Source organism: Chenopodium album, chromosome 16 (genome assembly GCF_948465745.1).
Source record: "Chenopodium album chromosome 16, dcCheAlbu1.1, whole genome shotgun sequence".
NCBI classification, from domain to species: Eukaryota; Viridiplantae; Streptophyta; class Magnoliopsida; order Caryophyllales; family Amaranthaceae; genus Chenopodium; species Chenopodium album.
In genome coordinates, this window is record NC_137849.1 from 44,853,127 (window position 1) to 44,924,469 (window position 71,343).

Consider the following 71,343-nt stretch of genomic DNA (forward strand, 5'->3'; position numbering starts at 1 on the left):
GATTGTCATCCCTAATTAGGATAAGTGTCCTTTCCTGATGAGGTCTTCAATATTCTCTTTCAACTGAATGCACTCTTCAGTATAGTGACCGACATCCCTGTGAAACATGCAATACTTCTTTACATCTCGACCTTTAGTTTTCATTGGCGTTGGTCGATTCCAATCTTCTTTGTTCTGATTAATTGAGTATATTGTAGCTCTAGACATATTTAGTTGCGTGTAGTTGCTGTATCGGCCTAGACCTTTGCCGGGCCTATTCACCCTCTGCTGACTCTGCTGTTGTGGCCTACTTACCCTTCCAGTACGAATGTCAGGCACCATGCCATCATTTATCCGCCGAGATGGTTCTGCCGACGCTACCTGGCCACTAGTCTTCAAGAGTTCTTCGCTTTTTATATACTCGTGCGCTTTGCCGAATGTCGTACCCAGGTTCGGGAAGGATTTTCGCGCCATATAACTTTTGAAGTCACTGTCGCCCAAACCGTTCATGAGGGCCATTTCCTCTATTTCTTGCTACAATTTTGGTATGGTATTAGCCTTGTTGTTGAAGTGTCTTATGAAGTCCCTAAGCAACTCATCTTTTGTTTGCCTGACTGCCATAAGCTCTCCTGACGTTCTCTGCCTTGCACTATTGCTTACATATTGGCCAGTAAATAACTCCACTAAGGTTTCGAAGCAATCAACAGAGCCGGGCTCCAGATTGGAAAACCAATTTGAGGCAGCCCCCCTTAGCGTCGTAGGGAAGACTTTGCACCACACAGCATATGTGTCGGTGTACAGGAGCATGTGGCTTCAAAGGCTTCCACCTACCTCTTAGGATCTCCCTTGCCGTCATACGTGCATGACGACATTTTAATTTTTTTCCATCTGTTGGTCAAGGATTTCCTGGGTGAACGGGGATATTCTTGGCCTGACTATAGCTCTTGCTATACGTCTTGACGGCCCACTGCTGGCTTCTTGCCGATAAGACCCCGAGTCCCCTACCTGCACGCCCTGAGAGGCCCGGCGTCCTGTCAGTATCACCACTTCCTAGGGTTGTGGCCGAGGTTGAGGTTGAGGTTGAGGTTGGGGTTGGGGTGCTGCCTGGTTGAACTGGCTTTCAAGATTGATGAATACAGGCTTAGACGGTGCACCATTTCCTCCTATCCTGCCGGTCATTGCCTCGGCTATTTCCTTTCTTTTACAAGACATTGCTCGCATTACCTTGGCCGTTATCTCTAATTCCTCTAGTCCTCCAGAGGATCTAGGGTTGGTGCTCGGTTTTTCTCAGGTGTTATCGGCATATCTACTGGATCCTTCTGGATGAGAGGAGTTTCATCCTCAACCGTGATCTCAGGTACATTGTTTACGATTTTGCTCGTGTTGGCACTAAGGATGCCGCTATCATAATTGCGAATTTCGGTTTCTGACACTAGTGTTATGATTTCATTGTTTCCTTCCATGACCGTCGGAGGTCTTTTAAACGATAGAAGTTATTACTATCTGTAGGGAATATTTCAAGCATTAACCCTAAGCTTGAACCCCACTGTGATCATACACTTAAGTATGGTGGCGTCCAAAGGGAAAGAAAAGAGAGCAAAAGAGTCACCAACAAGTTTTAGGAACTTGTAAACCGTTCACAGGGTGAAGGTTACACCCCTTAACGATCCATGAGATCGTCAACTCCAAAAGGTCTTGAACCAAATAGGATTCGGGGATGAGGGTACGAATCCAATCTACAAAAGAAAGAACTCGCCCTATAAAATAGGCCTCTACTTTATTCTACTCATATTCATGTGCGCTTTTTGACTAACATGCAAACATTAGATTAATCCAAAACCTGTTTATCTATGTTGGTTGAATATTAATGCACAAATAAAACTATTATTGGCGATCACTTGAATTAAAATCATATTAACCCTAAACAAGATTATTAATTATCTTATTAAGCGTGATTACAAGTACAAATTCCCTTTAAACATGCATAAAAGGTGTGATCAAGCAATAAAGATAATCATCAAGCAACATAATAAACACAATCATCATAATTATAATCATGTTAATAATAAAGCTTAAATATAATAGCAAGATCCTAGGCATGATACTAACAAGATTAATAACAAATCCTAGCATGTCACTAAGCATTAATTAAAGATCAAAGCTTTAGCCCTAACATGATACTAACATGATATTAGGAAAGGAAATAGAAAGCATCGTAGAAATCATAATTGATATAAGAAACTTATTCATTATCCTAAACATGATACTAGGGAACAATAGAACATCCTAACATGATACTAGGAATTAAACAAATTTAAACATGCTTTCTACAAGAATAGAGCAATAAGATTACATACTTTGATGCCTCGTACCTCTTTCTAATAACAAAATACACGAGTTAGTAACTTCAAGGAAAAGTATAAAATCAAAGAATTAAATTAAATAATTGAAATAGATATTTGGGACCAAACCCTCATAAAAGTATAAACCTTTCACGTCTAGGGCGAAGGCAACTTCGAACTTGGTTAGGTATGCCTAGATCTTGTGAATGCGGAATTGTGTTTGTGAAAAGTTGGTTTAGAAAGAGAGAGAAAGAGAGAGATGATGATTGTTGATTGTAGATGATAGATTGTAGATGCATAAAAACGGAGGTTCAGGACCCTATTTATAAGAAAAACAGTCCGGAAATAGGTAGAATCTGATAAGGAATAAAACTCCACGTTGTCGCCGCAAAACCAACTTGTCGCGTAGCGACAGGCCTGTCGTTTGGCGACAGACTGGATTCCTACACGCTTTCAAACACGGAGTCCACTTATCAATCAAAATTGACTTGTAAAGTCCGTATGAAAACTGAAATCGTATTTTTCATAAAATAATATTTTATTCCAAGTAAAACTTATCAAAATATAATTATTAATTCTAATTCTAATAGGACTTAAGAGAACCTTCTAGAGAATTCTAGAAGACTATAATTAATTCTAATAACTTTAGGAATAATAATTAACATTGGGCCCTCCCCTAGATCATCGGGCCGCATGTAAAGATCAACCGGGCCCAGTTTGGTATTTTAGCCATAACTTCCTCATTATTCATCGGAATTGGGTTTATAATATATCGTTGGAAAACTCTTTGCAAGCCCCATCCAACTACACTATTATTGGACCCTTGTCGTGGACCAAACTAAACTGAATTGGCTATTTTCATAAAATAGAGTTGTTTTTCGAAAACAGAAAGAAAGAATTTTTAATAAAAACTAACCGCAACACCTGACCTTTCACACTTTCACTTTATTCGATTATCATTCGACGCAAAAGGTATTCATCACTAGGTTTGATTTTGGGGAGACACAAATGGGTGTCTACACTATCCCCTCCTTCTAGCGCCAATTGTTTCGGGTGAGCTCCGGTGCCGTAAGTTCTTGAGGTTTGGTAAAGGTTTACCGTCTAATTAAGCACCTACACAGTCATCACAAATTAGCTAACCTGGGGATTATCCGGGGATAACCGCTCCGATGCTAAAGTTAGTAATCTGATGAGAAGGATAAATGAGAGGGTAAGAAAATATTTCTAGAGAGAGAGAGAGACAGAGAGAGATTGTACCTTATAATGAAAATATGCTTGGGTATTTATAGGAAGATAACCAAGTTGGTCCCATTATCAGCATAGGTGGCAAACCGACCTTGTGGGCAGCAGGTGCCTCTGTGGTCTGGATCAGCTTTTCACGTGGCCGAGAAAAAGGTCGTTATGGGTGTTAAGCCGATATGCTAATCAATAAATGGTTAGCTGCATACTGTAATCTAGGAACTAAACCTTAACGGTGTCGGCACTATCCAATACACATGGAGATATTTTGATGTTTACTAACAATTACAAGATGTACAGTAAAAACTAATTAATATACGAAGGAAGTATTCGCGCACACGCGCGCGCACACACACACACACATATATATGCTGTCATGATGAGTTAATTTATTATGATGACCTTAAATTGTAACATAATCTATTGCATGATAATATTTCTAGTAAGTAGTAAATTAAATATGACAACGAATTGAAGAACTCTATTACTTAGCTTCCATTACCAAATAATCTTATTGTGTACATTTCTTATTAGGCATTTTTTTGTTGAATGGATAGCATTTTACTACGACTATTGTAGGGGTCAAAACAAATCCTTTTTCTCTTTAGCAGTACCACTATATAGCTTAGCTAGTATAGGAAATTACGGTGAAGATCATGAAATTGTAAAGTAGAAATATAGAGAGAGAAAGAAGTGAGAGAAAGTAAGGAAGGATTTTATTATTGAATTAATTGATTGAAATGATCTCAAGACATATTACAACTATATATAGAAAAGTTTGTTACAAAGCAAAATAACAAACTTATTACAACTAGCATAATTCTGTTATAACAGAATTCTTCAAGAACCTTCTGCTGACTCATCATCTGATGTGTCCAGTACATGATGATCATAATCATCATCATCCCCCCTCAAGCTAGGAATCGTATCAGAATACATGCCTAGCTTGGACTTGAGCTTATTATGCTAGAATGACCCTAAAGCTTTAGTCATTATGTCTGCAAGTTGTTCTGCTAAAGGAGTATATGTCAATTGTATCGAACCCTCCAGAACTTTGTCACGAGTAAAGTGACAGTCAAGTTCCATGTGCTTAGTACACTCATGGAATACAGGGTTCTTACCAATGTGAATAGCACTTTGGTTATCACAGTGTAAGGTGACTGGCTGTAAATTTGTGACACCCAACTCTGTAAGCAACCTGACCAGCCAAGTGGTCTCTGAAGTTGTAGCTGCCATGGCATGATATTCAGCTTCACTTGAACTCTTAGAAATAGTTGATTACTTCTTAGACTTCCATGAAACAGGTGACTTCCCTAATAAATGCACATATCCTGTTACTGATCTCCTGGTGTTAGGACATGCTGCCCAGTCTGAGTCTGAATATGCTGTCAGAGTCAATTGATCTGTAGCATATAATATAATTCATTGCCCCATAGTATGTGAAATATACCTAAGTACTTGATGTAAAGCCTTCACATGATGCACCCTAGGCTATCGCATGAACTGACTCAAAGTCTGAACAGAGAAAGAGAGGTCAGGTCTTATGTGAGACAAAAAATTCAATTTCCCTACTATCTTCCTGTGATGTTCTGGATCAGAATATAAATCACCTTCATCAGCCATAAGCTTGACATTTGCTGGCAAAGGAGTCTTTGCAGACTTAGAAACATCCATGTTGCAATCAAGTAGCAACTCCTTTGTAAACTTCTTTTGAGTCAACACAATACCATTCTGCAATTGACAAATTTTTATCCCCAAGAAATAATTCAGTTTTCCCAAGTCTTTGATGCTGAAAATTAAGTGTAAATGCTCCTTGAAACAGTTGATCTCTGCCTCATTTGAGCCTGTTACTATTATATCATCAACATAAACCACAGCAATAGTAACTTCATCATTTGCTCTCTTTATAAACAAAGAATAATCATTCTTTGACTGCTTGTAACCCTTTTTCTGCAATTCCGTGTTCAACTTTGCATACCATTGCCTTGATACTTGTTTAAGACCATATAGTGACTTCTTAAATCTGTAAACAAGGTTACCAGAATTATCTATTCCCTGAGTTTCCCTCATATACACTTCTTCTATGAGATCTCCATGCAATAATGCATTGTGTCCAACTAATATAGATTCCATTTCTTACTTGCTGCCAAAGCCAACAAATACTTCACAGTTGCCATTTTAACAACTGGAGAAAAAGTTTCTAGATAATCTATTCCATACTTCTGTGTAAACCCTTGAGCCACCAACTTTGCCTTTAGCCTTTTAACAGTCCCATCAGCTTTTAATTTCACCTTATAGACCCACTTGCATCCTATTGGTTTCTTACCCTTAGGTAAAGGAACCAATTCCCATGTTTCATTTGCAATCAAAGCATCTAACTCCTTCTGCATTGCTTCAATCCACCCTACATCCTGAGAAGCTTCCAAGTAACTGGATGGTTATGAGATTGTTGTATTTTTATTTATCAACACCTTCATTGGAGTTGGAAGAACATCAAACTGTACAATGTTGCACCAATGATTGCTAACAGAATCAGCCACACACGGATAGCTATCCAAATAAGCAGGTCTTTTCTTTGGTATGTCTGATTGTCTTGGTATTAAGGATTGGTTAACTGGTTGAGTTACGAAAACAGGAACAGGAATAGGACTAGCTTCATATGTAGAATTAATCTGATCAATTTCTGTAGAAACATTTTGATGATCATTTTCTACAGTCATTGCATCAGAATAATCCTGAAAAGGTTCTGGGATTGTGTATTCTGTGTTTAAGTCAAAAGGTGTGTTTATGGGTAGAAAAATGGGATGTTTTGTGTTTGTGGTGTTATTTTGTGTTTCATAGTGGAAAGGAAGATGTCTTTCATAAAAGGTTATGTCTCTAGATATGACCACTCTTTTTGCTTCTAGATCAAAAACCTTATAGACCTTCTGATCTGGTGTATAGCCTAACAGAACACAAGGTGATGACCTTGAATCAAACTTTGCTCTTCCTGATTTCAAAGTTGAAACATAGCACAGACAACCAAAAACCTTCAAGTGACTCAAATCAGGTTTCTTCCCATTCAATAACTCATATGGTAATGCAAAATTAACAGAACTTAAAGGCATTCTGTTAATTACATGAGCTGTAGTCAGTAGACACTCACCCCAAAATCTAATGGGAACTCTTGATTGAAAATACAATGCCCTTGCAGTTTCTAACAAATGTCTGTGTTTTCTTTCTACTACTTCATTTTGTTGTGGAGTATCAGCACATGACTTCTGATGTTTTATCCCAAACTTTCTATAAACAAGTAAAATATCACCCTCACACAACTCCTTAGCATTGTCAGTCCTTACACATAACACTGCACTATTGTGCTGATTCTTAATGAAAGCAAGTAAATAAGTGAAAATACTCACATCATCACTTTTATTCTCATAAAAAAGGTCCATGTATTCCTTGAAAAATCATCTACAATTGTAAGAAAGTAACTGAAACCATCATGAGTCTTATTCTTATAAGGTCCCCATGTGTCCATATGAAGCAACTCAAAACACTTCTCAGCTCTAGACAAACTTACAGGAAATGGTTTTCTAGTCTGCGTAGCCTTATGACATACTTGACAAACTACTGCACTACAAACTTTATTATCAAAACTAGAATCTACTAGATGCAGCTTATTAAAAGGCATATGTCCCAATCTAAGATGCCAAAGCTTAGCATCATCAACCACCTTCCCAACTTTTTCTGCATCTGCTACTGCCACTTCTTGAGACTGCAATTGCTCTGACTTTGTTACTGTTCTATCATCCACTGCATATAATCCAAACACCAATTTACCAAGAACCACTAACTGACTCAAAGTTGGCCCCTGAATCAAACACTTATCATGAGTAAAGACTATCTTACAATCCAAATCTCTACACAATCTATGAGTAGAGATTAAATTAAACTTCAATCCTAGTACATGTAATACATTCTGCAACACTATACCATTATCAAACAGAACAGTAGCCATATGTTCAACTATCACATGTTTACCAGCAGCAATAGTAATTGTATTTGGACACTTATCAAAAACCTTATAAGTCTCAAACAAGTCTAAACTTGAGCAAATATGATCTGTAGCACCACTATCAACTATCCAATTTTGATTTGAACAAGTTAACAGACATGTACCTGCCACATGTGCTTGAGACTGAGATTCATCTGACTCTTGAGCTTATAGAGCCTTAAGAATATTACTGAACTGATCAGAAGAAATGTGAGTAACATGTTCTGCTATGTCATTATCCTCCCTCTGAGCTACTACTGTTAGTTTCTTGACTTTTCCCTAAGCAAAATTTGGTAGATAACCATTTAACTTGTAGCACTTCTCAATAGTATGTCTAGGAAACCTACAATGCTCACGGTAAGGTCTCTTCCCTGCTACCACCAATTTATTGCCATTTGATGACTGAAAAGTCATTCTAGAACCTTGGAAATGATTCTTGTAATTCTTCTTGTAATCTGCAACAAAGACCATAGCTCTACTACCTGCCTCTTCATCAATCAAACTTGCCTGCCTCTGCTTCTCCTCTTGTATAAGCAACTTATATGCCATAAAAATGGTTGGCAAAGACTGCATCATCAAGATGTTAGTTCTGACTGCAGCAAACTTATTATCCAGCTTCATCAACAGTTGAACTAATCTTTCTTCTTGTTGTTGCTTCATGAAAACCTGAGTACAAGTACAATTAGAACTAGAACATGATGGCAGGGGATTCATCTGATTGATCTGATCCCAAGTTGCCTTAATCTGAGTAAAAAATTCAGTAACAGAAGTTTCTGAACCTTGCTTCAAATCTGTCAAGGACTGCTGTAAAATGTATAATTGTGGTCTTGAAGTTTGAGAAAACCTCTCATCAAGATCCTTCCATATCTGCTGAGAAGTTGTTAGGAACAAAACACTTCTAGCAATAGAACTCTCCAATGACCTCAAGATATAAGAAATGATTATTGCATTACAACATTTCCAAGCTGCACAATTTGGATCACTTTCAGCTGGTTTTGGCAAACTTCCATCGATAAAACACAGTTTGTTCTTTGTAGCTAATACAATCATCATGCTCCTCTTCCATTCTCCATATGATTCACCAGAAAATTTCTCAGATACTATAGGCAATGCTGTATTCTAAGAAGGATTTATGTAATATGGTGAAGTAAGATCAGAAGTTACTGGAACAGACGAACTAGCTACCATCTTCAATTATCAAATTGAATATTATGAAGAAAAAAAAATCTCAAGATTGATTGATTCAATCAATGAATTTATCAAAGAACTTGTTCAAACTCTCAAGATTCCAGTAGAAATCAGCAGAAAATTGAGACAATTTACAGAAATGATTTGAGAAATTATCAACTGATTGTTGATTATTTGAGCTAAATCAAGATGAAAAATACATGAATCTGATTAATACGGAAGAAATTTAAATCAAAAACTTACTAATTTCACTGTAAAAGATCGCAGAATCGAAGTATTCGAGTTTCCCGCTCTGATACCATATAGAAAATTACAGTGAAGATCATGAAATTGTAAAGTAGAAATATAGAGAGAGAAAGAAGTGAGAGAAAGTAGGGGAGGATTTTATTATTGAATTTATTGATCGAAATGATCTCAGGACATATTACAACTATATATAGAAGAGTTTGTTACAAAGCAAAATAACAACCTTATTACAGCTAGCATAATTCTGTTATAACATAATTCTTCAAGAACCTTCTGCTGACTCATCATCTGATGTGTCTAGTACATGATGATCATATGATCATCATCAGCTAGCCAAGAACTTAGGTCAAAACTCGTAAGTATCGTACATGAACACGATAAAATCAAACTCGATAAGTAATTGAGTCGAAATTGAACACCTTCGTATCTTGCTTGCTTCAATTAGTAATTGTTTACATTTGTTCATGTTCATTTACATGTAAACTCCTTTTCATTCAATTCATTCATAAATCATTCCAGTTGAAAATCAAACTAAAAAAGAAGCTCAATCTAGCTTTTTTTTTTTTTTTAATTTATAAATATTGTTCTAGCTAGCATCACTAATTACTTAAAGAATACGGTATAAATTAAAATTCACATCATTCTAAAACATTAAAAAAAAAATGTACAAAACAAAAGCAATTAAAAAACAAAAACAAAACAAAAAAATCGCAGCTAGGCCACCCCTTTTAATTTATCAAACTTGATTGAAGCTCAGCTAGAGTTTGATGAGCTCAAACAAATAATGAGTAAATGGTATATGCCAGGCCACAAGTTGAATCAAATGAACGAAAAATCAGCTAAGCCAAGATTAACAACATTTTAAGGTTGTGCAACTTACAACAAGCATTTATTTCTGATCCCTTAAATTTAGACATAACAACAAGGGGAGCCTATAAATGAATATAATGTAAATTCAACTTAAGCTTACAAATGATTGTATTCAATCGATCTTGTCCTTAAAAATTCTTAAGGAATTTGATTTAGCTATCGCATTTTCAAAAAAGATATCCCCTCTGTCCCAAAGGCCAAAACATATGATACAGTCTGCACACATATTAATGTACTAGTTTTACTTTATTTTTATATATAAATATAACTACTTTAAGTACGAGTATTATATTATTAAAAATTTTATTAATACCTATTTAATAACATATTTTATAATTTCTTTAAAAAAAAAACCTAGTTAATTTTTTATAACGCAGTATACTGTGTACTATCTCTAGTTGGTAATCTAATTCGTTACTCAGCTACTTGCATATATAGTTGCGCATTATCTGTCTTGAATTCTTGATTTAGAGTCGACTGAAACAGCATAGAGTTGTTCCTGACTTATTAATTGGTATCGCAATTGAATTGTGAACTTATCATCCAATTGAATTAAGAGGCTAATTAAGCTGCTATCTGCTAGGCTGCTGGTTGTTTGTAGTTGCTTATCATTAAATACGCCGGTATTTTTTATCGGTCAATACCTTTTTTTATAGGTAATAACTAATAAGGTAAAAATGTGAGATACTCATAATATATATAGTCATACACTCATACATATACCAAGTACAATTGTGATCTAGTGGTCCACAATACAAGTTCTAGCTATAATAAACGCTATTCGTACTGTATTATTTTTTCGATTTTTGATATCTCACCTTGGCCGTTAATTAGTTCACCAATATAAAATAAAGTACACTTTTTGTGTCTTTTTATCATCCGTATAAAAGTAATGAATAAAGTTAAAATGATCAAAAATAATAACACGTAGATGTAAGAATAATAATATACGTACTATAGATAAAGTAAATGATAATGAGTGGAAAAAATAAATATTGTCAGATTTTCAAATGAGAGACAAATGAGACCAAACAATATAAAGTAATAATAAAAAAGGATTACTAATAGAATTAAGTATTTAATTAAGAGCAGATAAAAAGGAAAAACATCACTAGACAGAAAATAAGTTGAGCAAAAAAATAAGGTAAATTAATCATAATATAATCTAAGAGTATGATGAGTAACATGCATGTATTACAAAATCAATTTTACATATAAATTCGACTGCAGTATAATAATTTGAAAACTCTCGTGTATAGATTAAGATACAAACAATTTATATTTCAAAAAAAAAAAAAGTTACAAACAATTTACATCAATTATTTAAAAATGAAGTTCATTCATTTCTAGTCCTTTTTCAAAACAGAAATATCAAATAATAATAATAATAATCTATAAATATTACTAAAGTAACAACCACTGACGTCATCACTGCTTATGTGTCATTCTCTTATTTAATTTTTTCCCGCCAAAATGCAATGATGATGTCATATTATTTTTTATCCCCTTTTTGAGCTACCCTATTTAACATTGTTTTGAAAATTAAATTCAAATTGAATATTAAATTTTAGATTTTCTACGCATATTACGCTATTTGATTATTTACAAGTAGTTGTTAAAAATAGTTGATAATATAGTTTAATTGATTTTTGTAAATTATATTTTCATATTTAATTAGAAAGTACTACAGAGAAAGTAGTTGTTTTCTCTCAACATGCGCTAAAGAGTCTATAATTCATTTCTTATTTTAAAACTGTGTATCACATGGGACTAACCTAGTAACTAATACTAAAGTAGCAACCGCTGACATCATCATCTTTCCAAACTGTACACATGTCACTTTATCATACAAAATTTTCCCGCCTAAATCAATAATCGATGTCATTAATTTTTTATTTTTATTATTTTTATGGGAACTTTCGTCTTTGAATTTGGCCAATTAAATGGACATATGGCTAATTTTAAATCTACATAATTAATTGTACTACGTATTAAGCAATATTGGAGAAGTCTCCAAGCCACCTTCTCCCAAACTGTGTTCTTTCCTGTTTCCAACACCTTGCCCCTCTCTCACTCCATTATCAAGTTAAAAAAAATTATCTACTACGTATATATGGCATTAACTTCAATCCATTTATTTTTAATATGAATTATCATTTTATATAATTAAGAAAAGTAACAACTAAATTTATATTTTATTTTGCACTCTATTCTAATTAGTTTTTAATACGAATTATGTATGATTGATTTTAATTTTTTTTTAAATATTTTACAGGCTAGGGGTTCATATACTTACAGTTCTCCAATTTCTAAAGTTGTTGAGGTATGCTTTCAATTACAATTCTTAATTTATTTTTCCATTTTTGATAATTGTCTTTGCTAACTTTAAGAACGTTCATCAATCTTCCATATTGTCGATTTTCATATTCACATATCATCTTAGTCTTTTTTTTCTAAAAAATACATAGGTTTGATTATTTGGTGCTAAATATGGGTCTGCAATTCTGTTGTTTTTTTCGGTACTCGCGAGGAAATCTTCTATCCTTAATAGATTGATGTTGCAGGCCTGCCATAACTTTTAAGAAGATTGCTTCCATTTTTGTTCAATTAACAAGTTGATTTATTATTCAAATTCTATTATTTATTTTTCTTATGAATCAATAGTCAATAACTATATATATATATATATATATATATATATATATATATATATATATATATATATATATATATATATATATATATATATATACTAAAAGACACACCAGCAACGACACGTGTCAATTTCTGGTGTGTCTTTAGTTTTTTTTTTTTTAAATAACATTATTTATGTAAGTTATTTTGAAAAAATTTTGTTTTTGTCAACAATATATACGAGCAATAATATTTATCTTTCTTATGTTGATATACAATTAATAACTACGGAGTAATAAGAAAATAAATAATCATTTGTAAAACAATGTAATTATGATGGAATATTTTTAAGAATATAATTTCGATTAAATATACATTAACCCATTTGCAAAAAAATTTATTTATATTTTTCTATATAGAACTCACTATACTATAAAAATTGAGAAATATCAAAATTATAAATTAATTTAATACATAAATGGACTGCATTCTTCTTATTTATTTCTTTTATTAAATAGTCCAAAAATTTTTGACGCATTAAATAGTCCAACATAATAAGCTCTTTTTCATTTTATTAAACCGTAGGAAAAAATAATTGTGACTCTCTTAATTAAAAATAACATTGAATACAGAGTAGTTAATTTATTTAAAAAAATATATAGAGTAATTAAAATAGCCGTGTGTGACACGGGACCTAATCTAGTAATAATAATAAGCCAAAACCCAGCTATGTGTCAGTTTGTCACACGTACTGCAGTGACGTTAGTCATTCGACTGATTTAGGTTGTTGTAAGTTACTAAGTTGTAACCCTTGTATAGGTCTCGGGCATTAAAGTGGAAGCTAAGTGACGACGTCCTTTTACCTTTAAACGAGTTGGCCCGGATAATAAATAAACTTTCATGAGTACATAATTTGAAAATAATGTTTCCTCTTTCACACTAGTCAGTAGGTAAAAATTATATTACCTTCATTACATATTATTTGCAATGATTAGACATTTTTCCTCTCTACTTTATATCAAATTGTTACAAATAATATGTAACGGAGGTAGTAGTAATCATACATCGCATGTATAATTTGAAATATTATGAAAATATGGTCCGGTTTACTTTACCTTAAAAAAATAATATTCAATAAAAATAATTTCAATTCAGTAAAAATAATTTTATTTCAGCAAAATAAGTTTAGTTCATTAAAAATAAGTTCAATTCAGTAAAAATAATTTCAGTTTAGTAAAAATCAGTAACTTTAAAGAAGAAATATAACATAAAATCAGTAAAAATAATTTCACTTTAATAAAATTAATTTAATCAGTAAAAATAATTTAAGTTCAGCAAAAATAAGGTGAAGTGAACGGGCCCTAAATATACAATGAGACAATTTTAACAAAATATGGAAAAAACTTGTATAAACCTGATTCACAATAATATTATTACGGACCTATACGTGTGCAATTTATGCAATATTGAACATAATAACTCTAATTTTAACATAGTAACCTTTATTATCTGTAAACTTGAAGTATGTATTTATGTGTCAGTCAGCGTTATGTTGAACATATTGACTCTAATTTTAATACTTCCTCCGTTTTTGTTTTATTGCACCATAAGGACTTTTACACTATTCACATAATCTTCTTTGACCATCTTTTGTGATTTATCTATTAGGAAAAACATAGTCATGTGAGATCTAGTTAGATTCGTCTTGAAATCTACTTTTTAAATATCAATTTTTTATAATTTTTACAAAAGTATAATTAAAGATATTAATAGCCAAAGTAATGCATTGGCAAGCGTGAAACTCATTATGGTGCAATAAAAAAAGAACGGAGGAAATAATAATCTTTATTATTCATATTGATCATTACATTCAAGGGTGGAGCCAGAATTTATTTATTAGGGGGCCAAACATAATATATGCATTATTATCTTTTGCACAAATATAATATTGAAAAAAAATGTGAGGAACAAAATAAAATAAGAGCTTAAAAAATATGTTAGGAGTACGCTTCGAACCTAAGACCTCTAAAATAGATCTAGTTACTCTACCAACACAACTATGACACAAATTTGCAATGTTTAATACATAACCAAAACAAAGGGGGAGGCCATGGCTCACGCCGCCCCCCTTGGCTCCGCCTAAATTATTGTGGACCAAATCTATTTAAAAGCTTGTAACAAAATCTCATAAAAATATATTTTGTTGTACTAGTATGTATTATTCGCCAGAGATGCCCAAATAGAGAAGTACATAAATAGTCAATTTTCAAACGTTGTCACGAAAAGTAACCGGAAGACCCATACATATTAGGCAAATCCATGGCTTATATATAGTGCTCTTGCGTTACCAAGTTTTATAGTGTCTTAAATATTTTTTCTTATTATATAAGAGAGTGAAAGATATATAGATAGAGAAAATTATGGCGTATACTCCTGGTGTTCTTACACACTGGCCATGGGAGCCTCTTGGTAGCTTCAAGGTTCCCTCTCTCTCTCGTTTTTTTCTTCTTTTGTTTATATATATTTGCATGAGCTAATTACAACACACTGAATTTTTCATTCTTATTATAAATTGTACGTATAGGATGTAATATGTGATACTCCCTTTGTTTTTAAATACTTGCTTCATTTTTCTTTTCAGACCGGTTTTAAATACTTGCTCCATACTTTATTATTCATATTGATCATGAGCTGATTTTTTTTTTATTCTTCCCACTACCTGCATACTTTATTACTTTCTCCAATTTCTCCTAAAATTTTGCGTATGGAGAAATACAATAAGTATTTAAAAACGGAGGGAGTAGTAGATATGATGTATTGGTGGTGTTGTGCAAGTTTCAATTATGATACAAAGTAATTTTTACATGTTTTTCCTTCTTATTTTAGGGAAAAAAAACTTGCGTTATTGATTGACTTTTTTTGGAGGTTGTGATGAAGATCAAGTAACATTGTCATTTACTATTAAAAATAAAAAATAAAAAATAAAAAATAAAAAAAATAAAAAAAAGTAACATTGTCATTTAGTATGTGCTACTGTATTTAACAAGCAATATTATCACTATATAATAGTATAATACCTTCGTTTTGTGAATATCATTATTTATATTTGAAGGTGAAACTATATCGGATTTAATTTTTCTTGATTTAATTTTCATGGAGTCTCTTTTATCTATTTTTATTTTTTTAAATAATGCTTAACTAATACGAAGTATAATTATTGAATCTTTTGTATAAATAGTGAAAAAATGGATCCACTAACAGTGAATTGTGTTCAGTCAAATAAATGTAGTAGCTAGTACTTCTGATATATAATTAATTAAGTGTACCTCTGTCATTTATCATGTCTATTATTTTTTGGGAAAAAAGGTAAGTAGAATCTTTTCAATCGAGTCTCCATTCAAAGTAATTAATTCCTGTTTGTCTTCGAATTAAGGGTAGTTTTGGAAGGAAAATATGTGAGATCTTAGAGTCGGGGGCCTAATAATGCTATATGTATCCCTAAGTGCTATATATAAGGATCAAATACACTTTTGAAAATTGTATAAAATAAGGAATTCATGACAAAAACACGTGTAAATCAGTGTAATTAGTGTTTAGATTTTTATGATTTCATAACTTTTTACGATTTTCTAGTGTAAATTTAATGCTTATATGTAGCCCTAAGTGTTATGTATAGCATTTGAGTCATGAATAAGTAAACTTTTGTATCTAATTTTGGTGCTCACAAAATGGTGCATGCAATTTTCTTTGTATGGCAAAAGTATATTGTAGTGGCACCTTTTGTGGTACACAGCATATACTTATATGTAGTAGGAGCAGAAGAAAGAGATCTAGCGTACCTTGCTATACTTCCATTCATGCTATGGAGGATGCTTCACAACCAAATTTGGATCACTATGTCGAGGCATCGAACAGCCAAAGGCAACAACCTCATTCTTGATAAAAGCCTCGAGTTCGAACAAGTTGACAGGGAAAGGAATTGGTACGTACATACATACATATATTTCTAATCATGTTGAATTATATCCTTTTAAGTGTGTAAAAGTTCGTTACTAGTAGTTGTTATGGGAGTTAAATCAAATTTAATCTATTATAACGGGTGCATACATTAGTGATTCTTTATCTCATTTGTCTTTTTGCATTCAATTTTATCAAAAATATAGTGTACATATGTCACACCAATAACTTAAATGTATGTGCTCTTAAGTGTAATTATTAATTATTAATACGGCAAAATTATACAAGTATGTTTGTTCTTAAAAGGAAGACGAAATGGTCCACAAATTCTGATGGGCTAATGGGCAAAGGGTGTGTATACCTCGTGATGATGAACATGATCTTGCCACTCTTTGACAGCCTTGAAGATAATCTTCTTGAATATGACGTGCACCGTTAATAATTTGACAAATTAAATGAACTATTTTAATTTAGTTAACATGCACAAAATTGTAATTTCTAAATAAAAGACGTTTTTAAATAATCAACTTTTTTTCTAAGCTCGTACTGAGTAGAAAATTAGATCAACTAATGACCAAAATTGTACATTAAATAGGTAGGTATTAAAGCAAATACAAACCATTTAAGGTAAATACGGAGATTTCTTAAAGGACTTTAATCGTTAGACTTAACAAAAAGTGGGGAAAAAAGATCCTAGCTTAGTTTTCTTAAATTAAAGAAGGGCTTCAAAAATAGCCGACCAGTTAGATAAAAGTATCCATTATGAGATTTATGACTAGTTGAATACCGATCATTAAATTTATATTTGATAGAGATAGCGAATAATATTAGTTAGTTGCATCGGGATTCACCTTATAACTTTAAGGTTACTAGGTCGAATCCTCTTAAGTCTAAATTACGAAACTTGGAGGTGAGAACGCATAATTTTTCTCCTCATTTTTAAGTGTCTATCTCGCAAATACTATGTACTAGGCTTAAAAATACCGTGAGGCTTGAAGTCTAGTTAGGGCCTGACATCAACCGAATACTACACTAGTTGACAGCTTGACATTCAACTCTAGATTTTGTGTACAAATGCTTTAATGTGGAACTTTAGAGGCCTGAGCTGGACTCTGAATTAGACAATACGAGCAAGCGTACCCATTTATATTTTTTGGGTGATGAATTGATGATATCAGATAATATTGAAGAAAGGGATAAAGAGTGACCATTGTCCAATATATAGGAAAATGGTCAGTAGAAAATTAAAGAGAGTCCATCTAAGGGTAAAGATGAGCAATTCCATAATATATTCAACAACAGCAGAAAAAAAAGAAAAAAAAATCAAATTATTAGTTGGTGACTCATAAGACCTAGGAACAAATCTCGTGTACATTTTTATGTCCTTTGTCCCAACCCGAAAAAAAAAAAAAAAAAAATAACATGTTAGCTGATAAAAATTCTTCTAATTGCATATAATAGTCAGAATTTTAATTTGTAGATTTCTTGATAAAATCATAACATCAATTACCATACTGAAAAATAAAATTAATTGAATAATTGTTGTATGTTGAATAATATAGGGATGATCAGATACTGTTGAATGGGATCTTGTTTTATGTTGGCTATTTGGCGCTAAAAACTGCAAAAAACTTACCCCTTTGGAGAACTGATGGTCTAATTCATATGTTCCTAATTCATGCTGGTCCTGTGGAGTTTCTCTATTACTGGTTCCATCGCGCTCTCCACCATCACTACCTCTACTCGCGCTACCACTCCCATCACCATACTTCCATTGTGACCGAGCCCATTACTTGTAAGTCTTTTCATAACATTATTAATTACTACATTAATGTGAGTAGAAAATATCTAATCGTTGCAAATAATATGAAACAGAGACAATATAATTAATGTTGTACATTATTACTTGTAACGAACTCATTTTATTTTTCATTGTTGATTGTTGTATGCAGCGGTGATTCATCCATTTGCTGAACATATAGTATACTTCATTCTCTTTGCCATTCCAATTCTAACGACAATATTAACTCGAGCATCCTCCATAGTTTCCATAACCATCTATGCTACTTACATTGACTTGATGAACAATATGGGTCATTGCAACTTCGAGGTCGTTCCTAAATGGTTGTTTACCATATTTCCTCCACTTAAGTACCTCATGTACACTCCCTCGTAAGTATCTCTTATATCTTTCGTCGTAAAATCAGTAGAAACTTCGAGGTTGTACCTAGATGGATGCTTATTATATGTCTGTTTTTGGTGTGGTAACAGGTTTCACTCTCTGCATCATACTCAGTTTAGGACAAACTACTCACTTTTCATGCCATTTTATGACTATATCTATGGAACTATGGACAAGTCTACGGATACTTTATACGAAACTTCTCTTAAGAAGCCTGATGATGTTCCTGATGTTGTTTATCTTACTCATCTGACAACACCACAGTCTGTTTACCAAATTAGATTAGGATTTGCTGGTCTTGCCTCGAATCCTCTGACCTCGACATGGTATCTCTGGCTTATGTGGCCTCTCACACTATGGTCTATGATCTTGACATGGATATATGGCCAAACATTCATCGTCGAAAGAAATACCTTTAAGAAGCTTAAGGCACAGTCATGGGCTGTACCACGGTACAGGATACATGTAAGTTAGTTTATCACCATTATACAGGATACATGTCAGTTTTGATGTATTCACAGGAAATAGAAGTTTATAACTCCCTACAAAATTATGTTTATTTTTTTATGTTGAAAACAAAAAGAAATTGATTTTGCCTATCTTTGTTGGCTTGTAGTATCTTTTACAATGGCAACGAGCTGCTATTAACAAGTTGATCGAAGAAGCCATACTAGAAGCAGAGGAGAAGGGGATCAAAGTAGTGAGCCTCGGACTTTTAAATCAGGCAAGCGAACAAGATTCAATCGTTCATTTATCCTCTAGTCCTGTAAGTGTTACATAAATAAATAAGCTAGCTAACCTCAATCCTGTGATTCGTGTTCCTTCAGGGGGACAATTTTAATAAAAATGGTGAAATTTACTTGGAAAGGCATCCTAAGCTCAAAGTGAAAGTGGTTGATGGTAGCAGCTTAGCTGTTGCGATAGTCCTTAACAACATTCCAGCAGAAACTACTCGTGTTCTGTTTAGGGGCAGGCTCACTAAGGTTGCTTACTCCATTGTCTCCGTGCTGTGCCACAAGGGCATCCAGGTAACAATCTCATAACATTGGGACCCTAATGAACGTAGCAAGAAGCAATTTCGGACCAATACATAAATGATTTCACCTTGATAAGGTTACTTGGTGACATTAACCTAATGCCTTTAATGTATTATGTAGGTTGTTACCGTAAGACAGGCTGAATATGAGAAGCTAAAAAAGACAATGACAAAAGAAGATGGCGCGAATCTGTCTCTTTCAGCAAAAGGCTGCAATGAGAAGGTAATAGAAGAGAGTTAAAAAAAAAAAAAAAACACCATCGAAGTAATTTTAACTTCATGATGTTAAGGACTATTAGTACAAAATATGTATGATGGTCTTGGAGATGAAGTGTTCTTATTTGATGCAGGTATGGTTAGTAGGAGACGATTTGTCAGAAATCGAGCAGTCTATAGCATCGAAGGGAACTATAATGATTCCCTACTCTCAATTCCCTCCCAAGAAAACAAGGAAAGACTGCTTCTACTTAAACACTCCATCGATGGTGGCACCTACGTCTTTTGGAAATTTGCATTGTTGCGAGGTTTGTTCTGTTTTCCAATTCATTGTGACATATCCTAAACTAAGTCCTTATTACTAAAAATTGATCCTGTGTTTTACTTGTGTGAGCAGAACTGGCTGCCAAGAAGGGTGATTAGCGCGTGGCGTGTGGCCGGAATTGTACATGCCTTAGAAGGATGGAATGTAAACGAATGTGGTGATGAGCTCTTCGACGTAGACAAAATTTGGAAAGCTTCCCTAGAACATGGATTTCGCCCTTCCCCTGAACCCTGCTTGGTTAAGTAGTGAAAGTATTCTATAATGTTATAAGAATATGATTATAAGATGAATAAGTTAGCTGAAGCTCTATTTTACTCGTATATTTGTCCTTCAACTTGCCAATATGTGCTACTTCATTGTTGTTGTGACTTGAAATTCTGATCCAGTTCAATTGGATTCTCTGGATTTGGTTTATATATACAGATACATTTTTATTTTATGTTGATTGTACAATTTGGTCTTTGATGGTTGTGAATCAGCTTAGCTTATGAATATACTAGCTCTATTTGCTAGTAACTTTTTTTTTTTTTTTTAATAAAGATTGATTCATAAATAAAACGCATTCCACATCTATAAAGAGATTTATATCTAATAAATACAAATTGAATCAAATAAAAATATTCTTCTAACAAAACTATAATCGTTATTGACTTATTGCATATACTTATGGCAAGAAAAGACACGGTTCCCTCTAGTTAGAGAGATTATTTGTATTTCTAGTTATTTTGAAAATGTTACCATTTGTCATATTTATAAATGGTGTAACTCACCTTAATCCTGTCAAGTTCTCGACAATAGTTTGAGTTGGTATTGTCCAAGTGTGGTGGAAGATTTGGTTGCTTTCAAACTTTGTATTGACATATCGGCTAGTAAAACTGTTAAGAATAGAGAATATATTATCTAATTTGCGATTGTAGACAAATTGTTAGATACTGTAAACTCCTCGGGTTGGAGTGTATTCCATTGAATAATATATATAGGGTTACAATAGGAGCCCTAAACACGTTAGGTAAACTCACAAGATAATTCCAAAATATTTACAAAAATATATCCTTCTATACAAAATAATATCTAGAATATTTATCATATTCTATCACACCCCCGCAGTCATAGCGGGAGGAGGACGTACGCTGAGACTGGATCTGAATTCCAAAAATAGTTGTCGAGGTAGGCCTTTCGTGAAAATGTCTGCAAACTGATAACGTGAAGGAACGTGTAAGACCCGTACATGCCCCAACGCCACCTTTTCTCGAACGAAATGAATGTCCATTTCGATGTGCTTGGTGTGTTGGTGCTGTACGGGATTATGAGAGAGATAGATTGCACTGACATTATCACAATAAACAACAGTGGCCTGCCAGAGAGGGCACTGCAACTCCAAAAGAAGATTTCGAAGCCAACATGCCTCGGCAACAACATTTGCGACGCCTCTATATTCTGCCTCTGCACTTGATTTTGAAAGAGTAGGCTGACGCTTCGAAGACCAGGAAATGAGATTGTCCCCTAGAAAGCAACAATAACCCGAGGTCGACCGACGAGTGTCTGGACACCCGCCCCAATCTGCATCAGTATAAGTGATCAAGTGCATGGATGATGAAGGATATAAATGTAACCCATGATCAATGGAGCCCTGTATGTAACGCAGAATGCGTTTCAATGCATCATAATGAGGCTGTCTAGGGTCATGCATGAATAAACAGACCTGCTGAACTGCATAAGTAATATCAGGGCGAGTAAAAGTGAGGTATTGTAAAGCACCTGCAAGACTACGATAGAGTGTTGGATTATCAAATTTAGGGCCTGTCTCAGCACTGAGCTTGGATTGAGTATCCATTGGAGTCGCCGCAGGTTTACAACTAGCCATCCCTGCGCGCTCTAAAAATTCCTGTGCATATTTTTGCTGAGACAAAAACAAGTATGAAGGAGTACGAGTGACAGCAATGCCCATAAAATAATTCAGAGGACCTAAATCAGTCATCGAAAATCCTGCACGAAGGTGCGAGATGATGCGCTCACGTAACAAATCTGATGATGTAACCAACACAATATCATCAACATATAACAATAAATATGCCATATATTTCCCATGCCGAAAAATAAATAATGAATTGTCACTCTTAGCAATGACAAAGCCCATCTGCAAAAGATAGTTAGCAAAACGCTGATACCAAGCTCGTGGAGCTTGCTTTAACCCATATAGAGCCTTACGTAGCCTGCACACATGGCCTGGAAAACTCTTGTCAACAAACTCGGGGGGTTGATGCATATATACACACTCATTCAAATCACCGTGTAAAAAGGCATTTTTCACATCAAGTTGGTGAATAGACCACTTTCGAGACATAGCCAAACTCAAAACTGTGCGTATAGTGGCCGGCTTAACAACCGGACTGAAAGTTTCATCACAGTCTACACCTTCAACCTGAGACCTGCCATCACAAACTAAGCGAGCTTTGTGTCTTTCAAGATCACCATTAGCATTTAATTTATGACGGAACAACCACATACAATTCACAATGTTCACCCCCGTAGGCCTAGGAACCAATTCCCATGTCCCTGTTTCAATTAAAGCACTATATTCATCACGCATCGCAGCATTCCAATTTGGGTCGGAAAGGGCTTGTTTGTGATTTTTCGGGAGTGGGGATCGAATAGACATGGTTAAGCCATACTTGGGGTTTGGTTTAACTATACCGTGTTTTGAACGTGTTTGCATCTGGGGTGAGAGAGGTGGAGGTCGAGTAGGTGAAATAGGTGTATGACCTCGAAGAGGTGGAGGTGTGTAAGTATTGGAGGGTGAAGGGTGGCTTGTGGCAGGGCTGGAGTGAGGCGGGCTGGGTGCGGCAGCATGCATGGGGGAGCCAGCACGCACAGAGCTGTGCTGGGCATCACTGCTCGCACCAGCTGCTGCCTGCCTGGGCAGTGGACTCCGCAGGCTGGTTGCGGCTTGCTGCTGGGTGCCGCAGCTTGCCTGCGGTGTGGGCTGTGGTGGGTTGTGTGGCGCCATGTGAGGGGAGCAAGGGGTGTGTAGCAGATTTTGATATTGGATCAAAGGCGATGGATCATCATTCCCCAAAAAATTATAGTCCGAAAGTTTATAGAGGGAAATATTTCGATGAGGAAGGGTGTGTTCATCGAAAGTAACATGACGGGAAATTATAATTTTATTTGTGGAGATATCAAGACATTTGTAACCCCTATGCTCGGAAGGATATCCTAAGAAAATACATGGTGAGGATCGCGGAGCTAGCTTATGAGGAGCAGTCGCGGAAAGGTTTGGAAAACACAAACACCCAAAGACTCGGAGATGAGTATAGGACGGGACGACCCCAAACAAGGCTTGAGCTGGAGTAATTTGATTTAGAGCTTTTGTAGGTAAAATGTTAATAAGGTAGGTTGCCGTTTCAAGGGCATGATGCCAGAACGGAGGGGGAAGAGAAGCATGAAATAATAGAGTACGCTTAACATTGTTAATTGTACGAATCATGCGTTCGGCTTTGCCATTTTGAGATGACGTGTGTGGGCAAGAAAAGCGAAAAACTAATCCATTTTTGACACAAATTAATTTGAACGGGTCATTGTCGAATTCACGACCATGATCACTTTGAAAGGACTTGATAGGGCGTTCAAATTGAGTGAGAACATATTGTCGAAAATTAAGAAAAGTTTGAAACGCTTGAGACTTGTAAACAAGAGGAATAGTCCACACATAATGAGTAAAATCATCCAATAAAACTAGATAGTATTTATGACCCTTTTCACTACGAATAGGAGAAGTGAACAAATCAGCATGAATTATATCAAACGCAGAAAAGGTTTTACTATTAGAATTATGAAAAGGCAAACGAACATGTTTTCCCAATTGACAACCTATGCAAAAGCTAGTGGAGTCATGCTCCTTATTACAATCAATCAAATTTTTACTCCTAAGAAAATTAAAGGTGGGTGCCCCGGGATGTCCTAAGCGGTTGTGCCATGTGGATGGAGACAAGGCCGTAAGTGAGGTGGCTAGACAGGTTGATGGTGATTTGGTCACTGGATAAAGATCCCCCGTACTATTGCATCTGGTTATTAGCTTCCCCGTTCGAAGATCCTTCACAGAAAAACCACTAGGATCAAACTCTATAGAAACAGAATTATCAGATGTAAATTTTCTAACAGAGATTAGGTTTTTAATAATTTGGGGAGCTAAATAAACATCACGTAAAGAAAGGGATTTGTTAGCAATAGTAGAATGACCATAACCCGTAATTGGAATGCGATGACCGTTTCCCACTTGAATATAATTATTTGTGCTCAAATTAAAAAGGGGTAAGAGATTACCGACATTATTCGTCATGTGGGAAGTGGCTCCGGAGTCCATGTACCAAGACGGATCATAGTTTTGAAACCCCATAGTTGCAAAGGCATTTCCGAGCTCGGTTGGAGTCATTGCCGAGTTGTAATCCGGTCCTTGAGCGGTGTAGGCCTGTGGTTGGTACGGTGGAGGAATACCTTGCGGAGCTACAGGTGCATAGTAGGCTTGCTGCGGCATTTGGGATGGTCGAGGCTGCTGTACCCATTGCTGCGGGTGTGGGTAAGGAGCCGCAGCCCACTGTCCACCCTGCTGGGTTTGCTGCTGCTGTGGTGGACGTGCGGCCCATGGAGGCTGCCCCCACTGAGGGGCTTGTTGCGGTGCCTGCTGCTGCTGACCAGGGCCTCTGCCGCGGCCTCTGCCACGACTTGCTGCTGGTGCACCCCCTCTGCCAGACGGTTGCTGCTGCTGCTGGGAAGCTGGCGGAGCAGGGGTACTAGACTGGTTTGAAGCACCAGTTTGTGCGACGAAGGAAGAAGCTGGAGTGCTTGTGTCATTCGCCTTACGAGACTCCTCGAGGAGAAGACGTGATCGAGCAGTTTCAAAGGAAGGCAGGGGCTCTGTTTGTTGTATCATCGCAGCCACTGTGTCAAAATCGGTGTTTGTAAGTCCCGAGACCAAGCGAATTACCAATTTTTGCTCCGACACCGGTTGATCAACATTAGCAAGTTGATCCTTTAAGGTCTTCAATTGCCGACAATAGGAAGAAATATATGGAAAATTAGACAAATGCAAGGAATTGAATTGGTTTTCAAGGTAAACCGCCCTAGTAGATTTATTATCCTGAAAGATTTCCTTGACTTTATTCCAGATCTGTTGAGCCGTAGCCCCTTTTTCTATAACCGTTTCAAGCAAATCCTTAGAGATTGTGCCATAAATCCAGTTCTTGACAATGGAGTCAAGTCGTTTCCACATCTCATCCGATATATCCGTCGGTTTGGGTGTTTTGGAGTCAATGTGATCAAGAACATTGTACGCGTGTGCATGACACTCAAACAATTCAACCCAACTAGAATATTGAACATCGGCTCGATCAAGAATAAGAGGAATAACATTCTTGATATTATTAACACCTAAAGCAGGGTGATAATTGGAAGAGGATGAAGATGTGTCGTCATCTTTGCCCATAGTTGCAGCAACAAAAGTAGGCGCACCAAATTAAAACAAAAGGAAGTGGGAAAAGGAATTAATTGATAATCAAATCAATTAATTATAGTAGAAAAGCAATTTCAGGTGCACTAAGGAAAGAAATTCCGTAGAAAGAAGACAAAGATGGCGGCTAAAAAAGTAAATTGCGGAAGCTAGATCATAACCTAAAGCTGTGATGCCATGTTAGAGGACCAACTCAACCAAAAGCTTAAGCTAATGGTTGAGGCCCAGGAATATGTTTTATACTCTATCACTCCCCCTCACATGAATGGCCCTTTGGGCTTGAAATGTGGATGCAACACAGGCCCACCCATACCTGGTGCGAATTAATTAATTCCACTATGAAGGAGGGGTGGATGAGATTCGAACCCGTGACCTTTGTGTCACGCTGGCTCTTGATACCATGTTAGATACTGTAAACTCCTCGGGTTGGAGTGTATTCCATTGAATAATATATATAGGGTTACAATAGGAGCCCTAAACACGTTAGGTTAACTCACAAGATAATTCCAAAATATTTACAAAAATATATCCTTCTATACAAAATAATATCTAGAATATTTATCATATTCTATCACAAATAATAATAATAATAAACTATTTTCTTGTTTTAGAATATTTTTTTTTTCTTATTTCCCCTAATTTGATATAGTCCTGCACCAAAAAAAAATAAAATAATAATAATAATAATAATAAATTTGATACGATCTGTCCTTATAATGTGCTTTACAATATTATAAATCATACTCCTTTATTTGGCTACCAAGAGTATGTTGTCTTAAGCTCATGTCCATAAAAGACGAATATTATGTACACACAACACACCTGGTCATGTGTCGACCATACCATGTCATGCCAATGGTTGAGTTATGGACGAGACCTAGCCAACCCCCAACCCACTATATCAAAACGAGCCATTAAATGTGTAAAAAACTGATTCGAAATAAACTTGATTTAGATTTCAATTTGTATGAACATAATAATTTAACATAACTCAACTTTAACATAGACTTAATTCGATTAGACTTGACCTCACCCAATCCAATCCAGATATCCGAATGGACACTCTAAACACCCTCAAAAGGCAAAAGCGAGTAACAACAATCTAGTCTAGATCTAAAAAACCACGAAGTCTAACACAGTCCAAGCCCAAAACCCTTTATATTTGATCATCTTCTTCCCTCTTTCACCCCTCTACTTCCTCGTACTTTCGCTCCTTCTACTACTGGAAAATTTCGCAATTCACCAACTTCAACTTGAATCTGCAATTGATTTTCCAGTCAATCGATCAATCGAAAGAGAAATCCAGGAAGTATTAATCTCCACTGTTACAATGGACGTAGAATTGATAGATAAAAGAGTGTTAGAGTATTTGCAGAAGAAAGGTTTCAAGCAAACTGAAATCGCTTTTCAAGAAGAACAACAACAACAGCAGCAACAATCGAAGAATTCTTCGTCGAATTCTCATACTGACCCAGATGTCGCTAAGCTCATCCTCAACTTTACTTCCGAGTACTTTCTCTCTCCTCTAAATTACAGTTTTTTTGGTATTAATTTTTCTAATTTCTGTTTATTTGAGTTTAATTTTGTTTGTTTTGGTGATTTTGGGGTCTGGGAATTTGGGTTTTAATTGATGTGCAGTTTGCGCTTGATTTTAGGTTTAGGGCATATTTAGAATTTTTGGAATTTGAATTCTTGTGAATTTTTGTTCCATTGTTAGTGTGTAAGTTTAAAATTTTCTTCTATGGGTTGAAGATAATGGTAAAGGTAAATGTTTGTTTGAGCGAGTTGGCTATGATGATAAATGTACATACTACATTACTACCTTCATTAGGGATGAATAATCTTTGTTGATGACCACCGGAGATGATGTATTTTGGTTCATGTAGCCGACCCCATCCTTTTCGGATTAAGGATTTGATAATGTTGTTGAAATGATGGTGTTAAGGGCAGGGAATCATATGGCCTTTTTTTTCCTTGCGATGAAAGAGGGGGTTTTTGATTGATCCTTGATCCAACATGGGATATTTTTTCACTACTTTTAGGATAGATTGTCATTGGCTCCATTGAAATTTAATTTTAAGAATTACTTCCGCCAAAGGATTGTAGACCTAGACAAACAAGACATATTTAAATTAAGGGTAATGCAAGTGAGAAAACGAAGGTAAGTAATGGTGATGATTAATGGGATGAAGTGTTGGTAATAGCAATAAGTTAGTGTTAGTGTAAAAGGTGGGAAGGATGATACTCCCACGGTCTTTTGACCCAAACATGTTGCAAACAATAAGGGACATAAGGATGAATTACCCTCATAATAGGAGTAGTACTTTACTCATTATCATCCTTATGAGGGTAACATTTTTCCTTTCTCCTTTTTCTATAGCACCTCTATAGCTCTATTACATCATCACTCTTGCGACCACCTCTTCTCACCTTTTTTTACTCTTGCTTGACTTTTATTACCCCGTAATGCATTACCTTTGATCCAAGTATGTCGTCAAGGTTTTAAGACATAATTTGAAAAGCCGAAAACTATCTATGAGTTTGAAAAGGGTACTTGATGCTCTAGCAAAGATGATAAAAAGCTTAAGCGTTGAGTTGAGTGGCATGTTGCCAATAGTTGATGCTCTAGCAAAAATAGTAGTGAAAAGTTGCTTCTCAAAGATATTAAGGCCCCCCACCCTGGCCTTGCCATTTTTAGTTTTGCAGAGTCAAATTATGCATTAACAATAAAGAACGAGCAATGCGACAGGCAATATTCCCATTCACTGCCCTGATGTTGCTAGATATAAACATCTTTCCGGTCTTAGGATGAGATGAACTATTGGAGAATCACAGTGGCAAAACAAAGTGATGCTAAAATCAGTATATTGTGGATTATCTGGGAGGTTTTAAATTGTGTATGGAACTTGTCTTCCACCATTGGACACATGGCATCTGACATGTCAAAGATATAAATTGAAATTAGCATAAATTATCTATTTGATATGTCACGATAAATAATTCACATATCTAAGTTTGAATCCTTGGGGCGAAATGAAACCTGTTTGCAGATGGAATTTACTCACACCCAATCCCCCATGGCTCTCTGTTAGAGAAGGGCAGGATCCTGAAATTTTGTCTTGTGGTGGTGGATTGCTCCATATTGACAACTGTTTTAACATTTAAAAACCTTTTTTCAGCCAAGTGTCCCTTTCTTCTTATCATTTTCTTTCCTATTGGTTGAATGTTCTTTAGAAAATTTTTAGCCTCATTTTGCTTGTATCAGCTGTGAGTTACTCCGTACATAGATTAGGCCAAGCTTGGAATCCATGTGAAATTTAGGTGATGATACATGTTATATGATGATCATAAAATTGCTGCTGTCTTTCTTCCAATATATTTACATTTATTCAAATGATTTTTTTTAGTCAGTAAAAAAGAAAGTGACTTCACATGTAATATGTATGCTTGGTTTCTGTGGTTGTCAGGTCAGAGAGCCTTCCTGCACAATATCATGATGGGTACAGTAAGCTTAGATCATGGGCTCACAATTCCTTAGATTTATACAAGGTGATTCTTGCCTGGTTTTACTTTGCTTGAAATTTTTGCAATTCATCTGGATTAATAAAACTACCTGTGCATCATATTTATGACATTTGCTTTAGATATTTTCTGCTGTTGTACTTTTAGAGGTGGGAAATGTTGTAGCCCATCTAATAGCAAGATGGGGTTTCACAATGAAGTCTTAATGTAGGTAGGATCCTTCCAAGATTAGGTCTTTTCCTTCTTTTTTTTGGTGTGTGTGTGTGTGTTTTTTTTTTTTTTTTTTTTTTTTTTTTTTTTTGGGGGGGGGGGGGGGGTGAAAGGATTGGAAATTTGGCGAGTTGGGTGGTTTCCTGCTTGTATGTCAATAACTTCTTATTTGAGGTGGATACATGCAGATATTGCTACCCTTCAACTTGAACTTTAACCAATTAATTTCCCTTGTACTTGCTTCAAGTAGCAGACTAGCAGTTTGGGATTCTTAAAGTTGAACTCTCTGAGGTGTCTTCTCCCTACCCCTTCCCCTCCACACACACACACCCCAAAAAAAAAAAAAAAAGACTTCTTGAAAAGATGTTATGTAAAGAGAAGGCTTACTTTTGTCCTTTGTTCTTTTTCTGGACAGCATGAATTGCTTCGAGTACTTTATCCAGTATTTATACATTGTTTCATGGATCTTGTTGCAAGGGGCCATCTACAAGAAGGTGAGATGTCAAATTGTCAACTAATCTTCAGAATTTCTTGAGTTGCTCAGTGCTTCTTGTTTGAAGAATTCCCAAATGGTGCCTAATTTTTGGGTGATTTTTTCTATTTATGTTTTTATTCTACAGCCCGTAATTTCTTCATTACCTTCCGCGAAGATCATGAAACTATGCATCAAAGAGATCTGCAGAAGCTCGAAGGAGTTCTGTCACCCTCTCATTTGGAGGTTAACTGCTGTTTAACTTTAAATCTTTCAAACTAAACATTCAGTTTTTGAACTTTTCTATGTTTATGAAATTTCTCTTTTTTTCGCCTTTGATTTTCTGTTCAGGAGATGGAGTTTGCCCACACTTTAAGGCAGAGCAAAGTAAACATCAAGATCTGTCAGGTTCTTTTTTGACTTCTTCAAAGGAAAAATTACTTGCGTATGTTTTTCTCTGTGTTACCAGTAAGCAGCTCATAGATGTTTCTTGCATAGGAGGATCACCATGCTAACCCTCCCTCCTTGCATGATTTATGAAGGCATTATTTTATAGCTACGTAGTGCAATAGTTTTCAAGTTAATCATATAGTAGAAAGAAATATGTTGTTTGCACCTGGCCTTATTTTTAAAGTTCTATTGAAATTAAATCGTTTTTGCTGAACTTAATTACTTTTACTACGAGTAATTATTTTCACTGATTTGCTATTGTATTTGTACTATGACCTTACTAATTTTTATGTAGTACTAATTAAAAGTTATTTTTACAGAACTTAACTTTTTTTTTTTTCTTTGCTGAACTTAACTTATATCTACTGAAAATGAAATTATTTTTGCTGAACTTATCTTTACTGAACTTAAATTATTTTTACTTAATACTATTATATTAAGGTGACGAGAACTGAGCCTTTGAGAAGGGAACATGCACTCGAGCCAGCTAAAATCATGTCCTGCCAGCTACCACCTATGTTTTAAATTATGAATAGCATTTTATCCTTTATATTTTATTTTTCCCATTTACACTTGATTAACATTATGATCAACCATTCTTCCTACATGGCCAATTAATTTGGATAAATTGGTTGAATATTAGTTTCAAAATTTTCCTGCAGTACTCGTACGAGCTTCTCCTCCAGTATCTGCATAACACTCGGTCTATTACAATGCTTGGAGTTATAAATGAGCATATCAACTTCCAAGGTGCAACTTTATTCTGTTTTACTTCCTTTATATATATATATATATATATATATATATATATATATATATATATATATATATATATATATATATATATATATATATCCCTTTCTACACATTTGATGACATTCCTGGGGCATTTGCGTGTTGATTCACAGTTTGCCCTGGTCAGCCCGGTTCAATATCAGATGACGCTGACGCGGTGACTCTGGTTGATGGTGGCCAAGATGCAGCAAATTTAATAAATCAAAAAGAAATCCAGTGGGGGGTAAGATATTAATTCATTGTCACACACAGTTCATAATTTTATGATGCTAAGTTATGAACATCAGTCTATTCTCTACTAGTTTCCTCCAGTAGAAAGCTACTAATGGTAGTTATTACACTCTAACTGCTTTTTATATACTTTCAACCTGAGTAAAGTTGAAATACCAATTAAGACATTTGTGTTGGAACAAGCCAAACTGTGAAGGACTTAATGCAAATGCAGGGAGAAAATGAAGTCATAGTCTCTCCCTCCCCTTCCTCTTTCCCTCCATTATTGGGCGAATTTTAGTTTAGTGTAATCGTCCTTGGAAAATGTTATGATGCTTTTCTATTATATACATTTTTGTGATGTGACCAAAACTAATCAGAAAATCAAATTTATTTATTTATTTTCTAAAATAAAGATTTAGAGTACATAGTCAGTGTAGTGGATTGTGTTTTCATTTAACAGTTGTACCTATCTACTCCATTTAGTAATGGTCCAAGAATTTCTTAGATTTTTGCTTGAGCCTAAGATTTGTCGTTTATTTTTGAATTGTAACATTTTGAGACCTCCAAGGTTGACAATTGATAGGTACCAAAATCTTAAGTCTTGTGTGATGATTGATCTACACGAAACATCTTTGTATTTGTATATAGTTTGGCTGTTTGCAATGGCCTATCGACTTATGGAAACTCCAACACTGTCTTAGTGTCCTATATTCAGCATAATTATGGACTTATGGAGTGCTTTTTCTTTTGCTTAGATGCTGGAAGATTCGATTGAAGACCGCTTGGAGAAGGGTGGAGGATTGCTCTTAGACTCTGAAAAGGTAGATGCGGAAAACAAGGAAGGGGAGAATGAAGAAAATAAGGTAGTGGTGCTGCTTCCCCTGCATCCACTTCTTGCCATCTATGTATGCTTATATCTGGTACTGATAGATCTCTGTGGTTTATGTATAGAAAAAATCTGCTGACGGAGGAAAGCAAGGTGCATCAGTAAAAAAGTCCAAAAAAGATAAAGTTGGAGGCACTGGAAAAACTGCTCGTCCAGAAGCCAACACTCCTATGGCACCAAGAGTCAAACCAGAGCTTCCTTTGCCTGCAATGTATGCCTCATACATCTCTCATTCATTAATAACTATCTAGCTTGGCTCCATAATTGCAAACTACAGTGTTAAATGTGTGATCTTCTGAAGAGAGAAGAAGATGAGAGAGAGTTAAAAGTTCTGATTCTTGTTATTAACAAAAGTTTCATACATTGCTGTAGACCAATTGAAGTTGAACATTCTATCCTGGAAGACCTTCGTAATCGTGTGCAGTTGAGTAGTGTGGCCCTGCCATCTGTAAGCTTCTACACATTTATGAATACACACAATAGGTAACTTATTCGACCTTATGCCCTTGCTAAATTTGTTTTTTCTATCTCTGCTTTCCTGCTGGCCACTAGCTTCTGACTAGCTTTGCATTATTTCATTTATTTTTTTAGTTTAAACTGTGCATCAATTTCACATGATGGATCCTTGGTTGCTGGTGGATTTTCCGACTCTTCTTTAAAGGTCTAATGATTTATCCCTAGATATTCTCTCTTGATATTGTATAAAACTGATCAGTTATGCTAATATGAAGAGTTTACTTATATAGGTCTGGGACATGTCACAGCTTGGGCAACAAACGAGCACTTGTGAGTAAATTGCAGATTACCTCCTTTGTTTTCTTTGTTCTTAGATAAGATCGTCATTCTTGATTATAAATTTGGTTTCATTCCGTTTTCTGGTTATAGCTGCTCTACAGGGTGAAAAAGATGCAGCTGGAAATGAACAAATGGTTGGTACAAATGGTGTTAAAAGACCCTATACTTTGTTTCAGGGTCATTCTGGCCCTGTTTATTCTGCTTCGTTTAGCCCCCTTGGGGATTTTATACTCTCTTCTTCAGCAGATTCAACTGGTGTGTTCCTAATAATATCTTACATTTGTCTTTGTGACATTCTTTTTTTTTTTTTTTTTTTTTTTTTTTTTTTTTTTTTTTTTTAATGTTACGGATTTAATGTTGCTCTTGCCCACATTTCTCGTATTCTTAAATTAATGAACTGCAGTGCGGCTTTGGAGCACAAAACTAAATGCCAATCTTGTTTGCTACAAGGGTCATAATTATCCTATATGGGATGTGCAGGTAGAACTATATACTGTTGACTATTGTATTTATAATTTCATGAGCTTTAGCTTCTGTACTTTCCTTTTTTTTTCGCATTGTATATCTTTGCTCTTGCTCCATATCACTGGTCGTCTTTCAGGCTTCATTTGTAAGCTCTGATTACCCCTTAACCAAAGTTTTTTGTTCATACAGTTCAGCCCCTATGGTCACTATTTTGCTAGCTGTTCTCATGATAGAACGGCAAGGATCTGGTCCATGGACAGAATACAGCCTCTAAGAATCATGGCTGGGCATTTATCAGATGTTGATGTAAGTTTTTGTCTCCCCTTCTCTTCGGGTGGCATTGTCCCCTTTCACAGCCTCTTTATTTGATCTTCGGCGTATTATATGTGTCACATGTTCAAGTCTTGTAGTATTCCCATATTTCAACATGCTTATATCCCATGATCAACCGTTCTTGTCTCATGAAATTGATGTTGCATTTACTTTGCCTGCAGTGTGTCCGGTGGCATGTAAACTGTAATTACATAGCTACTGGATCTAGTGATAAAACAGTTCGATTATGGGACATTCAAAGTGGGGAGTGTGTCAGGATATTTATTGGTCACAGGAGTATGATATTGTCCTTGGCAATGTCACCTGATGGTCGGTATATGGCATCTGGTGATGAAGACGGTGCAATCATGATGTGGGATCTTGCTAGTGGACGTTGCATTACCCCTTTGGTGGGTCACACATCATGTGTATGGTCACTTGCTTTCAGGCAAGTACACTTCTCTCTCTTGAGCCGTGCTCATTTACACGACTTTTTCTCAATTGTATAAACCTTTATCTATTTTTGGCTCAAGTTCTCCTCATGTATGATGCATCAGTGGTGAAGGCTCACTTCTTGCCTCCGGATCAGCTGACTGCACAGTTAAACTGTGGGATATCAATGCAAGCACAAAGACATTGAGATCTGAGGAAAAGTAAGCTCATATGGAACTATCAAAGATATAATTTTCTAAATTTTGGAATAAAAAAAAAAGGGAATATACCATTTCTTACATTATCTATCTTCACACGCAGAACTGGGAGTTCAAACAGACTTCGGTCGTTGAGGACTCTTCCTACCAAATCAACACCAGTTTACTCTCTGATGGTAATGTTGCAAGTTTTATCATCTATCTTCAGAAAATTTAGAAACGTGATTTAATCAACCCTGATATCTCTGATTATGCGCTTTTCTATGCTGCAGTTTTCAAGAAGGAATCTGCTATTTGGTGCTGGGGTTCTTTCTAAACGTTCATGATTAAATTAGCAGATAATTGTAAGCAGTAGATGTAAGCAGATAAGGTGAGATGCCCTTTTGATCATTCAATTTGTTATACTAGTAGTTTATATAGACACATAGATTAGACGTAGCTGTTAGGAACTGCTTTAGTTGGGTATTCAAGGTGGATTAGAAGTGGTAGCTTTTTTTTTTTTTTTTTTTTTTTAATTGTAATGCTTCTATTCAGTAGCTGCTGATTCTTTTATCATGAAAAGACATGATTTCGTCATATATTGTTGATTGTAAAAAATGTACTTTTACCTAACTGTATCAGGTTTTGTTATTATAGCCATGAGTAAACGTTATATATACAAGTATTTCCCAAAGTAATGTTAAGTTGAAGATATATGACAATCATGGGTTGTACACTGTTATTATGTTAGGTAGTGTTACTATTCTAAAACTTGTAATTTCTTATTGACTACATTTAACATTTTTCTTCTATATTTGATAAGGTAGATTAAAATTTTTGATGAGGTTGTATTGAGGAAGGACGGTGGCGAAATTTCGCTGGAAAGATAGAACAGGGAACTAGGGAAGGGGTTGGGGCAATTATGTCAATGGTGCCTGCATACGTTTTAGCTTACATAGCTCAGTAGTTGGCAACTTTGCTAGCCACAAGTTTGGAGTTTTTTTTTTTTCTTCATATATTACCAATAGTCCTATAATATGGTTAAATTATCCTAATTTTTTATACTAATCCGTAAATGTGGAGTAATGTATGTAATAAGCAGTTGCTTAAAACACACTCTCAAGAATTGACCAAAAAAATTATTTGCACACAATTAACAGTAGGTATTTTAGTGACTTGTAGTCCACAATCTAAATATGGCACTGCTTTGGGCTGGTATGAGATAAGACATAGCCTAGCTTGCTAAAAGCACAGCACGGGGCATGAGTCAAGCTTAGCCACACTATTGATCAGCCATGAGTATTTAGCCTTGCAATGTGGGTGGGGTTTTGGGGTTAGCTCACTTGCAGGACCGCGACCCTTTGTCCTTACCATTGTAGCACATTTACCGCCCTGATATTTTGGAGAAACCACAGTAAGGCAAGGCATGCCACTGCCTAGGCACATAAGCACGGCAATGTACGTTGGGCACATGGGTTCAACTATGCTTGAGCCGGGCCTTTTGAAAATTGTGACATAATACTTCGTTGGGTGTGCTGTTGGCCGGGTTTGGCTATCCCCAAAGCTCTTGAGCTTCTCACGAGTCGCTACACAATTTAAAGTCATCTTTAAATCAGTACTTTGGCATCTTGATTAGCCATGCCAAACTTTTGCCTTGCTGTATGTGCTTAGCTGCTCACTTTTATTTAAGCATTGTTTTGAGATGACAAATAATACTCCGTACTATAGTTAAGATATAACTTAATGCTCTTGCTACAGGACGTAAATCAACCACGTACATATTCGAATTCTAATTAATGATTGATTGTTGCATTATTGTCAATTGGCATCCTGTTTATATAACCGTTAAGATTCATCAACTTAGTCAAATCATATAAATAATGAAAAATCGTATGATTAAGGTTCACTAATCATGTGGCCGATGTATGCCTAGTACTATGTCGCATACTCCCTCATTTTATTACTCATTTCTCTTTACACTTCCATAAATTAATTTTGGCCATTAATCATTTTTCGAGTAAAAAATTGTACAAGTTGACATTTAAAACGTATCTACACAATTATAACTAGATTTCATATGTAAATAATATTCCCATCGTATACTTAACAAAAGATTATCTACGTAGAAGTGTGTTTTTTTTTTTTTGGGTAATTAAGGAGAAAGTCTTATCAAGATATAGAATCTCTCATTGGTCAATCTGGCTTGGGTTATCATGCAAGGCTCTTTGGGAGCGGGAGCGAGAGCGGGAGTGGGAGGGGTAAGGAAATCTCCACCCCGAAGTACTAAGTACTCTAATAAAGTATAATCCTGCAACCTTACTTCAAAGGGATGTATATTAATAATGTTAAAGTAAGTCGTGAGTGAAAAGATTACAAGAGGAGTATTACAACCGAGTCATTTTCTACGGAAGTAGTAGTATTCACTATTCGTATAAGGTTTTCCCATATTTTGTGCTTGCATAAATTGATGTAGGGAATAATGCAATCACTCGTCAACTCCGCAAGTCTATTGTGGTGTTATTATGACTGTTTTTCTTGAATAAGATAAAATGGCTAATTTATTAAACCTTCTTTAACACTATTCTCTCCTCATCACATATAGAATCAAATAACACTTGACAGTCTCGCATCTTCCTATTACGCCACTTGTCTTTTAATAAACTATTAATTAATCATTGTAAAATTAGTAAGTTAATACAGGAAGCTGAATGTATGTATTCACCAAATTAAGTCATCATGTGTGATATTCTTATATCAATAGATATTTAACGTTCAAGCAAAAAGCCTTCTTAAAAATAATTTATAAGTTTTGTCTTTTTTGTTAAGAAGATTATATCAATAATTATTGACATTAATATGAATGCAAAAGTTTAATTAGGTGATGATGATAAGATTATAGTAGTACTACTCGTACTACTTAATGTAGCATTTCGGCGGTCTCCGGATGAGATTAAAAATACCATTAATATATTATACGTTTATACAATACACATTTATTAAAATAAAATTACAAACTATGGAGCAAATTAATTTTAAAACAATCGATTAAAACAAATGAGGATGAAGACAAAGTCACAAAAGGCCAACATTTAATTAATAAACCAATATAATATTGACAATTGGCAATAATATTAATAGATTTTATAATTATATAGTTCCAAAGTTTCAAACCGTGTACTTTTTTTTGTCACACCCGCAAATCAAAACAAAATAAAATAAAAGTTAAACTCATTAAAAAAGCATGTAACACATACGAGATTGTAATTAGATTCAATCAATTGAACACATTATTGGCTACCACATGATTAATGAAAGAATAATTGTATAATTGTCCACTTTCTGCTGACCATTAAAGGGGCTTTCAATTTGAAACAACAAAAAGAAAACTTGGGGAAAAAAAAAATGAAAAATTGGAAAGAGAAAAATAAAATAAAAGAAGTGGTGCTGAACTCAGGAAAGCATTGAAAGAAGAAAGGAGGGATTAATGAGCTCAACCCACCTACCTGACAATAGCATTTACATACTGTGCTGCCTTGCATTTCACAATGTGAAAGGAGAAAACCAGGGTTTTGATGAATTTATGATGACAAGTTGACAACTTAGCCCTGGTTTTTTTGACTACTCTACTCTGCTCTGTTGAAATCTGCTCTACTTGTTCAGAAGCTCAAAAGAACAGGATTTTATTAGTCTACTACTAACGTTAACAAATTATTTAAAATAGCTTTGTGGATGTCAATTATTTTAGTTTATCTGTTGGTTAAAAGTTTTTAGTGGTGGACTAGTGACATTGAAGATCCGAATTTCTTGTATGTAATATAATTAGTCTTTATGTTCTCTTAACAAAAAAAATAAAACATATACACTCTAATTAGCATTGAAAAATTGGTTTCCAAAAAAAAAAGCATTGAAAAATTAAGTTTATCCACTTAATAAGCGCTTAGTTACACTTATGCATATTATGCTCATATATAAGCACAGTACCTTTGCTATCTAAAGTCAAAAAAAAAAAAAAAAAAAAAAAAAAAAAAAAAAAAAAAACCTCCTTTACCCTCCTATTTCTTTTATGCACCACCATGCCTCCAATTTGCTTGAACTAGTGTCATGGAGTAATTGATCCAATGGTAGTATTTATATTCGGCATAAGAACAATAAAATTAATAAATTAATAGATCTATACTCCGTATTGTTCATTTCAACAATACTAAAGAGTACCATTGAATGTCAATTTATCAAACATAGTAAGTTCATTTACACTCGATTCACATACTAATTTAATCATCTTTATCATAATACGAGTATATCATAGGTTCTAGATAACAAAACATCTTTTCCATCAAACATCCACCCAAACTATATCATAATTCGATATAAAGAAAAGAGAATATTAATTTCATTTCTATATATTTAACCTTGCAAACACTAAAAAAAAAAAGAAAAAAAAAATCCACATGTGGTAGTAACGAATTTAAAACTTTAAATCATTACAATTAAAGTTAGATTTGAAGAACAAAAAATGGAGGGTGGAACGCGGGAAGTACTGTACAAGAGGCTTTAGAAAGTCATAGATAAAGATGATAAATCCTACTAATAAGCTAAGTAGCTAACCTATAATAAGTGAGTTTGTGAGTGGGTGTTACCTATAACGCAATTCTTTTTGCTTCTCTTTACATATTCATTCCATCTTATTGGTGGGAAATAATATAATGTGGGTCCTACCCATTTTCTACCATTAAAATTCCTCATGTCATGTTTGGTGTTCTATCTATTAATTTCATCATAAATACTATTATGATGTCATGCCACTATAATATGTGGGTGAGGTGACCTTAGGGGTATAGAGGGAACACAATCAATTCTAAAATGGATGTGCAATGATCTTTAGGATTATCCAAAGGAATGTTGTCAAACTCATATCTATCTATTTGTTCTTAAATTAGGCCCTGTTCTTTTAAGCTTATGAGCATAGCAAAGCAGGGATTAGCAAAATATTTCGGCAGAGCAGATCAGAACATCCAACCATTGCAAAGCGAAACAACTCAAAAAAACAGGGCCTAAGTTGTTTACCAAATACAATTCTTTCCTGCTGTAAAAATAAAAAAAATATTAAAAAAAAAATTAAAAAGATTTCTTGATTTAACAAATTACTTGTAATATAGGCAATTTAATGTTGTGCAAAGTATAATTGTTTCACTCGAGTTTCCTTTGTTTCATTGTAGATTCGATCATTATTCTTCAACAAACAATTCTGTGTTTATTATTAAGTACTTAATCCTTTATGTACATAAAAATGTGTATTGTTGTACTGCTCTTGTAAATAAAATGAACTTGAATTTTTTATTTTATTTTTGAATGAAAAATGAACTTGAAATTAATAAGCTCTCTTTCACTTATTATTATTATTATTATTATTATTATTATTATTATTATTATTATTATTTATATGCTTCATGCGTAGGAGTTAACTTGAGCAAAGAAATCAAAGGAGAGAAATAATATTTAGTAAAGTCCTAAGCTAATCAAGTGTTAGGAAGTGCTTCATATATATTTTAATCTATCGTTCTCCATTTTTCAACTTGCATGTTATTTCACCCTTTTTTTTTCTACTCCTTCCAGAGTATATGAATAAGGACTAATAAGGAGTATGTAAGCAAGTAACACCATTATACAATCAAACAACGTTGAGCCTATTGGAAAGATTTTCTTACCACTTGGGAGCTATTTCGGTTGGGACGGAATTCTCTTACATTTCACCAATTCACCCTCACTCTTAATTAATTAAGGAGCTCTACTTGCTTGAAATTTTTTCTGTACAAAATTATTGCACAAAAATTTGATGTACATTATAAATGAACACTATGTTCTTTTATGTATATGTCCATGTATATTATAAATGAATATTATGTTCTTTTATATGCCCATATACATTAGTATATGCCTGCATGTTCATTCCACCTTTTTGTACTTTAGAGCGGACGCACCATGCGGATCGTGCATCTGCCTCCACGAACCAAGCTTTGCTACTTGCGTAATCCAAGCTAGGTCGACATAACTTCCGTGTTGACGTGGCATCTTCCTTGCCAAAGTTTAAAAGACTTCTTGCTTTACCACATGCATCTATACTTGTATTAGTTGTGATGAAAGTCATGCAACCCTTAATTAACCCTTCAAAAATAAAAAATAATCGGGTAAATTAATTAAAATATAATTTAATTACTTAAAAATTAAATTATGTGGACTAATTAATAGATATACGGATTACTCCGCCCAACAAGTATATTTTTTTTCCCATAATTTTGATTTTAATTTATGCTTTTTTTTTAATTTTTTTTTTTAGGAATGCAAATTTTTAATTTATGCAAATTAAGTTGATGTAAAAAAAACAAATGATTTTAAATTTGGTGTTTTAAATTACGAGTAGCTTATTTCCAGCGCTGACCCGGCCTTGCAATGGCTGTAGGCAGGATCTGATTGTACAACTATGACGACTCATAAATTTTAAAGTCAAACAAATTGCCACGTAACTCTTCTCTCCTCCATTAGGTAAATTATAATCTCAGTCAAAATACGTTTGATTACATAATTTAATCATTATAATAATTCCAATCAAACCAATCAAAGTGAACTTCCTTTTTTGAAAGCTACTTTTTATTGTTATTCTATTTAACTTTCATTATCCCTCTATTTCACTATTACAGGATAAAGCTATGAAAGGTCATACTTGTAACTCATAAAATATGAAAGTTTTCGAAAATAACAGAAAAGGGCAGCTTAGGTTAGTAGATTATGACATAATTAACCCAATGTTTTAATCAAGGTAGTAACAAAGGAACAAAGGTAATGGTGAATTGGTGATGATGTAAAGATGTTTTGAGACGACAATTATCAGGACTTTTACTGCATAACTCGTTAAACCTTAGGGACCCGTACCTTGCTGCGTCCTTGATTACACATAGCCACATAGGGTAAAAAAAAAAAAAGTACTAGTATATAACCTTAGCTTGGTTGTTGTGTCATGTACAAGGTATAACTGAATGTATATGGTTTACATAGTTATTTTCATTTTTCACCCGTCTTTTTGTTTAGGAAAAAGATAGAAGATTGGAATATAGTTGAAACTGTGCTAAAGAAGGGAGATTATAGGGAAAAAAAGTGTAGTAGTTATAAACTTATTATATTTGGTTCTACGTTTAAATACAATTATTAAGATTTGTAAGTTAGTTGAACTCCATAAGTTAGTTAACATTGAAGAATTCAACATCCAATTAGGAATTGACAGCCAAGAGTAAATTAAAGCTAGAAAACTTAATTACAAATTTACAAACAACGTAATGTAATGAGAAACAAGTCAACTTCAACCACTCGTATATGCTAATGGCATACACTTCAAATTAAGAGGGAAACAATTTAAAATATAGGTGAAATTAAAATGAATGCAACTTAATGCTTGTCAAACACTTCTATGGAGTAATTAATAATCGCAATGAATTACAATTATACTAGCCCAATACAAGTAAAAACCCGATTTCAGGTTAATTACCTGAATCAAAATTAGTGGCAATGGTCAATGGATAGAGTTAATGAAATGAGCGCGTTTATGATGCTATTATGTATGTACATTATCCACACTCAAGCGACGTTTTCTACAATATTAGAACACAATTAATACGAAAGTAACATTTATAAGTGAGTCTGCTAAAACATACAGAGTACTTTCGTTAGAAATTGAACTCCCTTAAATACTTAAAACTTCTCAAGAACAGCTAGACAAGTAAGACAATCAAACAAATTGGTACACTTACAGAAGATTCAACAAATTGACACTTCTTTCGGAGAATATTAAACCAAACGACCAAATAACTAAAAATGTCAAGTAAAAACACTGTATTACTTGTAATATTTGTCACTCTCTAATATTCCGACGGCAAAATATCACTCTTCTATAGACTACGGAGTAGTAAAAAGAAAAACTTCAATGTACATAGCAAAATGTGTCACAATTTTTTGGTATCAACATTTTAAAATTTTAATCATACTAAAAAAAATTTTAAAAAAAAAAAAAAAAACTACAAAGGGTAGTATCGTACTTTACTATGATCGTCAACATCATGATCATCATTAATCCATCCAATTGAGTGGTTGAGTATGTAGGGAACACAGTCAAAGTCAACGTTTCCGATTTAACCTTCCATAATCAGCAAGCTTCCTAGATCGATTCGCACAAAACGACGCCGCTTCAGACAAGTGCGGTTTATCATTAATATTTCCACCACTTTTATTATTACAACAGCCACCGTTACTTTTCCCGGTCACCGGAACCCTAATTTCGCCGGAAAATCCCGTCTCAACTCCCCAATGATACCGACTCGCCGGCGAAGCTCTCACCAATGGACTCAAACAAAACGCAAAACTCGCAATATTGTTCGCCATCAACCTCGCCGGACTCGCCTTGACTCGGCCCGGACTCGGCCGAGTCGTCGTCGACTCTCTTTCTCTCTCCTCCAACTCATTCCACTCGTTTTGCGGCGACATTCCTCGGTTACTGCACCGAGTTAACTCACAGGGTTCAACCACCGAGTTCGACGATGAACTCACAACACTCGATTTAGATCGGAATAACTTCGAGATAAGACCGAATTTCCCGCCGCTTTTCTTCTTCTGAAAAGTAGGGTTTGCTTGTGGAGTACTGTAAAACCGTTGAATTATCGGCTTCTTGTTGATGTCCGCAACGGCGGCTGTGACGGCGGCGGTGGCGGTAGTTTGATCGGATTTACGCCGGGTAATATACGGCGAAACAGACCTCGGAAAAATCAACGGCGGCGGTTGCGACGGCAGAGCTTGTTGCTGCTTCTGATGAAGATGATGATGATGAAGGTGAATTGAGGAGAGAGATTGAGAATGATGATTAGAATTAGGGTTAGGATGATCGGAAATCAATGATTTAGGTTGAGATTGAGCTTCAACAACAGCTTCAAGACGAAGGCGAAGACAAGAAGCGCAAACGCCGACGCTACTACTGAAATCCGATACGTGCTTCTTGCACCTCATCTGACTGATTAATTTTCTCTCTCCTCAATTTCTCTCTCTCTCTCTTTCTTTCTCCTCAATTTTCTGCGCTTTTAAAGCGTCGAAAATATATTGACATTTCCCTAATTTGATTTTTCAGTTTTCTGGTTGAATATTTCTGGGTAAGAAGATCTGGATGATGGTGAAATATAAAGAAAGAAAGAGAAGAAGGAGAAGATTCAAGGTTGTCCTCTTCTGAAAATGTGGGGTGTATTGTAAAGTTTCAGGGGAGTTTTTATATGATTTTATAATATAGTTTTATTTTGTACTACTGGTAGTAGAAGTAGTAGTTGGGGTTATTATTGATATAGTTACTCCATTAGAAAATAGAAAATGTATTTTTATTTATGTTTTGTCAGATTAATAAATTTTATTTAGTGCTATTGTTGTTAAATGAGGTGAAGTTTGGGTTGGATTGGGTTGCTTTTGAGGAGAGAGAAAATGTTAGGTTTGTTTTGGGTTTGACTTGCCCACTTTTTTGTGTCAATTGTAATTTTCCTTCTTCTACTCCCTCCGTCCCCCCCGAAAGAACCACTCATTTGGGTTGATTACGCGGGTATTAAGAAAGTTAAATAAAAAGAACTAAAAATATATTGAAAAGATAAATTTACATGGGGTTTGCAAAAAAATAGATAGAGAAAGTAATAAAATTACATGGAAAATCAAATTTTTATATGGAGAAACTAATTTTGCACAAATATTGTTGCAAATTGTTTGGTGTTTTAATGCAAATGGATCATTCTTTTTGGGACTAAAATTAGGCCAAATGGGTCATTCTTTTAGGGACAGAGGTAGTACTATTGACTCCAAATAGTGTTGCTTAACTTTTGGAGGAGTTTAGGACCAAAGTAATTATTGCTTAAAAGATGAGATCTTGTGGTTTGTATTGTAAAGTGTTTTTAATGTGTCTAAATGCATTGTGTTTTGTTTGTGATTGTGACCTAATTGCCGTTAGTGGAAATATTTGTTTTTTAAGTGTTATGGTTATGGCTTTATAAGCGAGAGTATGTTTCTTTGTTTGTGGCAGAAAACTTGCATTTTAAAGATAAATAAGATTGTAGAAATTGGAAAGAAGTATCATGGGGTGAAAAGCAATCTTTTATTGTGATTTTGGTGTATATAGAAAACTTTGTAGCAACTATAGTGGGAGATGGTTTAGGTGATTTGTTTCCTATTCTAGAATCATTTAATAGTAGATTTGGATTCACCCTCACTAATTATTTGACTAGCTAAAGATACTTTTGCATAGAGATAATAATTTGGTGTTGTTTTTACTTATCTACCCTTTATGATTTTGAATTCGATTATACTTGAAATAAATCCTTTTTGCTATGTAGGATATCTCATACGGCATTAAAAATGTTAACTCCAATTAGAAATACAGAATCAAATGTTTGGTTTATGTGTTTAGGTCGATTGATGACTGGAACTATTTATTCACATTGGGTCAGTTTGGATCGTCATACATTGGATCAACTTTTGGCTGCTTCCATCGAATGATTAGGTAATTTTTCCCTGTGGTAGATTTTATCATTAAGTGAATAGGTTATCCTTACATGAGAACGATACTTGATGTTGATTCAATGGTGTAAGAGAAAAGGAAAAGAGAAAATGTAAAATATTATTATGACAATAAAAAAATAATAAAAAAAAAGACAAAAAAGACAAAAAAAAAAAAAAAAATGATGGGCAATGAGTGCTACTTCTTTTGAAGTACTATGGTTTTGTTGGTAAATTTGGATTCACATCTTTCTTATTGTAAGAAAAATAGATGTTTATGTAAATAGATGAATGTGATTAACTTTGATGTTGTTTAATTAGATTATCTTTAGATATGCTTAGTTTGATTATTAACGGGAAGTGAGTCCACTTTATTGAGTAAGCGTGTAAAAGAATTATCTCAACATAATGGGCATAAAAGTGCTATTTTGTTTGAGCTAAATGACTTATGTATCATGTTTGTTTTTTGAAGTAAAGTCGTGTAATATCTTAACACAAATGACATTGAAAGCTACTCTGTTTTAGCTAATCGAATTAGATATTATGTTTGTTTCTTGAAGCAAGCTTCTTTAAGTGATTCTAATGACGGAATTTTCAAATCTAATGTTTAGTTTACGGGTTGAGGCTAATTTGCCAACTATCATTCATCAAAGTGATTAATTTTCTTATGGTGATGATCTAACTGATCTTTCAAACGACATTGAAGGAATTGATGTCAATTACAAAGGCATATGAAAAACATACTACCCCCATTTCATATTAGCTGCAACTTTAAAGAGCACACTGACTTTTAGACAAAATTTGGTTGTGAGTGTAAGATTGAGAGAGAAAATTATGGATGCATGTGATAAAGATGGAGATAGAGAGAAATGTTAACCAAAATAGAAAAGAAAACATTTGTTGCAAATAATGTGTAGCATTTATTTTTGACAATAGTTGCAAATAATATGAAATGGATGTAGTATATCAACATAAATCCACTACCGAAATCTAACCATCCACAATAGATTCCCAAATCCAAATTAGTCTAAAGGATGAACTGGTGATACACCAAAAAAAAAAACCACTAAATTACCCAATTGGTCCTTATACATTACTTATCTTGGCAATCTACAATTACCCAATTGGTCTATCTGTAGGAAGAATAAGAATATTGTAATACGATTGGGCCATTTAGCCCAATCCACATTCTTAATTTCTTATACTTCTATCCATTTCAGTAGGGTCCACCTTCCCAAAAATAAAGAACCTTGTCTGACTTACACTTAAACAATCACACCATTATTTTGCTCCCAAACAATTAGGAAAGATTCTCACCAATCTCACAAAATTCCCTTCCCCAGTAGAAGCTGCAGCAACAGTGAAGAAACTTCGCCATTGAAATTCATCTCAAATTTCTGCTGATTTTTCTCTGAAGAAATTGAAGTTCAAAGATGTCGTTGATTTGTAATCGAAGTAGATTAACGTCGTCTTTGATCAAACGGTTGAAGTATCAAATTGCGATTGTTTCGAATCATCGATCGTTCACTACTTCTGAAGGTCATCGTCCTGCTATTGTTAACAAACGTAGCCTTGATATTCTTCATGATCCTTGGTTTAACAAGGTCCATTTCTCTCTCACTTCGTCTTTCTTCGCGATTTTTAGGATTTTAGTTTTTGATTGATTCATGTTTGTGAAATTTGATTGATCAAATTAGGTTTTGAAGTGTGATTAGTTTGGATTTTGTGATTTGTAGCTGATTTATTGAAGTTTTTATGTGAATTTCATATTTTTAAATGCTGTATTATAGACAAAAACTGTTTGAATTACTTGTGATGTTGATGTGTTTGTTTAAATGAGGAGTAAAATTAGGGAAATTCCGAGGATTTGGAATGGTACTGGGGCCGATGTTAGTCTGGGAGATACATTCGAAAAATGTATTTAGCTGCAAAATAAGGTTAATTTAGTGTTTTAGATGGCGGAGATGTAGTATTGGTGAAATGAAATTGGTTGATATAGGAAATGCAACAAGTTTATATGATTTGTGATGTTTAGTTACGTTATTTTCGATACGGATAATGATAATCACGAACTTTTTCCATCTCATGATTAAGGAAATTTAAGGTTTAGTGTATATCCACACTAGTCTGAAGCTTTCTAATGCATCTTTCTTCAAGTTGTGAGTTGAACTTGCTTAGTTCTTATCTGAACTTGTTTTTGTGAAACTTCAAGCTGAATATAACAAAGCATAAGTACTGAATTGAATGTCGATAAGAAGTGAAAAATGGGTGATATTGATAAATTTTACCTTAGATGTTGTGATTAAATGAGGAAAGAAGGGTTATATGACCTACATTATGAAAAAAGAATAAAGTAAAAGTTATACGTCTTAATGTCTTATGTTTTGAAATAGAGAGGAGCATGTACATTTTTTTTTGAACAAAATCAATTCACATGCGTGTACATATTTTAGCAATAGTGAATAGTAAGATCTTGAGAAACTACATAACTTAGTACTATTATGTGATTATATCATGGTGAAATACACATGACTGACATGAGATGTCAAAGACTATATGGACTTGTTCTTTTGACAAGATATAAACATGTAATTACTCGATTCTTATCTGCTTGTGAACTTTCTTGCTATTACTTTTTCATTTTTCAAATCTGCCGCACAGTTTTCCTGTGATTCTTCAGTAATGGCTAAAACTGAGTTTTTGATATGACTGTTTGAAAAGTAGGGCACTGCATTTTCCATGACAGAACGTGATAGGCTTGATCTTCGTGGACTTCTTCCACCAAATGTTATGACTACTGAGCAGCAAATTAACCGATTTAGTTAGTTTCTATCTCTCTATTATTTCTCATTTCAATGTTTGTGTCTCTTTCTATTATCGCCGAATGTTTATAGCTTTTCAATGTGCTCTGATGTTCCTGTCATTTACATGGTATGGTAATTTGGTGATACTTCATTCCCTTGTCATAGCTAATAAGAATGCAGTCTCTGGAAAGTGCAAAATTTAGTTCTGTAGGCATATTTTAAGTATGTGAGGTTTTCGCTAGTTAAGAGAAATATGTAAAATTGGGTAGAATTATGAATCGAACTGTATAGCCATACATGAATCCTAAGATTCTAAGAATTGAATCATGATTTCAAGTACACTGTTTACATCCCACCCAAACTGGAAATTAGTTATAAGCCTTATATCTCGTGTTCACTTCTTCAAGATACCAACAAATTGGCTACATCCTATATACTATCCAAAACATTTTGCATCAATTTGCTTCTGGGTACTGCTTGCTATGGATGCCTTTTTGTGCTTGAAAAATGCTTGTTATTAATTACTGCCACCAAACAGTGGCTGACCTAAGGAGACTTGAAAAGCAAACAAAGGATGGACCATCTGATCCCAATGCTTTAGCAAAATGGAGAATACTCAACCGGCTGCATGACAGAAATGAGACAATGTACTATAAAGTGAGTGAGTACCCTTGTTTATGTGGTTGTATTTCCATGCATTTCAAAATTCAAGACTAGCAAGTTTCGCATAGAAAACATTGATGCATTTTATAGTTTTTTGGGGCTGCCCAACTTTTTCTTGAGAGCTATGAACTGATGAAATTGAAATTTAATTGGAATTTTTACTAGATTTGACTTTGTCCTGATCATTTAAATAACCCAGTTATGATCAGATCCAACACTATTGTTGAAACTTGAATCATCCATTCCAGCTGACCTCTTTTGAGCTGAAATAATTTTCCTAGAAATCGTTAAATTACTTAAATACGGAGCATTAATGTCTCAATGTGTTACGTACATCTTCAACCTTTACCGAAACCACATAGTCCTGTAGATTGTGGACAGTAGTGATTAGTGTGCTGATCAAATGTAATCAACTAATTAATTCCTTGTTGGGCTTCCTCCGTAATTTCAATTCTTGAATATACCACTTCATATAGTTTGGCCTATGTTTAAAGATTCAATTAAGAAAACTTTGGGCTCTCAATCCGTTGATAACTTTTGTAAAGACTGAAACTGTTATTTAAGAACTTAATCAAAGAGGTGATCTCATGTAAACTTTTGCATATTAGGGTATGCGCAACGTGCAAAGCTTGTTCAAGATGACACCTGAATACTTGATTTCTGAGAAGCATGCCAAACTAAAACATACAAATTTATGCTGTATCTGGTTGATGCCTAGATATGTTTAGATGTTCTGACAGTCTGTTTAATTATTTTTTCAGGTTTTAATTGCAAATATTGCAGAATATGCTCCTATTGTGTACACTCCTACAGTTGGTCTTGTTTGCCAGAATTACAGCGGGTTGTATCGAAGGCCACGAGGAATGTACTTTAGTGCTGATGATCGTGGAGAGATGATGTCAATGGTATACAATTGGCCTGCTGATCAGGTATTTCCTCATGACAAAATGATTCTTAATGCAAGATTCGTTCTTTAAAAGTTTTAGCTATTTCACTTATTCTGTGTGAATAATGATACTATTCAGAAGAGAAATTTCTCCAGTACAGTTTTTTTTTTTTTTTTTTTTTTTTTTTTCCTTTCTACTTTAGGATCAACTTTAACTAATGTTTGATTTGCCTTAATTTATGTTTTCATGCACCAGTTTCTTGCTTAATCTGTAAAAATTGAACTCTTACTACTATAAGAAAATCAGAAAACAGATTTCAGAACCAAATTGCAGTCATTAACAGCTTACCGAATACTGTTTCAAATCACCTTATATATGTCAAAACGCTTTTGTAAAACTCTGCATAATATGAATATCTTTATATTTGGCGCCAAAGTTAAGCTGGAAGTAGGATTTCCGTCCTTTTTCTTTTAATGTTAGTAATTGATGTTCCAATCACTTGTTTTCCCCACCTTTGTTCTCCTGGCTTTATGCTGATATCATTTTCTGGTTTTGCAGGTCGATATGATAGTTGTGACTGATGGTAGTAGAATATTGGGGCTTGGAGATCTAGGGATTCAGGGCATTGGTATTGCAATTGGAAAACTAGATTTATATGTTGCTGCTGCTGGGATAAACCCACAAAGAGTAATTACTTGACTTTTGAGTCATGTCATTTTCCTTGTGTCTATAGTTTAGCTTCTGAATCTGGATTTCAAATCAAATTTCTCACTAATTTTTTTTCCTATCCTAATGTCTAATATGTTCTTTAACCTCAACTATTTCTACATTATAATTGTATTTAGTTTCTCTTTAGGTTCGTGCCTCACGCTAGCGGGGCTTTTCTTGTCATGTCCCTTTCTGATGTAGTTCGTGATTGGAATTCTTTTCCCCGCTGTTATTGCTTGAATATGACTCCTGATCCCTTGTTATGATGATTCTTAATTAGTAGTAATTTTTAGGTGAGGTAATCTGTAAAAATCAGCACTTCCATACTTTCATGTGTCATTACTCATTAGATGCATTATCAGGTGAGACTTACTATAGACTATAGATGATTCTAAACATGTAGTTGAGCAAGATTTCACTCTAAAGTGATTCAAAAAAATTTGTTGAATGCTTTTTTTTAAATACTGGTCTCCTCATGGGTTGGTAGGCATCTTATTCAAATGGTCAAACCTTCTCTGAAAAAAATGTGCGATAGGTTTTCAGTTTTTTAAATTTGAGTGTGTAGATTGATTTTCCTATCCCCCTCCCCCCCTCCACACACACATACACAGCCCTGCTGGTGGAGGCTTCTTTTAAGAGATGATTTTGTTGTGGAGCATATATTACCCTTTCTTTCAGTTCCAACTCTTTGAGGTGAGCCCTTTTCCTTAATGATCTTTTTTTGGTGGGCAGGTGTTACCAGTGATGATTGATGTTGGAACCAATAATGAGAAGCTCCTTAAGGACCCTCTATGTAAGAATATAAATCCTGTCATGGATAGGGGTTTGGTAATTTAGTTTATCAGCCTCAGTTCATTTGAGATGTTGTCTTTTGCTCGTAAACATTCTTATCATGTGTTTGTCTTTTCACATCTAATGTATGTTTTTACATGGTGTACTGAATGTAGCCTATGTTTCTTCATGTGAATGCTTTCACAGTCAACTTTTGAAAGGGTGGGCTAAATGCTATGATTTTCAAATTTTTTCTTTTAGAATGAGTATGATGGGATTGGCTTTCCTTTTCAAAAATTTTAGTTTTCTATATTTCATAAAATAACCACTGTACTTTTCACTAGGTTTCCTCCTAAAGTGGGGTTTAGGCCTTGAAGAGATCTTATGCTTGCTGCTTTTGTAAAAGAATGTAGAGAGGTTAGTTCTACTGATATTTGTTTATGTTTGAAACAATTGATTTTAAAGACAAACCAAGGGTGCATCTACCAACCATATGTAAAGGAAAGGATGAAGTAATAAATCTCACATCTTTTGTTCCTAAGTGATCTAATTTAGCAAGTCTGTGAAGACTACTGCTTTCCAAAATTAGTGAACTTTGTCACTGCTGATAATTTTTACAGTGAGATTTTTTTCCTCTCTTGGTGTAATGGTGTGTATGGATAGCTACCTCATCATCAAAGGAAATTGAAAATTCCACATGCAAACATTAATTCAGCATCCTTCATTTTATCTTGTAGTATTGTTGTTGTTGTAATAGTAGACTATTAGTACAAATATACTTTTTATTGTTTTTATTTATACTACCACTTTTTTGCTGCTGCCGTTATCAAGTATTCTATGTACTTGTAAGATTACAGTAGTTAATTCTAGCTTTACTAATAAACATGTTTTCCTCTCTAAACAGATTTTCTTACAGTAATTAATTCTAGTTTCTCTAAGTGGATTTTTTTTTTATAGAATTTTTTATTAATTAATCTATTTTTCCTGTGCAACAACCCTCTTGGAGTTTATTGGTTAAGGTAAGGTTGCATACATCCAAACCTTCTTAGACCCTACCAACAACATTTATTTATTTATTTTATTTGAAGGCTGTTTTTTCTGTGTACTTATCCAAGTGTGTGATAGCGTAAAAGTGATTTGAATGTAAGAAGTGTAATGATCTATACTTCTTATTGGCAGATTTGGGATTGCAAGAAAACCGTCTTGATGGAGAAGATTATCTTGCAGTCATAGATGAATTTATGGAGGCGGTTTATACACGCTGGCCGAATGTTATTGTGCAGGTCAGTTTCTTTATGCTATGAAGCTGCTGCAAAGCATGGAAAACTCTTGGCGCATAGCGCCTATGTATATTTTCAGCAATAGGCCATGAAAAAAAGTACAATTTCATAGGTAAATAGTACCATTAAATGTTGTGGTGGTATAAATATTTTGCTAATAGTACAAAAAAGTATGTAAACAGTACATCAAAATATTATACCACTGTGAGATATAATAGTACTACTAAGACATAATGGTACAATATACATGCATAATAACACAAAAATGTACCACTGTAACCATAAAAGTACCATTTTGAATGTCAAATGACTATTTTTCTCTCCTTTTTGCAAAGAAAAAATATAGATGCCAAGATGCACTCGCAAAGCATTGGGAATTCTGTTATTTTTCTGTGGCATTTTCACCACCATTTGCTCTCTTGTGCAGTTTGAAGATTTCCAAACCAAATGGGCTTTCAAGCTGTTACAGCGGTACAGACATAATTACAGAATGTTCAATGATGATGTACAGGTATAAGTATGCTATTATGCTGGCTGCGTCTTCAGCTCTTCACCTTAGAATATTGCGTAAGGGTTAATTGTTTAGAACCCAAAAGGCTCAGTTTGTAACCCTCTTGTTTTTTGTGTCTGATATCCATTATAGTACCACAATATTAGGTTTATATATTTATTTATTTAATTTTTCCAGGGAGGGGAGGTGGGAACGACAACTTTAGATAGCAATGGGCTCTTGTTAAGCACACTTCCTTGGCTTTGTAAAAAAAAAAAATCCTGGATAAAAGAGTTTCTATGTGCACATGCGATTGCTAAGGAGCCCTTTTCTTGAAGTTTTGGTCAGCCTTTAGTTTCTTCTAGTCATAGAACCTTGACGTATAAAAGTGCTCTTTGTTTGGCTCTCTGGAAAGAGTTTTTTGATTGAGCAATCAAATTGATGGTGGCTAAACTTTAGGATGCTCATGTGCTATGTTACAAACGTGAGCAATCAATTACGTAAGGCTGGGTCTGTATTTTACATATTTACTGAAATATATGACATTTCGTCTCTTCTTCCACTCATTATATATCATCATTCACCTTGTATAAGTCAGTTACTAGTTTTATTTTCAGTATTAGTCTAGATCATTACAAGGTTGGTTTTATATGCTATATTCAGAATGTGTTTTTCCTGTCCATCACCTTTTTTTATGCTACTACAAGCAAGGGCTTGTGTAAAGTATGAAGTCATCCATATAGGAGATTTGAATACGTTTTGTAAGCAGATATTATAGTTCATGCCTAATATTTCAACTATGGTTTTCGAGGCAGAGTAAGCCTCCTCACTAGGTGCTTTGGTTTTTTTTTTATAGGTTTGATCGTGGCTGTTGCCTTAGGCTTCTCCTCTTTTTTAGTAGTTAGATTGCAAGCATTTCTGGTTAAATCTGCTTCCTCTTTTGTAAGTTAATGTGACGTGAATTTCTGAAGAATGTTAATTTCCATATTTAATCTAGGCTAGAATGGAATTTGGATGATTGTGAATATGTAAGCGTTCTTTGTAGGTGCTAATGTTAAATTAGTTTCAAACTTTTAAATATTATAGATAAATTCATTTTACATAATTTTAGCTATAAATTAGATGGACTCGAATATATAGATTCTTATTAAGCTTAAGTATCTTTTGATAAACTAGATTGTCATTGTTTGTGCTGTTGAAGTTACTATAGTCTTAAAAATTAGAATAGATACCAAATTAACAAATTGGGACTTTGAGATTATCTTATTGCATGGCCTTTACCAAAATTTATTTAATTCTTGGCTATTACTGCCGACCATCTCTTTTTTCAGAAGTGCCTGCTTTATTGTCTTTTGTTTGAAAACCGAGAACAGCAAGTAACATGTTTGATTCTCTTTCTATTAAAAACAGGGGACCGCAGGTGTTGCAATTGCTGGGCTTCTGGGAGCTGTAAGGGCTCAAGGAAGGCCAATGATTGACTTTCCTAAACAAAAGATTGTTGTTGCCGGAGCTGGAAGGTTCTCCTGTCTTGCCTTTTCTCTGGACTTGGTGTAGATTTATTTTAACTTAGCTTGTAGATATTGCTAAATGAATTAAAAAAATATATATATTTACTGCCTAATGATTGAAGATTAATGATTTTAATTCTCAATTCCTCACTTAACTTTGCCCTGTATTATCTGCTGAATTAAAAAAATAGTGTTTATACCTGCGGTGGGTAGGTTGGGTGGGGTGGTGGGGAATTGGGGGGAAGGAGGGGTTACCTGCAAAGTTGTTGCATGTATCTTGGGCTCTGAGGATCTTGTTTGTAGAAGAGTGGAGTATGGCTGTCTCAAAGAGTTCTCATGAACAAATCCCAATAGTATCTCATGTAGTGTTTGGTTTGAATTATCAGAAAAGGCCAGGGAAGAAGGTTAGGGAGTTTAGAGCTCATGATACTAAGCAGGAAGTGGAATGTTGGCTTGAATTCTGAAACATGTCCTAAATGAGAAGTCGGAGATCTTAGCTAGAGGGAATATTTCAAAATGAATAAGGAAATAAATGGGTGTTTCCTCTTTTCTTGTCCTGGTCCTGCTATGCTTTAGAATCTTGTAGTTCTTGCTCTTCATCTCCTATATCTGAGTGAAACTCTGATTTTTGAGCTTGTTTGAGTTATTTTTGTCTGTTTTGGCAGCTAAGATTAAATTAATGGCGTGCAGAAAATAAACTCATGATTCCTGGCAACATTTGGAGTTTTGTCCAGCAACTGACATTTTGGTTTTGTTGATTCTGACAGTGCAGGTGTAGGTGTTCTTAATGCTGCCAGAAAAACAATGGCTAGGATGTTGGGGAATAATGAGTCTGCCTATGAAAGTGCAAGGAGCCAATTCTGGGTGGTTGATGCCAAGGTGTGTAATCAATTAAGCTTTTGTCTGACAGTATACTGCATTCCTTGGGCACTTCATGCAGATTTAAGTAATTCAACGCCTTTGACTTGTTGACGAACAAATATTTTTTGTTATTAGTAGAATAACAGAATAAGCTATCTAGGAAGAAAGCCATGTATTAGCTAGGATTTCTAGACTCTAGTCTCTAGATGAACTGTGGCTTTAAAGGGGTTGTTACTGCCGAATTTTCAGACTTCAGAGAGACTGGATCGTTTGATTTGTTTTGGGTTACCTGTATTCTGTTATCTCTACCCCTATAATTTTTTTAGAAAAATGATAAGTTTTTAATTTCCTGCCTGTGAGTAAGAAGGTAATGTATCTTTGCCTTTATTTTTTCTGGAACTTTATATTTGTATATTTGTTTTCCCACCTTGGTGATAATTAGGAGCGTTTGTCACTGAGTTATGGACTACTTTCGATTGGCAAACAGAAGAGCTTTAGCTTTAACTTTATAACAGAAACCGTGTAGTTGATCATGACTAAGCGGTTCTATTGTGCATACCAGGGACTGATAACTGAGGAGCGCGAAGATATAGATCCAGAGGTCCGCCCTTTTGCTTGGAAGGCTAATGAAATTAATCGCCAAGGGTTGAAGGAAGGGGCAAGCCTGGCGGAAGTGGTTAGTGAACTTCTGCCCCACTGCTTACAACTTACATGTTACAGAGTGTGCAATTTGTTTACACAAATATGCAACTCTTGCAAACTTGTACTTTTTGTTGATCCTGTTATGTTAATCCCACTTTGCTTACTTCGTCTCATTGATCGAAAAGCATAATAGAATCATAAAGTTGGGCTCCATCTGATTCAGATGACTTATTTCTTGAGCCAAAAATTTAATCCTTGAAAGTTATACTACAATAATTATGTTTTTTTCTCTATAGCTTACTTAAAATTATTTTATTTTTTTATTTTAAGTTTAGATCTTGTGAGGGCTTATGCTCTTTGAACTTACCAAAAGTGTTGGATGCGTGATTTTGATGCATTTACATTTTGATCATACGTGAAACAGGTTCGGCAGGTTAAACCTGATGTACTTCTTGGATTATCTGCGGTTGGGGGTCTATTCTCAAGAGAGGTATGAACTGATCAAGTGATCTCCTTTTGCTTTCCTGCTAAGAATATTGTTTCCTCTCTCCTCTCCTTTTCTAATCGCTCTGAGTTAAAAAAAATCAAGCACCATTTACGGAGGCAATGAATTAGATCTGATATGATAATTAATTACATGCTGGTCTTGGCTCAAGACTTCAAGAGCATCCAGATAATAGATAATGACCATCTGATAAGCCAGCAATATCAATTCATTAATGATTGTATATGACTATTAATTCATTAATTCTTTCACGAAATACATTTCTACGCATAATAAAATCAGTATTTTGAAAATCTTTGAATACAAGCTTTCCAATAGTAAGTTATATATTTGTCGTTAAATATAAAATTCGCATTTTATGTTTTCGTTATGAAATGATTGGTCAATTTGTGTATGAGGTTGTGCTTTTTTTTCCTTTTCATTTTTTTAATATAGTGTGATCGGCTCATTCTTCTAGTTGCTGCGGGAATTTTCCAATATTCTCTCCTGAAAAAAGATTCTTTTCAGTATTAGAAAAAAAATTATATTGTGTTAAGCTGTGAACTTTTGCACACTTTCTGGTTGAAAGTTAACCCATTTCTTAAATGTGGTTTAGGTCTTGGAAGCATTTAAAGGCTCAACATCAACAAAGCCTGCAATCTTTGCTATGTCAAACCCTACAAAAAATGGTATGCTTGTACGTCTTTATGGTGATATTCAGCTCTTCTTCAGCTTTTTTTTTTTTTTTTTTTTTTTTTTTTTTTTTTTTTTTTTTTTAAATATATATTTTCCTAATGACAGCTGAATGCACCCCTGAAGAAGCTTTCTCTATAGTTGGTGACCACATCATATACGCAAGTGGAAGCCCATTCCAAAATGTGGATCTTGGTATGCATTCATTCTAATCAATATGCTCAATTTTTTTGAAAAAAAAGATGATTGCACTATGATGTTAGTGTAATGTGGAAGAAAATAAGAACTGTTGCACAAGGGGAAATGCAATGGACAACTGAGGTCCTTTGGGGCTTCGTATCGCCCCGGTAACTTTTAGATAACTCATGTTAATCCCAGAATTAATATATTCTTCTTTAACTTATTTCTCCCAATCCTTGAAGTACACTTAAGCGTTCATACTATGCTAGAATATGGCTATGTAACTTTTACCAACCATCCCCTTCCCCACCCCCCACCGTGCTTTATATACTACTCCCTCCATCCCTTAATACAAAGCCTCTTTCTAGCATTTATTACTCACATAATAAAGAGAAAGAGGCTTTTAATTAGGGACAGAGGAAGTACATCTTTTTTTTTTTTTTTTTCCATTTTTTTGCTGTTTCCGTTTAGTTCATTTATTTTTATTTATATATATATTTTTAATTTTTTTGTTCTACACTAGTACACTCTTGTACTGCTGTACTAACTCCATTTTTGTCAAAGCCCCTTTACCACCCTACCTATCAATATTTACACATTTCCACTACACTTTGCCTCTCTTACTTTATCCATATTTTTCTTCCACCCACTCACATTTTTCAGAATTTTCTTGTTCTATACTCACAGTAGAGAAGAACCCAAAAAAAAAAAAAAAAACAAAAGATGTATATACTTGTATTAGAGTCTTATGAAAAATTGCTGACTAGAAGAACAAGAAAATCTTTTTAAGATAATGCATCTTCGGGTCTTCTCTTCTCTACCCTCTTGGTTAAAGCAATTTTAATGTGCCCAACGGACACTACAGTATGCCCTTTTCTCCCCTCCCTGGTCCCCCAAACCCCAACAACTGTAGATTTCTTCTGGGAGAATGGACAAAGGAGTATTATAATTCTAATGGAACATTTTTTGATATGGCAGGAAATGGCAAGACTGGTCATGTGAACCAGGGAAATAACATGTACCTTTTTCCAGGGTAAGTTTCCACTTAGCTTTTGATATAAATTGCCCCCTTCATTCTTCTTTACTAATGTCTTTTTTCTTGAACAATCAGGATAGGACTAGGTACCCTTCTCTCAGGCTCTGAGATAGTCTCAGATGGCATGTTACAGGCTGCTGCGGAGCGGTAAGTATTAGCAGTTCTACTGAAAGCTTATGTGCAATGGATTACCATGATTTCTCCTTTGCTTAATTGTATACCGCAGATCCAACCTCAGTTGTTTCTCTTCTTTGGCGTATGCACTCTTATCATATTTGATCAATAAATCACCAGAATCTGATCACATATAGTATTAGCATGGTTTCTTATTATTTGCTCCTAGAAGTCATCTGTCATGCCTGGTCCCTTGTGATCCTGAGGTGCAGTTGAAGGTACTGCAATGTGGATGCTAGCTCAATTTTGCTTCATTACTAAATGTTCTTAAAAGTTCTCAACCTCTTCAGCAATAGTTGCTACTTGCTAGTGAGAGCGAAAGATGTCTTGACTTGGCTCATGACTGCAATCTCTAGCCATTTAAGCCTGATTGTAGAAATTGATTTTTATGCTCTTTTGATAGTATCTGTAAATAAATTTAGTGTCCGTTTCCTCCTAAAATTTTGTGGCTGTATCTCTAGTATAGTCTCTCTCACTACAATAGGCCACATTTAAGTTAGCAAGTTAAAACTAAACTTTTCCATATCACATGTTACTAATAATGTTGAGGAGAGAATATTTGTGGTATATTGGAGACAGACAAAACTGAATAGATATGTCACTAAGGAGGTGCAATACTTTTCTTTCGCTTGTTTGATTGAATTCAGTACACACACTCACTGAAAAAAAAAGGTTTTAATTTTCTCCAGCATGCTATGAAACACAGACCTGTGTTAGTAGAGTATGCTGATATTGTTTCTTGATTTACAGCTTAGCTGGGTATATGACTGAAGAAGAGGTGCTCAATGGAGTCATCTATCCTTCAACATCGAGGTTAGTTTTGGAGCATTTAGCTTTCAGAATTTTATTTTCATGGCATCTCTTTTACACTATTTCCGGTGCAGAATACGCGACATCACTAAAGAGGTAGCAGCAGCTGTAGTGAAGGAGGCTTTAGAAGAGGACCTTGCAGAAGGCTATCGTGGCATGGATGTTAGGGAACTCCAGAAACTAAATGAGGTAATATTACAAACTTAAAACTTATTTTTTAAAAGAAATTATCATACTAACAGGCATTTCATCAATTGGCCCAAGATTTATCGTACATGCCTATGATTTATGCTCTCATATATGTATTTGTTTTAGTTGAAACCCTGTACCTGAGAGCTGGGTCACAAGAAACTGTTACTTGTTGCCTTTCTTTTGAAGTCGTCGTTGTCTGGCATGTTACCCCTTCAATTGGGATCCAGTCTCTTATAGTAACTGAAATTTAATGTTGCCTTGCAGGAGGAACTTCTAGAATATGTAGAGAACAACATGTGGAACCCAGAATACCCTACTTTAGTGTACAAGTAGATCTGAAACCATATATAAGGGTGAAAGGAGAAAATGCGTGTTGTATTGAAATTAGAGAAGCAGTCCTGTCCCCCGCCACTGTTGCCATCTTCTCTGATAGACACAAATCACACATATAATAGCTATTTTTGCTTGAATGGGGCAACTGTCATTTCTTGCTGCTTATCCGTTGCTTATATTCTAGTGTATTGCTATTTACCCGTTTTGGTCAAGCTCTATTCACCATTATTGTTTCCATTCCAAGTCTGTTTTCAGGGGACTATGGCTTTAAATTGTAGAGGACAGTCAGGACACAAATGGTTGCACGTTGTATGTAATACGAAGTATATTGGTTATCATAACATCTAAAAGGCTAACTCCTGTAACTTTATGTCTGTCAAATTACATATATTTATCAATGTTATTGAAGGTGATGTTTGCTAAATGTAGAACTTATAACGTCGGCTGGAAGCGTATTCTTATTAGTGTCACGGATTTACAAAAACACACCAAAACAATCTCTGCTTATATATAGATGAAGGATATTGAGCGTTCAGCTTTTTAGAGAATATAAAAAAGTAAACTGTCTTGACATTGAGTAAAAATTGGACTTCTTAGTGCAACAGATCTTCTAATCCTTTTGGTCAACACCAGTTTTTCGTCAGGGGCGGGGCAAAGAACTTCGGGGCCTTATGTGATTTTTAAACTTGGACCCGCTTTTTCATAATTTAAAACGAGATTTCAGTTAAATAATACTTTGTAAATATTAAATTCAATTGTGACATTAAATGTAAAATTACAAGAAATAAAACCATAACATTTTCACGAGTAATTTGAAGGTCAATTGTCTCAATAATTTAAGTATATAGTAAAAGTCATTATCATAAAAAAAATTTAAACCAATGATTTTTTTTTAAGGTAAGGAGAATTCCCTTGCAAGTTGGGGGGAAATAAGGGATCCAACTTGCTTGGGGTGAGAATCGAACTTTCTCAAGGGGGGTGGAAGGAGGGTCTCCAACCACTAGACCAACCTTAATTCTCACTAACCGTTGATTTTACTAGTGAATTTGAGAAATAGAAAATTAAGTGTAATTTCATGTAAGAAATTAAAGATAATAAAGAGACAAGTATAGGAAGAGAAGTGAAAAAAAAAAGTACTTCAATGTTCAATCCAAAAAAGAGTAAAAAAATTAAAGACTTAGTTTTCTGCACAAAAAACTAAATCAAACTACTGACTTCTATTTTGAAAGTGACTGCTCCTAACTAGCAAACCAAAGAGATTTCCATTTAATTATATACTCACAAAAGTTATTTATCTGATTTTTAGGGCCCAATATTTAGGGGGCTTTGTGTGGTCGTTCAACTTGCGCCGCCCTTCCGCCGCCCCTGTTTTTTGTTACTCTTTTGCTAATAATAATTATTATGCTTCCCTACTCTCATTCTCTCCCTTATTATCTACTCGTACCTTTTTACAATGTTATGCTTGATCGAAACCTTTTTATCCTTCTAATTGGTGTCAAGTAGGGAAAAAAAATCGCTTTTTATATGTGTCAACATAATGGTGGATAATGATAAAGGGTGTTAACTAGTCGAGTTGAGACCAAGCCTAGGCAGAATCAGCTTGAGCTTGAAGCTCGTCAAATTTGGAAAAATTGAGCTCAGCTCGAGCCTCGATGCTTGATCAAGGCTTATCAAGCCTAAAGTAATCTAGGCCCAAATGGTACCCACATTTATTGTTTCAAAGACAATCAAATATTGGTTTTATAACTTTTATATTCCATCACTTGCTCATATCTTTCGATAAGTGACTACTTCCTTCCTCTTTCTTTCATTGGTTTTCTTCTACATAAATAACAACAAAAACTATGAAGGAAAATTCTAACACCTAGTGAGAACGCACACTTATGTTGTGAATAATACTTTGCATGAAACAAAGTTTATATTTTCTAGAAAAAAATAAAACGAAGTTTATTTTGATAATAGTAAATTTATTAAAAAAAAAATTAATAATATACAAAAAAAAAAAAAAAAAAAAACCAAAACAAAACAAAATCGAGATTATTCACAACCTTCTGAGTAGAGACAAGGATAACAGAAACTAAACTCATTATGATCTCGAGCCAAATCTAAACTCGAGCTCTGATTAAGCCGAGCCTGTTACATGCTCAACTTGCTAACACCCCAATAATGATGATAAAAATATCTTGTAATTTATTTATTTATTTTATTTGTCTTTCAAGTTTGACACAAAAATGTCCAAAACCAAAATGGAAATTTTTTTTTTTTAAAAAAAAACCTCGAGGGAGAACATCAGCTTAGCTACTCACCGCGCTCTCTCCAACGGCACCGAAGGCAAAGACCAATAATAGTAGTGGGGACCGGACCTTTCCTCTTTCAAATTTTGAAACTTCAAAGTTTAAAGACTTTTTTTTTCTTTTTTTTTTTCTTGAAACCAAATTCAAAGACTTCAAACTGAGTACCATTATTCCGAATTTTACGTTTTTATTTTATTTAAATTTAAATTGAAAAAAAAAATAAATAAAAAACATCGACTGACCAAAAGACTCTTCTCATAACTTTCATTCCTTATCCCCTATTTTCTCTCCATTTTAACATTAAATAAATTAATTAATATTATTATTACAATACATTTCCAAACTCCCTCTTTTCTTCAGCGTGTCAAAAATCCCCAACTTTCTCTCTCCTCCATTTCTACTCCCCTGCTTCTCCACCAACACCATTACCAGAACCTTCTTCTTCTTCAACACTCAAACTTCAAATTTCTAGGGTTTTAATTTTCCAAAGATGTCAACTATGGAGAGTTTGATTGGACTCGTCAACCGAATTCAACGAGCTTGTACTGTTCTCGGCGACCATGGCGGTGGTGACACCTCTTTCTCTTCTCTCTGGGAAGCTCTTCCTTCTGTCGCCGTCGTCGGTGGTCAGGTACTGAGTCAATTTTCTCTCTCCTCTTCAAACTTCAATTTCATCAGTTTTTTCAGTTGAATTTCAACTTTTATTGTTGAATTTTGTAATTTTTTTTAGAGTTCTGGAAAATCTTCTGTTCTTGAGAGTATTGTTGGCCGTGATTTTCTTCCTAGAGGATCAGGTTGGTTTTTTTTTTTTTTAATTCATTATTTTTTATTGAGAAATTCTGTTTTTTCTCAATTTTGTTGAGTTTGAAGGTTGTAAATTTGAAATATTATGGTAGGAATTGTGACGAGACGGCCGTTGGTATTGCAATTGCATAAGACAGAGGATGGATCGAAAGAATATGCTGAGTTTTTGCACTTGCCGAAGCGTCAGTTCAGTGATTTTGGTATATATTTCTTATCCATTAAGCTAATTTTTACTTCTGTTGTTTGTTTCAAGGTCTTTCTCTAAAGCATAATTTAATCAGTGTAATAACATTTTGATTTGATTAGTAAATGATGAAAAGTTTGTTCTTGTTGAGTTTCTGCACTTGCCTAAGTGTTGGTTGGTTTATGCTTTTACTGTTTTGGTTTGTAATTCTCATCCTTTAGCTTGTAATTTTGATTTGTTTATAATGTACTAGTAACATTTAGAGACGGAGGGAGTAGAATTGAAGCATTATTCGTTTCGTGTATCTTTGTCAGTTTGTGTTGATTAGTAGATGATTTGAGGTTAGTCCATGTTGATAGGATATCTACTTTTAAGAGTTTTAAGCTCTAAAAACTAAAATTCTACTAATCCTTTTAGCATTATTTGCAATGTTTAAAAAAAGTAGCTAGTTTTAAATATATTGTACGTCGTATATTCATTATATACTTCGTATGTAATAAGCCAAGTCTTGTGTACTCCTGCTACTTGATCATTAATTTTTCAAAATACATTAGTTTTTTTTCAATTTTAGGATGTAGACTGTCTTCAAATGTGCTTTGCTTTTTATTAATTGGGGTAGTATTACTGTTTTGTCATCTCTGAGTCTCTGACACTGGTTTGTGGAAAGGTTGTTTTTGAATGATAATACTCCGTATTTTTTTTAATGTGTTTTTGTTTTTAGCCCTTGTTCGCAAGGAGATTCAAGATGAAACTGATCGAGTAACGGGAAAGTCGAAAATGATATCACCCGTTCCCATTCACCTCAGCATTTATTCACCTAATGGTAAAAGAATTAATTTACATCATTTTTGTCCCTTATGCAGGGCTTGGCCTATCTTTATGCTGTGCTTTGCTAGTGTTTTGAACATTTTCTCACTGTTTTCACTGCTTCTTTAGTTGTCAACTTGACTCTCATTGATTTGCCTGGTTTGACAAAGGTTGCTGTAGGTGAGCTTCCCAACTTCTTTAGGAATATATATATATATATATATATATATATATATATATATATATGAATACATAAGTATATCTTTATTGGCTTGTTGTTGAGCTGGGTTATTTATTTATTAATGGTTTTTAATCCCAGAGGGTCAGCCTGAGAGTATTGTCAAAGACATTGAAGACATGGTTCGAACATATGTTGAGAAGGTAATTACCAACTTCATCATTGTATCTCTGTTTTTGGTCATGTCTGTACTCTTATCATAATATTCTGATTACTCATCATCCGGACCCCGTAATTACAACCTTTATGTCCACCTCCATGGTTACCATGCAAGTTATATTTTTATAATTTTATGGGTTGCTTTGTAATCATAAAGAATCTATTCCTATGCAATATATGAATCTTAAATTCCCATATGCTTTGATTTCTTTTACAAGCTTAGAGGAGGGGGCTATTTCATATTCTAAAAATGGATTTGAAATAAATCATATTCATACTAGTGTATTGGTTCAGAAAAAATACCTAAGTTGAAACAAGGGCCCACTCTCCAAATCTCCTAGTTATGAAGTTCCAAGCCCCACCCAAGCTTTTTTTCTTTTCATACTGAGGATTCTAGTTTGAGCCTATGTCTGTGGATGACAAGAGTGATATATTTGCTCTCAAAGTGGTAAGTGTATTTGGTTTGGAGTTGTTGAATGACGTAGTATACTGTCATTCTAATGTTTTAGCATTTGCTTTTATAGCCCAATTGTATTATCCTTGCAATATCGCCAGCAAATCAAGATATAGCAACATCAGATGCCATGAAGCTTGCCAAAGAAGTGGATCCCAATGGTACTTTGATTTTTCTTTACATGTGCTTATATTTCAATCCAATTGTTTTCTCATCTTAATATCTTCGTTCTGATGAGTTTTTGACATAAATGTTCTAGGTGATCGAACCTTTGGTGTTCTAACAAAGTTGGATCTGATGGATAAAGGGACGAATGCCTTGGAAGTATGTTACCTTTAGCTCAAACTCTCTTTCCTGTTCATTATGTAGTTCTCGGTTGAACCAAAAAACCAAGTTAATGGGTTAGATTCACTTAGTATTTTATTTTTTAGTGTAATATATATATATATATATTTTTTCTTTCTGGTATTATACTTTTCCATAGGCCTTGTTGGTTCTGTGTGGATTTATCCAAATAAAATCATATTTTTGCTCGTGTAGGGATTACGCTCTACCATGTGCGATTCTCTTTGTTAATTTAGTTATCCAATTTACCTTATCATTTGAACACCTTAAGTAGATATGCCTGGCTCAAGCAGTTACAGTAAACAAATTTAGATCATGAATGAAATTTAGAAGGAATTCACTTGTCTGTGTATTGCAGGCTATCCAATCATTTGATTCAACAAATTTTCCTCAACGGTTCTTCTACGATGCCTTAAAGCCATGTAGCTAGCTATGTAATGCTTGGAAATTAATGTTAAAGCATAGAAAACCTCAATATATCTGTCTTGGATGGTTCAGTAAGTCCAATTTTATATGGAGTCTTAAGTGACATACTATTTAGTATCAAAGACATGAATAACGCTTCGATTGAGTTTTACACTGTTAGCTGATAGTGAAATGATTCCTCAATAATGGAAAATTGCCTTTATTATTGGGGGTTGGGGACCAAAAAGAGTTTAAGCCACCAATTTCTTAAATCTTGCTTTATGTTGTAGTAACCCTTCCTCTTGCCTGTTGAAAACATCATGTAAAGGCTTAAATTAAATATTTGAATGTGTGATACTTGTATGATTTACTCTGATTTTTTACCCTTTCCTTCATTGTACAAGGTTCTTGAAGGAAGATCTTATCGACTTCAACGCCCCTGGGTGGGTATAGTGAATCGTTCACAGGCAGATATCAATAGAAATGTTGATATGATGGCTGCAAGGCACAAGGAGCGTGAGTACTTTGCTACCAGTCCTGACTACTCACATTTAGTTAGTAGAATGGGATCTGAGTATCTTGCAAAAATGCTTTCTCAGGTATAATTCTCTGGGCCACTCTATTCTTGATGAATTGATGGCAGTTATGTGTTGGTTTGATTTTGTATTTGCTGACAAATGATTTCTTTGTCTTATCAAAGCATTTGGAGTCAGTAATTAGGGCCCGTATCCCGAGTATTATTTCATTGATAAACAAAAATATTGATGAATTAGAAGCAGAATTGGACCGTCTTGGTCGACCTGTGGGTGTTGATGCTGGGGTGAGCAACTTTTCCAAAATTATTTTTCCATGATGGTAACATGTATCAAGTCAAACTTCTTCAGTAACTCAGATGTTATATTTCAGGCCCAGTTATACACTATCTTGGAACTTTGCCGTGCATTTGATAAGATATTCAAGGAGCATCTAGATGGAGGGTAATTCCCCTGCCTTCATACAAGTTTTGTGCCTAGAGATTATTTCTAGGAAATATTAGTTGTGAATTAGTGACAATGTTTCTTTTACTCTCCAGAATTTATAATTTAACTTTGTTTTATGTGCATTTTTTGCTGATTTGAAAGAATTATAAGTAATTGTTTTCACTATTTTTCTCTAACTTCACACTTGAAAGGCTCTTAAGCTTTAATAATTATTGCCATCTTTTTATGCATAAATATGTGTGTTACCACTTGTACTTTTTACTACACATTTTGCATGATATTTAGAATTCATCCCTCTGGAAATCTAGGTTCTCTGTGTTAATGGCTGATCCTTGATTTATCAAATTCTTTTTCAGATTTCAAATTTCTTTTTATATTCATGTAATTATGTTAAGGTGCCTATATTCTTTTTAGGCGTCCTGGTGGTGATCGAATATATGGTGTTTTTGACCATCAGCTCCCTGCTGCTTTGAAAAAGCTGCCTTTTGATCGATATTTGTCTCTACCGAATGTTAAGAAGGTGGTCTCCGAGGCTGATGGTTACCAACCTCATCTCATAGCCCCTGAGCAAGGTTACCGGCGTTTGATTGATGGTGCTTTAAATTATTTCAGAGGCCCAGCTGAAGCTTCCGTTGATGCTGTAAGTGCTATCTGTTCTGCACTTCTATTTCATCAATTGTCTTTATCTATCTCCTGCTCATTGTCACAACTGTCAAACACAATTGGTTTGAGAAGCTGAGGAACATTAACTCAGATATTTTTTTTTTTTTTTTTTTGTTATTTTCTAAATATTTCTTTTGTACAGGTTCACTTTGTATTAAAGGAACTTGTAAGGAAATCAATTTCAGAAACTCAGGTGAGATTTGAGTTTATAATGTTGTAGCTTTTAGATTTTACTGGTTCTTTTTTTTATGGGATCATTGAACTTCTTTTCTTTCAATGTACAGGAACTCAAGCGCTTCCCTTCCTTGCAAGCTGAACTAGCTGCAGCTTGTTATGCGTCATTAGAGAGATTCCGTGATGAAAGTAGGAAGACAGTCATTAGGTTAGTGGACATGGAATCTGCATACTTGACTGTGGATTTCTTCCGCAAACTTCCTCAGGAAATGGAGAAGGAGAAAGGGGCAAATCCAGTAGCCCCAAATGTAGATCGATATAATGAGGGGCATTTTAGAAGAATAGCATCAAATGTTTCATTGTATATAAATATGATATCTGATACACTTAAGAACACCATCCCCAAGGCGGCTGTTCATTGTCAGGTCAGGGAAGCTAAACACTCATTGCTGAATCTCTTTTACACGCAAGTTGGCAAGAGAGAGGTAATCTTATGTTTTAAAAATTTTCATGCATGCATTTCATGATTCTGTGCTGTAAGCTCCATTGTAGCTATGGATTGGATGAATTTTACACTCCTGCATGTGCACTTTTATCTATTTAATCAATTATTTACGTTTTAAATAGCATGGAGTATTTGTGCAGAAAAATCCAATAGGTAATGTTATTGGCCAAGTTAACAGATAGCAATCTCCACTGAATTACTTATGAATTAAGTCCGAAATTCCCTGCAGTCGTAGCTCAGACCTGAGATAGACCTTATATACGGAGTATTAAAGTTTACCCGCCCAACATCTCTTCTTATATTGGCTGAGTAGTACTTTCTGAGTTATTGGTTCGAGTTGGATGAATCTGAAATATTTTATTCCATTTGCTTTCAGGCTAAGCAGCTTGGACAGATGCTTGATGAAGATCCAACATTGATGGAGAGGAGACAAAAATGTGCCAAGAGGCTTGAATTATACAAGGCCGCAAGGGATGAGATTGAGTCCGTTTCATGGGCTCGATGATAGTGTTCAAGTTTGTTCCATTTAAAATATATATATAAGTTTTGTATCATAGCCCCTACTATTTTTAGTATTTATCTGACTTGAGGTTTAAGCTAATTATTGGCTTTTATTTGGTGTTTGGGAATTATTTTGCCTGCATCACTGGAGCAGGTTATTAGATCAATGTTCCGACGGCATGGCATAAACATGTTTGTCTTGTAAATGTCAGTCTAACAGAAGCATATGTGCAGTTATTTTTTCTACTCGTATTTATTGTTGTGTTTTTTTTGACAATATTGCTCACTTTGCTCCTTTGTATGTTGGTTGTATTGAAGAATTATCGGTCCATAGGTAGGAGCATAAACTGAAGCATTTTGGAGCTACAAAGATACTTATTAAATTGTGAGCACACCATCAAAGCATCCCTCCTAGAGTAGTTGTTAATACGAATAACATAAACTTTTTTGGCCATGCAATGTTGATGGTGAGCAAGACTGGGAACCTGGAATCATCATAATAGGGTAATAGAAGAAATAGTTTTGGTTGTACAATAAAAAAATATTAAAATTAAAAATTTTATACTAAAAAGCTTGATAAATCAATATTGACAAGCTATACAACGTCCTTATTGGTAATGCTCGTATTATACTCTCGCGTGTATTCCATGTTTTTCTTCTTTGGCCTCTAACTCAAACTCTTTCCTCCAACAAACCACTACCGACTGAGGGCAAGGTCATTGAACACATTAATGAAGTTAAAGTCAATTTTGTTTTGTATGGAGGCCAAATGTCTAGTTTTTTTTTCAAAACTCTAGGGAGAAACGCCTAGAATTTTCGAAAATCCTTAGGAGATTCGATAGTTCTAGGCGTTTCCCCCCAAGAATTTTCCATTATTTTTTTGCGTTTTTTGTTTTTATCATAACTTTTTATCTCGAAATCAGATTAAGACAAATAATATATCGTTGGAAAGCTCTGAAAGGACAAGGATGTTCCTTTGCTTGAAATGATGGTGGTTTAATAATTTTTATGGCAGTATTTAGCATTTCAATAAAAATGTAAAATTACTCTTAAAAGAAAAAAAAAAAAAAAAAAAAAAGGGTTACATAGTACTATAAATCTATAATACTACATAATTGTTAAAATTACCCTTCAATTAACCGTCTTAAAATTAACATAAGCCACGTCTTACTTTGCCTTATGTTTCTCCTTTTAAGAAACTTGGAATTTCTTCCCCTTGACTCTCTTCCTCTGGGTATCAGTTGAAGGTCTGTACTCGATAAGTAACTAAATATACCCAGCTCTCAACTTTTGCCTTCCCCAAATATACAAAAATGATTGGAGCTTCCAATATGCTGGAGTTATGGCGGATTCCTTCTAACAAATTATTGTTCGGAACCTCCAAATTTATCAAAGGTACAGTCTTTTGTTTCCTTAATGTTCAATTGAAAATTTCATCATGTAGATAACTTTATCTATTAGTTTAAATGATTAAGTTTTTGTTTATTGGGTTTTCAATTTAATCAACCTACTTTGTTCGAATTTCTGAGAAATTGGCAAATGTTTATGATTTAGCAGGTTCTAGACAATTACCCCAAAGAGCATTTTATCCTATAATGTGTCTATGCAAAGAGATACAGACCACTACTGCTGAAAAAATTATGGGTGCAAGTTATATTCCTGATACCAAATTCAAAAAAGAAATCAAAGTGAAGGTAATTTTTTTTTTAATTTTTTAATTTTTTTTTTTTAATTTTTTTTCTTATGTTTAAATGTTTCCTTGTTTGTGTTCTAAATATTGCTATGTTTAATGTTCTATTTGAAAATTATTAGGTTAATGAAACCATGAAAGTCGAAGGTATTGGTGCTTTTCAAAAGCTACCCATGGTAATGCCATCTATTGATATAATCCAATCTGCTATACGAAAATCTAAGAAGGTTTCAGCTACAAAGGGTAATTGGTTGTTTATGTGATTGGATTGATTTGCTTGATATATATGTTTTATGTGAGATTATTGGATTTAAATCTGATTTTGTGATTGACAGGCATTGCTAATATTGCTAAGCGAGAGAGGAACCGGGGTGCTAAGCAACTTGACGCGCTGATGAAGGTAAAATATTCGAGTGTTATATAGTTTGTGTGTTTTAGTTAGTCGTTTTATCAAGTTGTAATTTACTAACAGTTTATCTTCTTTGTTTGTTTGTTTGTTTAGGAGTTGGCAGTTCCACTTAGAACTTATACAGAAAACTTCCCTAACAAAAATCATTTGCATCCTTATGAGCGTTCCCTTATCGAACTGACGCTTGGAAATGGGAATTATGAAGAGGTAACTACTAAGTTCTGATATTTACTCTAATATTTTTGTCACTCAGGGTATTAGTATTACTTTTGTTGTTAGACGTGTCTATGAATCTTTAAAGTTGTTGAGAACGTGAATTCATTTGGGAGAATGCCTTGATTCTTGTAATATAATAATAATAATAATAATAATAATAATAATAATAATAATAATGATAATAATAATGATAATGATAATGATAATGATAATGATAATGATAATGATCATGATGATGATGATGATGATGATGATGATAATGCAGTAAAGAACTTATTGCAAGGGGAGTATTGGATGCAGTTAGCTCAATCTATATCCGTAATTAAGAATTTCTAGGACCAATTGGTATTGACTCTAATTGACGGTGTTCAAGTTAATGATTTTGAGGCCCCCTTTATTGTATAATGAGTTATGTAAAATCAGAAGAATAGTTTAATTTATGAAGGAGAGAACTTGTTCCTGAAAATTACAGGGATTGGATTGATGTTTCTGCAGGAGGAAGGTTCTTCAGAATTTTCTTCCCTATATCTGTTAAAGTAGAGTGTACCTGCCATGTTCTTTTATGATGACTTTCCTCACATTTCTAAATTTCAGATGAACAGAGATTTGTAGGAGAATAGATAACATTTTCCAATTGCGTAGGTTGCATAGGGGAATATAGATGTTTCACTGATACACTTGTGTCAATATATCTATTATTGTTGTTCATGAATTCAAGTCACTGAAATCTTCTATCAGGATAAACCATAAAAGAGTCAAGGATAAGTGGATAGCCTTTCAAGATATCAATGAGAGTCTAGGAACTATATTGAGGAGTTCTGGTGCTGTGCTTTTATAGAGGATCGTTTTCTTTGAGAAAGTCTACTGTGTACATTGGACTGGTACTGATGGAACAACTTTATTTGTAGTTTCTTAATTCTGACATCTTAGG

General features: G+C 34.5%; 6 protein-coding genes across 6 annotated transcripts in view; 5 read left to right on the forward strand and 1 right to left on the reverse strand.

The window, feature by feature from the left end:
- The first annotated feature begins 14,790 nt into the window (after positions 1 to 14,790).
- LOC145585534 (very-long-chain aldehyde decarbonylase CER1-like) lies at positions 14,791 to 20,689 on the forward strand. Its single transcript, XM_081642233.1, has 10 exons — positions 14,791 to 15,014; positions 16,296 to 16,516; positions 18,054 to 18,286; positions 18,444 to 18,663; positions 18,763 to 19,138; positions 19,290 to 19,397; positions 19,501 to 19,701; positions 19,831 to 19,932; positions 20,060 to 20,233; positions 20,323 to 20,689. The coding sequence occupies exons 1-10, from the start codon at positions 14,955 to 14,957 to the stop codon at positions 20,494 to 20,496; spliced, it is 1,869 nt and encodes a 622-aa protein (XP_081498359.1). The 5' UTR covers positions 14,791 to 14,954; the 3' UTR covers positions 20,497 to 20,689.
- A 6,190-nt stretch (positions 20,690 to 26,879) lies between these two features.
- Positions 26,880 to 35,188, forward strand: LOC145585535 (transcription initiation factor TFIID subunit 5-like). Its single transcript, XM_081642235.1, has 19 exons — positions 26,880 to 27,265; positions 29,224 to 29,305; positions 29,904 to 29,982; positions 30,109 to 30,206; positions 30,312 to 30,368; positions 31,073 to 31,160; positions 31,319 to 31,428; positions 32,174 to 32,281; positions 32,370 to 32,515; positions 32,677 to 32,787; positions 32,896 to 32,965; positions 33,051 to 33,090; positions 33,190 to 33,354; positions 33,503 to 33,579; positions 33,754 to 33,870; positions 34,059 to 34,324; positions 34,434 to 34,529; positions 34,630 to 34,702; positions 34,799 to 35,188. Exons 1-19 carry the CDS (start codon positions 27,087 to 27,089, stop codon positions 34,850 to 34,852), a joined length of 2,016 nt encoding a protein of 671 aa, XP_081498361.1. The 5' UTR covers positions 26,880 to 27,086; the 3' UTR covers positions 34,853 to 35,188.
- Positions 35,189 to 42,256: 7,068 nt separating this feature from the next.
- On the reverse strand, positions 42,257 to 43,797 carry LOC145585536 (uncharacterized). The gene has a single exon (XM_081642236.1). It carries the CDS (start codon positions 43,548 to 43,550, stop codon positions 42,669 to 42,671), a length of 882 nt encoding a protein of 293 aa, XP_081498362.1. The 5' UTR covers positions 43,551 to 43,797; the 3' UTR covers positions 42,257 to 42,668.
- Positions 43,798 to 46,339: 2,542 nt separating this feature from the next.
- Positions 46,340 to 60,034, forward strand: LOC145586657 (NAD-dependent malic enzyme, mitochondrial). The gene is made up of 19 exons (XM_081643547.1): positions 46,340 to 46,672; positions 47,793 to 47,889; positions 48,411 to 48,529; positions 49,297 to 49,464; positions 49,981 to 50,109; positions 50,863 to 50,923; positions 52,081 to 52,184; positions 52,609 to 52,692; positions 54,082 to 54,188; positions 54,947 to 55,058; positions 55,603 to 55,716; positions 56,107 to 56,172; positions 56,783 to 56,855; positions 56,968 to 57,054; positions 58,018 to 58,072; positions 58,151 to 58,222; positions 59,000 to 59,062; positions 59,134 to 59,248; positions 59,516 to 60,034. Exons 1-19 carry the CDS (start codon positions 46,502 to 46,504, stop codon positions 59,582 to 59,584), a joined length of 1,866 nt encoding a protein of 621 aa, XP_081499673.1. The 5' UTR covers positions 46,340 to 46,501; the 3' UTR covers positions 59,585 to 60,034.
- Positions 60,035 to 62,208: 2,174 nt separating this feature from the next.
- LOC145586658 (phragmoplastin DRP1E-like) lies at positions 62,209 to 68,374 on the forward strand. The gene is made up of 15 exons (XM_081643548.1): positions 62,209 to 62,509; positions 62,609 to 62,672; positions 62,775 to 62,882; positions 63,588 to 63,689; positions 63,803 to 63,853; positions 63,993 to 64,054; positions 64,595 to 64,685; positions 64,784 to 64,848; positions 65,679 to 65,873; positions 65,975 to 66,094; positions 66,181 to 66,251; positions 66,669 to 66,894; positions 67,060 to 67,110; positions 67,202 to 67,576; positions 67,973 to 68,374. Exons 1-15 carry the CDS (start codon positions 62,369 to 62,371, stop codon positions 68,099 to 68,101), a joined length of 1,851 nt encoding a protein of 616 aa, XP_081499674.1. The 5' UTR covers positions 62,209 to 62,368; the 3' UTR covers positions 68,102 to 68,374.
- A 914-nt stretch (positions 68,375 to 69,288) lies between these two features.
- Positions 69,289 to 71,343, forward strand: part of LOC145586660 (uncharacterized) — an 8,165-nt gene continuing 6,110 nt past the window's right edge. The window contains exons 1-5 of the mRNA XM_081643549.1: positions 69,289 to 69,492; positions 69,655 to 69,791; positions 69,910 to 70,030; positions 70,123 to 70,187; positions 70,290 to 70,403. Of these exons, the coding sequence (XP_081499675.1) occupies positions 69,411 to 69,492; positions 69,655 to 69,791; positions 69,910 to 70,030; positions 70,123 to 70,187; positions 70,290 to 70,403 (519 nt within the window). The 5' untranslated portion in view covers positions 69,289 to 69,410. The remainder of the gene's footprint in view (positions 69,493 to 69,654; positions 69,792 to 69,909; positions 70,031 to 70,122; positions 70,188 to 70,289; positions 70,404 to 71,343) is intronic.

What these genes read in the sequence shown, in the direction of transcription:
- LOC145585534 (XM_081642233.1), top strand. Translation starts at nt 14,955, where the DNA reads ATGGCGTATACTCCTGGTGTTCTTACACACTGGCCATGGGAGCCTCTT. An exon ending in TACCACGGTACAGGATACAT is followed by an intron (nt 19,139 to 19,289) that starts GTAAGTTAGTTT and finishes GTTGGCTTGTAG; the next exon opens with TATCTTTTACAATGGCAACG. An exon ending in GCCTCGGACTTTTAAATCAG is followed by an intron (nt 19,398 to 19,500) that starts GCAAGCGAACAA and finishes GTGTTCCTTCAG; the next exon opens with GGGGACAATTTTAATAAAAA.
- LOC145586658 (XM_081643548.1), top strand. Translation starts at nt 62,369, where the DNA reads ATGTCAACTATGGAGAGTTTGATTGGACTCGTCAACCGAATTCAACGA. An exon ending in TCGCCGTCGTCGGTGGTCAG is followed by an intron (nt 62,510 to 62,608) that starts GTACTGAGTCAA and finishes AATTTTTTTTAG; the next exon opens with AGTTCTGGAAAATCTTCTGT. An exon ending in AATCAATTTCAGAAACTCAG is followed by an intron (nt 67,111 to 67,201) that starts GTGAGATTTGAG and finishes TTCAATGTACAG; the next exon opens with GAACTCAAGCGCTTCCCTTC.
- LOC145585536 (XM_081642236.1), bottom strand. Translation starts at nt 43,550, where the DNA reads ATGAGGTGCAAGAAGCACGTATCGGATTTCAGTAGTAGCGTCGGCGTT.
- LOC145586657 (XM_081643547.1), top strand. Translation starts at nt 46,502, where the DNA reads ATGTCGTTGATTTGTAATCGAAGTAGATTAACGTCGTCTTTGATCAAA. An exon ending in GGGCAAGCCTGGCGGAAGTG is followed by an intron (nt 55,717 to 56,106) that starts GTTAGTGAACTT and finishes TACGTGAAACAG; the next exon opens with GTTCGGCAGGTTAAACCTGA. An exon ending in AACATGTACCTTTTTCCAGG is followed by an intron (nt 58,073 to 58,150) that starts GTAAGTTTCCAC and finishes TTGAACAATCAG; the next exon opens with GATAGGACTAGGTACCCTTC.
- LOC145585535 (XM_081642235.1), top strand. Translation starts at nt 27,087, where the DNA reads ATGGACGTAGAATTGATAGATAAAAGAGTGTTAGAGTATTTGCAGAAG. An exon ending in TTTCCGACTCTTCTTTAAAG is followed by an intron (nt 32,966 to 33,050) that starts GTCTAATGATTT and finishes TTACTTATATAG; the next exon opens with GTCTGGGACATGTCACAGCT. An exon ending in GGCATTTATCAGATGTTGAT is followed by an intron (nt 33,871 to 34,058) that starts GTAAGTTTTTGT and finishes CTTTGCCTGCAG; the next exon opens with TGTGTCCGGTGGCATGTAAA.